The sequence below is a fragment of the Zea mays genome, chromosome 1, assembly GCF_902167145.1.
Source record: "Zea mays cultivar B73 chromosome 1, Zm-B73-REFERENCE-NAM-5.0, whole genome shotgun sequence".
Taxonomy (NCBI): Eukaryota; Viridiplantae; Streptophyta; class Magnoliopsida; order Poales; family Poaceae; genus Zea; species Zea mays.
This window is the reverse complement of record NC_050096.1, coordinates 167,290,038-167,362,126: the sequence shown is the minus strand read 5'-3', so window position 1 is coordinate 167,362,126 and position 72,089 is coordinate 167,290,038. Positions and strand designations below refer to the sequence as shown.

Genomic DNA, 72,089 nt, shown 5'->3' with positions numbered 1-72,089 from the left:
ACTCGGTGAAAGGACAGCTAATTGGATCCGTGCTAGAAAACCAAGGGAAACTGAGTCTGGTGTATCTTTTGATGATCCCAATGTCGAAGAAGCGGCAAAAAACATATATGCAATTGCAGCTAAGCAGAGCGAAGGAACATTTAAGCCGCAAAGGGAGAAAGACATTCTAACGGCTGGTCTCGGTAACCCTGAGCATCCTAGTCGTGTACGAGGAATATCATCTAAGGAAGGATAGAAGGAAGGATTCGGACCACAATGGGAAGGTCTGTACAAGAAACGTGATCGATACAAGGAAGAGATGGCAAATTATTTTAAGGAGGAGGCCAAGAAAGAGTTCAAAGACCTGATGTCTGAAATGCTATCGAATCCTCCTCCAGAATTGATGCAGCAATTGGCGATGGCGAGTGCGACGTCTGTTCAACAAATGACCACTCCACAGATGCAAATAATTCCAGCAGCTCAAACGCCGGCTGCCACCGAGGGTACGACCATCCCAAGCTCTGTCGCATCAACGGGAAATAAGGTCCGCTATCCAGTTGATGACATCACAAGGCCTGTGGCATGCACACTAGTTATAAGATATGGTATTAACAATCAGCGTACAAGGAAAGTAGCCACAGGCCTTGCGATCCCAGGACGCAAGTTCCATGGAAACGACATTCCAGAAGAATATTGTAGGGTAGAAGTGACGACAGTCGTCCAAGGATAAGAGGACGACATGCTAGACATCCCTGGGCCCGAAGGTATCGAGACACTTGGACAAGCTATCAAGAATTTTATCCTTTGGCCTCGAAGGGATGTCGAATTGCTTGATTGGTCGAATTCGTCGCAGGCCCAACCGTCTCCGCCTTCTCAAATTGCTGTTCCTATTGTACATCCATCATCACCTCCTCAAACTTCACATGCTGCTCCTCATCCTCTTTCTGACCCTCCTTCTCCTCATCCTCATGGTGGCCCATCGTCTCCGCCACATACATCGCCCTTCAGGGATCCACCTTCTCCACAGCCATCTCCACGACCATCTAAAGTTTCTATACCAAAAGTAGTGTCCCCGTATAAGAAAAAGAAGAGTAAATCCACTGCTGGCATTGTTCGTTTTTTGAAAGGGATTGGACGGAGCCTCACGTCAGACAATGTTGATTTGGCCGATCTCGAGGAGTCCGCAAAAAAGGCTGAGGCAATGGCCGCAAAGATAAAGAACCCAACTAAGGCAGATTATAAAAACGTGCCTAAAAAATATGTGCCGGGCAGACCACTACTCACTTTTGAGAAACTAAAGAAGGTCCCGGCTAATATTAAAAGGTTGCATGTTTGGTAAATGCGGGCATCTTCAGTTGGCATCGACACCATCAGTGTTAATATACCAGCCCATGCTTTTATTGGTTCAAATCAAAAAGCCGTTGTTACAATCGAGGACATGTGGTTAATGATGAACCTTCAGAGACTCGACGTGCAACTTGTAACCATATTTGCATTGTAAGTGTCACTCATACTCCATATATATGTGTTATTATTAGTGAGTTGTATAAATTTTCAATATCTGACATGCACGTGTGCGTTGCAGAATGCAACATGATCAGCAGGAGATCCTTTATGGTACCAATCCCAATGCTAGTGTCAGTAAAAGGGTTGGGTATCTCAACCCAATAAAGATATGCGAGGATAACCACACTTTTAGAATCGGAAAAGGCAACGAAGCATTACAGGGGCTAACATACAAAGAAATTGAGGTGCGTATCCAGGATCTGAAGAAGGATTTTGAAGCAAGATACGCCACCTACATAGGACACGCAATGCTTCAATTTCAAGACAGGGAATCCATAGTGGCCCCGTACAACTTTAAGTAAGTGTGATTTTGCATAAATAAAATTAATAATTTCAATACACATGTATCACAAGTTTGATTCGTACAGAGACCACTGGATATGCTTCTTCATTTATCCTAAGGTTGGAAAGGTGCTGGTGCTCGACTCCTTGCACACCGAGCCTTCGGCCTATTCAAAATTCCTCAGCATCTTAGAGCTGTAAGCCTTTTCTATGCATGCATACTTATATCGATGAGAATTGTAGAATAACATGGTGATTCTATTTGAGATCACAGGGCATTTAGGTTTTATAAGTTTCAAGGTGGAAAGTACGACACGTCCAAAAAAGGCGTGCCACTAGACATCCATTATAACTGGCCGGTAAGTATGTGAATTTATGAATACATATCATACATGTACGTACATAGGACAATGTTGCAAATAAATAACCAATCTCCCGTTATGTAGTGCCACAAGCAACCACCCGGATCGGTCCTATGTGGGTTCTACGTGTGCGAGTTCATGAGAATGAACGGACGATACATCACGAACCCTGGCAAGGTATTATTAGTAATAGTCACGTATGTATTTATGTCATTAAAGATGCAAATGTGTTATTATTGAGTATAAATAGATGATGTTTATAAACTTCCTTTACAACAATTTCAACAAGGAAGCCCGGAGAACTTGACTGAAGGTGCATTGTATGGCATAGTTGAGGACCTGTGCACATTCATATTGAAAGAGGTCATTCCCGCAGAAGGGAAATATCACGATGCTTCCGGAACATTAGCTTTGCCAAAGTTTAGAATACTAACAGAAATTAGTAGACTATCTCTTAGCCGAGATAGTTATTAGAGCTTAAGTGAAAACTTTGATGTATATAATGTGTGATGCATACATGGTTGTAAACAAGACTTTGATGTATATAAATGTATGATAGAATTTAATTCCATGTTGCTTTTAATATCAATATATATATATATATATATATATATATATGTTTTGTGTGTGTAAATATATATAAATTTCAGTACTGATTGAAAATTTAAAAAAGGCGGGAAAACTTTCCACTGGCGGCTAAATAAAACAAACCGCCAGTGGAAATGCTATTTTCACTGGCGGTTTTCTTTATAAAACCGCCAGTGAAAATAGCATTTCCACTGGCGGTTGCTAAAGAAAACCGCCAGTGAAAATAGCATTTCCACTGGCGGTTCTAGAATAACCGCCAGTGGAAATGACGATTTCCACTGGCCCCTAGCACTGGCGGCACTGAAAAGCGCCAGTGAAAACGTCTCTAGAACCGCCACTATAGAGGCTGTGTGTACTAGTGAAACACATCACTAGTAAAATCTGGTAATAACTCAGTGACTTTTTTATTTTACATGTCTCTAATATGATGTTTAGTGACATGTATATATAAACACGTCACTAGCTTCAGACGTCAAATATGTTCAGTGGCGTGTATCATTAATACATATACATTAGTGACGTGTATATATAAACACATCACTGGATTTAGACGTCAAATCTATTTAGTGATGTGTTTTTGAATACATACCAATAATTCATATATATTAGTGACGTGTATATATAAACCACTACCAGACTCGCCTTCTTTGCCGAGTGTCCAGGCACTCGGCAAAGGCCATTTTACACTCAGATGAAAAAACCCTCAAATAATCACTCGGATGAAAAGGCCATTTTGCACTTGGGATTCAACCTTCGCGATGCAGTTAAAATTCAATTTTTCAAATGATCTCAGATGAAAAAACCACAAAAATGAAAGTTGTAGGTCTTCAAAAGTTATGAACCTTTATAGCTGACAATGTTTTGATTTAAAATCATTTTTTCATAGAAAAATATGTTTGAAGTTTTCAAATTTGAAAATCAAATTTTGTAAACGACCTCGAATGATGAAGTACCAAAATAAAAGTTGTAGATCTCAAAAAGTTATACAACTTTATAGTTGACAAGTTTTTCATTTAAATAAATTTATTACCTCAAATAATCAATTTACATTTGGTTTGTTATAATAAGTAGGGAATGAAAATGTAATACAAACAACATAAAAGAGTTGGTGGTACAATGGTAGATGAGCTCGTGTCTTAGGTGGATGTTGTGAGTTTGAATCTCATGAGTCACATAGGGGTTGTTTAGTAGGGAATAAATTTATTTTGTCAGGTATTTCTGTTAGTGGCACACATTTAAAAACGCATCACTAAGGTGGTTCAGTAATTTATTTTGTCTGGTAGTTCTGTTAGTGTTGGTTACTTGTTCTCAAGTGCTGTGAATTAAGAACAAGGCAACATGATTGTTAAAGTTAAAAGACTTTCGTCCTCTGAAGCATTGTTTCCCTTTGGATTCAATGGTCATCGGATGAAGGACATGCCTTCATCATTTCATAAATAAATTAGAATACATGAATGCAAACACAAAGAGTACAGATTATCAATACATCCATATTATTACTCCTCAAGATTTATAGAAGTATTAACAGAATTTGTATTACATTTATACCTTCGGCTTGTTCGAAGGTGATGACGCGAGATAATGATTACAATTCAGCGTGAACAGTACGGTGCTACTGTTCATCTATTTATAGGCACGAGACGCAGCTCGGGTAAAATTACATTCATATCCTTCAACATTTGTTTATAAGCATAACTTAAAACACTAGGGTCTATCTGGTCTTTTCATCCTTTGCTTGATATGAAGCTAATGGTAGCTTCAGCACTTGCCACCGTTGCTTTTTAAGCGAGATCTTTGTCTTGAGGACCTTCGGCAAAAGGAGGGAAGTCTTCAGCATCGCTTTTCCGATGGTGTCTTTGTTTTGAGGACCTTCGGTGGAGAAGGAGACCCCCAACAGTAGCCCCTTCACGGTGCTAGATCGTTTTTTCGTAATGAGCTCGATCCGTGAAAAACACGAAGGCTTTGGAATGTCGAAGGTCCGAAAACACCTTCCATGAGCTTGTTTTCAAAAAACGATTAAAATATTCCAAGCGCTTGCCAGTCCACCGTTCAGCCAGTATACACGCTTTGGCGGTTCGCCTTCTTCTCCTGCGGGGCTATATAAACAGACAAGTTGGTGAGAAGTTACCTTAGCATTCATTGCTATTGCACAGTTGTGCTGTTGAAAATTTTAACTGAAGCCGAAGCTCTCTGCATTGTATTTTCGAACAAGCACTTCATCGCTTACGATCAACTTCGTCTAAAAGAAGTTGAACACCAAAATGGCCAGGGTAAGATCCACTACAAGGGTGTCCCATGAGGGAGATCAGAGTGAAATAACTGAGATAGCACCCATATCAGAAATGATGAGGCAATCAGGGCTGGTTATGCAAGAGGGAGCTATTGTCGAAGGTACCTTTAATGCCAAAGCTGAACAAGCTATGGCCGAAGTTGAGAGTGATAACGAAAGTGAAGAGGACGATAGTATTATGTGCCCAACTAAGCCTAGTCATGTTGAATTTGGAAAATTCACAGTAAAGGCAGAGGATCTGGTTGTGATGAAGAAACTAGGTTATTTTGGAGAGAATGATAATGAATTGATTCACTTTGCTAGAGAAGAAATAATTCCAGAGCCGAAGGAAGATGAAGTTGTGGTATTCAAGAGCTTCTTCAGGGCGAGGCTTCGGTTCCCCCTTTACGAGATGGTAGAGGAAGTTTTAAAGAAGTTTGAGATCTGTCTCCATCAACTGACCCCGAACGCTATCGTCAGGCTTAGCTTTTACATCTGGGCTCTCTAAATCCAAGGAAAGAGTGCTAACGCCGAAGGGTTCTGCCGGGTTCATGAACTTCATAATCAGACAAAGGCAAGGGCTGACGGTCTGCACAAAAAATTTGGATGCTACAACTTTGCATACCAAAAGGATACGAAGGCCCCCGTGATAGGCTACCGGACCAAGTGGCCCACTGGTTGGACTAGTGAATGGTTTTACGTTAAAGAAGACGAGAAGAAAAGGGAAAAGTTTATGAGCATGGTAATGATTCCACTGCGACTAAACTTCGGCATGACTCGGCCCCTGTGCAACATGCAGCTGGGGTCTCCTTGCAACCTAGCTGAAGTGGAATTTACGGTCGTGGCTGAGCATATCAGCACAAGCGATTTGGTACAAGAATATCTGGCAAACCGAACATTCCCAACTTCTAGCGGCTGGCGAATGCCGAAGAAGAAAGAAGAGCGGAAGAAATACGAGCTTGTTCGTCTGCCGTACCGTTTCAAATTTTAGAAAAGATTTTAAGAACCATGCACTGAATGGTTAGAATTGATAGAAACCATGTGCAATGAAATTCTTGGAAACTATACGAAGAAAGAAGATCAGCTAATGACTGCTGCCTTTGGCACCTGGCCAAAATGAAGGATGAACCATGTAATGGATGCTCTTAACTTTGAGTATCCTAACTACGAAAGGCTTGATGAAGGGGCCGGAGGAGTCAAGAGGAAGAGGATTGTCAGTATTCTAAGTAGGCAGGTTATCCGGTCGGTTAAAGAAGACCAAGAGGCTTTGAAGAAGAGAGAAACTGTACCGGAGGCGAAATTATCGGCTCCCAAAAAACGGAAGCTTGCCGAGATATCCTCTGAGAAGTCGAAGATGCAAGATGTACCAAAGCAGACTGCAAGCCCTTCTTCGTCTTCTACTGCTGAGGTCTCGGAGATATTGAAGGTAATGACTGAGTCTTTCCCATTTGCACTGCTAAGTCCTTTGAGGTTGGAACTGACTAGCCTCTTACATACAAGGGAAATCTCTTCGGCTGGCAAGGGGAAAATGGGGGCTAGAAGAAACGACGTATGATGAATATACTGGAAGCCATTGAACAGACCCCGCCCTCAGCTTCGGCAGACAAAGCTACTAAATCTAATGATGCCAAAGCTACCGTCGCAGCCGAAGACGAAAATCTCACAACCACGCTGTTAGAAATTGACAGACTTATATCAGACGTGGTTGCGGAGAAAGAGGTAGCCGCAGTAGTTTTTGATAAGGGGAAGAAAATTGAAGTAACATCTTCGCAAGGCATGAATTGACCTACGACACTTGGGCGGCCAACAGCTCTTCGAAGAGGACATATCAAAGCTAAAAGAATTTGCTATCTCCTGCGGCTACTAGCCGGGGTCAATGCTCTTCGGCGGTGTTGGGGGCCTTCCTCTCCCGAAGGTCCTAAAAAACGTGACTAACCATATATTTTTAGTGTAACATAGATGTTGGGAACTTGTTCTCAAATGCTATGAGTTAAGAACAAGGCAACACAGAAAAATGTTAATCGGTAAAGTCCTTCGTCTTACGAAGCATTATTTCCCTTGGGATATAATGATTTTCGAACGAAGGTTATGAAGGACGTACCTTCATAAACACAGTGTACGATGATGAAGAATGAATCATAAAGAATATGAAGGATAACATAGACAATTATACATTATTATCAACTTATTTTTTGCATTATTATTATTATAAAGAAACAGAAATGACATCGAATTACAAATGTACCTTCAGCTTGGAAGAAAATGAAAGTACAGGTGTGACGCAAAAGCCAATGCCAAATCAGCGTAAATAGTACGGGGGTACTGTTCACCTATTTATAGGCACGGGACACAGCTCATATAAAATTACATTCATGCCCTTTACATTTGGTAGTAATTCTATAGTAATCCACCGAGGCATGAATAGCCTTTTCATCTTTAAGTCGGTTTCTTTTTCTGCTATTACGCCGAAGCTTTCCTGCTCACAGCTTCGGTGCTGTGTCGACCTTCGTATTCTTTGAGCTTCTCCCACTGTGGTACCGATTCGAGTCCGAAGATACCTGTTCACACATTATACTCCAGAAATACTGTTAAATCTTGTTTTTGAGGACCTTCGGAAGCCGAAGGCCCCCAACAGTAGCCCCTCGCAATATTAATTTGTTAGAGTAATAAATTTAAATTGCGACATGGACGAAGGCCTTAAGCCGAAGGTCCGAAAAAACACCTTCCCTTTGCTAGAATAGCAACATTCACTGACAAGTGGGGTCTTTCAATTTTTAACGCACTGGGCGTATAAATAAGATCATACCGCAAGCTCATTTGGCACGCTCTCTTGCCATCTGCTCTCGCTCACTCAATTTTTAGCTCTTGCGCACCAAGATTTGCTTAGCTTTTAAGTTTTGAAGCTTCGGCATTGAAAACAGTTTTTTAGTGTTTCCGAATATGTCTGAAGATAAGAAGGCTGCCGCCGAGATGAAACTGAGTCTCTCTGAAGAGAAGAATCTGGGGTTTCTTATAGCAATGTCGAAGACCAATACAGAAAAAATCACCAAAGAGATTTTAGAAGGTTTGTCTGAAGATACTGATGACAGCGACAGTTATGATGTGGATAGTGGTGGTGAAGACTCCGAAGATCGCCCTTGGCGACCAAGCCATGCGGTTTTCGGCAAATCAAGTATCAAAGAAAATCATCTTGTCAATATGAGAGGAAGGTATTTCCGGGACTTGTCCGTTGTGAGGGCCGACGAAGGAGAAAAGACTTGTCCGAACCCTGAAGAAAATGAAGTCGTAGTGTACCGAAGCTTTTTGAAAGCTGGACTACGATTTCCCCTGAGCAACTTTGTCGTAGAGGTGCTGAAAATATTCGAAGTCTATCTTCACCAACTTACCCCCGAAGCAATCATAAGGCTGAATATCTTCGTGTGGGCCGTGAGAATCCAAGGTCTGGAACCTGATGTGAAAAGTTTCTGCAATATACACGAATTATCATATGAGACAAAACCTTGGGGTAAGGAACAGTATCACAATAATTTTGGCTGCTACAGTTTCGTTTCTCGGTCTGGGTCAAGCTGTCCCGTGCCAACCTTTCAGAAGAGATGGCCCGGCGACTGGATGACAGAATGGTTTTACGTGAAGAATGACCTGAAAGTACGGGAAGATATCAAAGGTATAATTATGCGCCCTATTTGGCAAAGTTTCGGCCTGCGGAGGCCGAAGGTTGAAATGAATGAAGCTGCCGAAGAATGCCAGAGAGCCTTCAGTGTTATTTGTTCTTTTATTGGAACGAGAGATTTGGTACAAGAGCATATTGCCTTTAGAGTATGGCCGCTCGCGGAAAAATGGGAAATGCCGCAAGAAACCATAAAGGAGGCTGACGAAGGTGGACTTATCAGGCTGAAGTATACTTTCAAGTTCGGAGATAAATTCGTTGAGCCAGATGATGACTGGCTAAAAAGCATTGAAAATTTAAGTGATGAACTGCTTGGGGCTTACTCGAAGGCCGAAGATACTACATTGTCAGCAGCCTTCGGAGGCCGAAAAAAGAAAAGACTGAACCGGGTGTTTGACGCAATCGGGTTCGTCTACCCTGACTATCGTTATCCCATTCGAGGGCAGAAAAGAAAAAACACAACCTCTGCGAAAGAAGAAGCTGCAACTGCTCCTAGTGAGCCAGCACCGAAAAGAAAAAGGATAAAGGTCCTCACACATCGGCCACGCTATATTGAACCAGCCTCGGTGCCTGAGTTCGCCGGAGAGACCTCTTCGGTCACCGAAGCTGAAAAGCCAATCAAGCCAACCTTGCTGCCAGAAGTCGCAGAAATGGCCGAAGCGCCAACAAAAACAGAATTGGAAGAACCAAAGATTTTGTTATCAGAAACCAAAGAGATGGCCGAAGCGCCATCGTCAGAAAAAATGGAAGAAGCAAAAGGATCAGCTGAAGGATCAAAAATATCAGAAGTTTTAAGTCCTTCAGCAAATGTTGAGACAACAAAAATCCAAAAGGGGCCAGCGGCGACTTCAAAAAGAAAGAGAATGGACAATGTGTTAGATGTTCTGGAAACAATTAAGTCTTCAAGCACAACTCCGAAGAAGACTGTTGCAACTTCCGAAGCGAAAACTAAAATTTCTGATACTAAGGCTCCAGAGCAAGAAACTGAAGCTGAAGCTGGGCCCTCAGAGCCCACGAAAGTAAAATCCTTGGAAACCGAGGAAGAAAGAATAACGGAGCCAATTCTTGTTGAAGAAATCAGTGCTATTGCCCCAGAAGCATCCCCCAAGGTCCTTGATTATATTGTTCGTCATGCTTCGGGGAAAAAATTATCAGAAAAAGAAAAGCAAGAGGCCCAGATTTATGCCCAAAAACTGAAGTATCCAAAGGGGGCATTAATATTCAATGGCAGTGGGGAAGAAGACTTTTTGTATTGTCTCCCTGACAGCAAGGAGATTTCTGTCTGTCGGGAGATGAGCAAGAGCTTCGGATTCCCAACACTAGAAGACGGGCTCTCGATGCTGTCGAAAAACGAACTGGCCGACAGCCTGGCATACAATAGCTTAAAGGTGCAAGAAATGAGATCTTTGTATTTTTTCTTGAGACCAAAATTTTTCGTTTGCTTAAATCTATTGATGCACACACATTTTTCTTTGCAGGGCCTTATACTTAGCAATGCCCTCAGGGCCCAAAAAGATGCCGAAGACGAAGGGTGCGCTATAGCCCTGAGCAACCTTCGTTCCGAAGTAATTGAACTGAGGAACGAAGGTCTCGAAAAAGATAAAATATTACATTCATTGATAAATAGAATAAAAGAAGACAAAGCTACTTTTAAAGGTCAAGCTGAGGCTTAGAAGCGTGAAATTGAAGATCTTCGAAAACAACTGGCCAGAGCCAAAGAGGAACGCATACTTGAAGAAACGAAGCGAGAACTTAGCGACCAATGGGCAAATCATTTAGAGGGAACTGTTGAAGAGCTTCGTTCGTTCAAGAAAAGATGCTATAACAAATCTATGGAGTGTGTCAAGAAGTTGAAAGCTAGCTTCGCCAGTGTCGGCGCGTTCTCGAGCGAAGAGAACTTTACAAGAGGCAACCCCGAAGGTCCCATCGAATGGATTACTCACGAAGCTGAGGCCTTCGAGGAAATTTTAAATAGCCGCGGAGACATATGTGCTTTCTCGGGTGCCAGGGGAATTGCCACCATTTTGGAGAAAAAGGGCTGCGAGCATGTAAAGATTTTAGCGCAATCCGAAGCTACCTTGTCCTTCGAAGATGCAAGAGATCCTTCAGCCGAAGCTAGCATGGTTGGTGGAAAATTTTTCACCGATGTCTGGGATAATGGTGGCCGAGAAATGGCCCGAGAAATTATCCAAAAAAGCGAAAAGGGTATTCACGATGCTAGAGAAGTAGCTGAGGATGCTGAAAAAAGCGCAGAGCCCGAAGGGCAAATAGGTATTAACTAATGGTTTTTATTGTGTTGTAATTTTTGGTTTTAAACTTCGTTCACAATTTGTAATAGCAATGTAGCCGTATCCTGTCCTCCTTCAGATCCTACTAAAGCGTCTCCGGGCCCTCACCCGAAAGGAGATGACGAAATTAAAAAGATGGCTGAAGCTATCATGGATGAAGTTGTTGATCGGCTTCTGAACGAAGCTGCGGAAGTTGTTCTGAGAGAAGATTAAGTACTATTGTAAAAACTTCTGAAATGTAACATGTGTAACATCTTGTAGCCCTAAATATAATATACCTGTTTTTATTGTTCAATTCTTTACGATGCATGAAATTTTACATACGTACCGTTTTTGAGTCTTTGACGAAAAAACACCTTCCCTTCTTTTCATGCTTCGTGAAGAAGAATTTTTATTTATCACAACAATATTCGTAGTGTTCTGATGAATAATATCCAAGCTTCGTGAAGATATTTTCCGAAGCTACACTTCCGAAGATCAATAGTGTATCTGCTTACAACTTAGCATGATTTTCTCCTTTTTAAAACATTCTTCTGAAGATCAATATTGTGTCCCCTTCTTGTGCCATATGCAGCATGATGTATGATGCTTATGCTATGCGAAATGATGTAATGATGTTATGCTATGTAAGATGGTATTTATTCCGAAGACACACGCACATCCCTGCGATAAAACACATAATCTTTTTGAATCAGCGTTGACTTTTTGCTATAAGCCTCCCTTAGGAGCTTCTTCGCCTTTTACTTCAGCGGAATTAGCGTTTATTTTTCGCTGTAAGCCTCCCTTAGGAGCTTCTTCGCCTTTTACTTTCAGCGGTATTCGCGTTGACTTTTCACGCTTCGCCTTTTACTTTAGGCGGTATCAGCGTTGACTTTGCGCTGTAAGCTCTGCATTCCATTTGGAACGACTTTGGAGCAGAAAACTTACACTGCGCTCCCTTTGGAACGGCTTTTTATGACTTCAGCAAACTTACTCTGCGTTCCTTAGAACGACTTTTTGTTGCTTCGAAGAATTTTTGATAATTCGAAGGTCCTCCTTGTTATCGCAAATCTTTAAGCTTTAACAACTTAAGCCTATGGAGAAAGTATATTTTCCTTGTGGCAAACAACGAAACTATTACATGAAATCTAAAAAATTGTCCTTTATTACACAGAAAATAAAACTGAATGAAAAAGACTGCTATCAAGGTAGGATATTTGTCAATAGATGTGCTTTGACTCTGGCACAGTGCTGTTGACTGTGCGAGCTTCGGACTGTTCTCTGAAGTCCCTTTGGTGTGGAGCATATTGGCTCCCTTCTGGCTGTTGGCCTTGTTGCAGCGGTGGTGGAGGCGGAGGCTGTTGCCAGGAAGCTTGAGGTTGACTTGCCGAAGCAACAGAAACTGCAGGGTGGTTGCCTACATATTCTGGGATGTAAGGCGAATGATACGAAGCAGTGTGCATGACCTGCTTCGGCTGAGCCTGTTGTGCTGCAGCTTCGGCTATTTCCTTTTGCTTCTGGATAGTAACATGGCACATCCTGGTGGTATGGCCTTTGTTCTCACCACAGAATAAGCAAAAAATTCTTCTTGGTTGGTCTCCAAATCTTCCGCCGAAGCCCCTGGCGCCTCTGCCTCTCGGAGCTAGTGGTCGGAAGGAGCCTTGCTGTTGCCCCGAAGCCTGTGAGGAGCACTGTGGCCTTTGCTGCTGGCTCCCCCTATCATCATTTTGAGTAGAGTTGTGAATTGACCTAACGTGCCTCAGATAGAACCTCCCTCCGAAGCCCCTGGTCATTTCAGAAAACCTGAAAGCCTCCTCCCTTCTTTGACGAAAATCATTATCGGCCTGAATATACTCGTCCATCTTCTTGAGCAGCTTCTCCAAAGTTTGAGGAGGCTTCCTAGCAAAGTACTGAGCTGAAGGTCCTGGCTGAAGCCCCTTGATCATGGCCTCAATGACAATTTCGTTGGGCACTGTTGGTGCTTGTGCCCTCAAACGCAAGAACCTCCGGACGTACGCCTGAAGGTATTCTTCGTGATCCTGGGTGCACTGGAATAGAGCTTGAGCAGTGACCGGCTTCGTCTGAAACCCTTGAAAGCTGGTTAACAACAAATCCTTCAGCTTTTGCCATGAAGTGATCGTTCCTGGTCGAAGGGAGGAATACCAGGTTTGAGCAACACTCCTGACAGCCATAACAAAAGATTTGGCCATGACTGCAGCATTGCCACCATACGAAGATACTGTTGCTTCGTAGCTCATCAAAAACTGCTTCGGGTCTGAGTGGCCATCGAATATGGGAAGCTGAGGCGGCTTGTATGATGGAGGCCAAGGTATAGCCTGCAGCTCAGCGGACAGAGGAGAAGCATCATCAAAAACAAAATTCCCATGATGGAAATTGTCATACCAGTCATCTTCGTTGAGGAAACCCTCCTGATGAAGGTCTTGGTGCTGAGGCCTTCGGTGTTGCTCATCCTGAGTAAGATGACGAACCTCTTCAGAGGCTTCGTCAATCTGCCTTTGCAGTTCAGCTAGCCTGGCCATCTTTTCCTTCTTCCTCTGCACCTGTTGATGAAGCATCTCCATGTCTCTGATTTCTTGGTCTATCTCATCCTCTGGCGGTGTCGGGCTAACAGCCTTCCTTTTCTGGCTTCGGGCCTCCCGAAGGGAGACAGTCTCCTGATTGTGGTCCAGCGGTTGCAGAGCTGCAGCCCCAGTTGCTGAAGCTTTCTTCGGCGCCATAGCAAAGGTTTATGATCGCCGAAGGTGTTCAAAAACTCAAAGAGTGGAAGTGAGTTCACCGGAGGTGGGCGCCAATGTTGGGGACTTGTTCTCAAATGCTATGAGTTAAGAACAAGGCAACACAGAAAAATGTTAATCGGTAAAGTCCTTCGTCTTACGAAGCATTATTTCCCTTGGGATATAATGATTTTCAGACGAAGGTTATGAAGGACGTACCTTCATAAACACAGTGTACGATGATGAAGAATGAATCATAAAGAATATGAAGGATAACATAGACAATTATAAATTATTATCAACTTATTTTTTGCATTATTATTATTATAAAGAAATAGAAATGACATCGAATTACAAATGTACCTTCAGCTTGGAAGAAAATGAAAGTACAGGTGTGACGCAAAAGCCAATGCCAAATCAGCGTAAACAGTACAGGGGTACTGTTCACCTATTTATAGGCACGGGACACAGCTCATATAAAATTACATTCATGCCCTTTACATTTGGTAGTAATTCTATAGTAATCCACCGAGGCCTGAATAGCCTTTTCATCTTTAAGTCGGTTTCTTTTTCTGCTATTACGCCGAAGCTTTCCTGCTCACAGCTTCGGTGCTGTGTCGACCTTCGTATTCTTTGAGCTTCTCCCACTGTGGTACCGATTCGAGTCCGAAGATACCTATTCACACATTATACTCCAGAAATACTGTTAAATCTTGTTTTTGAGGACCTTCGGAAGCCGAAGGCCCCCAACAATAGACTGTTACAGGTGGCTTCAGCTTTGGGATGAAGGTTCTCTTTCTGGTGAAAGTATATGTGATACGAAGATACAACCCGAAGGCAGAACGGGCAGACGCTGAAGCTGTGGTTAAAGGAGCTTTGGCTTAATATGATGACGAAGGTGGAAGAAGGAACCGACCTAAAGGGGAAAATACTACTTAGCCCTTGATAGTTTGCTTTATGATTAAAAGAAAATGTCAGGGGCATGGATGTAATTTTGTCCGGGCTACGTCCCGTGCCTATAAATAGATGAACAGTAACACCGTACTGTTCACGCTGCATTATAACCGCACTCGCTTCACTCTCACGTTCTCACCTTCTGACAAGCCGATGGTATCAATGCAATATTAATGTTATGAATATTCACTTGTGATTATGAAATGAGAATGTGAATAATTTGAATACGTGTCATCATTATTTACATTCTTCCATATTTCATTTACCTTCATTTATATCCTTTTACTGAGATGATGAAGGTATGCCCTTCATGCCCTTCGTCTGAGAATCATTATACCCAAAAGGAGATAATGTTTCAAAGGACGAAGGTCTTTTATCATTAACAATTGTGTTGCTTTGTTCTTGATGTATAGCATCTGAGAGCAAGGACCAACATTGGCGCCCACCTCCGGTGAACTCATTTGACCACCTTCGGCAAGCATCGACCTTCATCATGCCGCCGAAGAAGACAATGGTGCCAGGGGCTGCTCTGCAGCCACTGGACACTAACCAGGAGACGCTACGCGAAGCTAGGAGCCAGAAGAGAAAGGCTATCAACCCAACACCTCAGGAGGAGAAACTGGATCAAGAGATCAGGGATCTAGAAGCTATCCATCAACAGGTGCAGAAGAAGAAAGAGAAGATGCTTCGGCTCACTGACCTCCAGAGGAAGATCGATGAAGCTGCCGAAGAAATGTGTCACCTCACTCAGGATGACCAAGACCGAAGGCCCCAACACAGGGAGCTTCACCAAGAAAATCCATTCAATGATGATGAATGGTATGATGACTTCCATCATGGCAATTTTGCTTTTGATGATGCTTCTCCCTTGGCAGCAGAATTGCAGGCTACCCTATGGCCACCGACATACAAGCCACCTCATCTTCCTATGTATGATGGGCAATCAGACCTGAAGCAATTCCTGATGAGCTACGAAGCAACCATATCTTCATATGGAGGCAATACTGCAGTCATGGCGAAATCCTTCGTCATGGCAGTCAGAAGCGTAGCTCAGACTTGGTACTCTTCTCTTCGTCCAGGGACAATTACGTCAAGGCAGAAGCTAAAGGATATGTTAGTGACCAGCTTTTAGGGTTTCCAAACGATGTCGGTCACTGCCCAGGCTCTTTTTCAGTGTACGCAGGACCAGGAGGAGTATTTACATGCCTATGTTCAAAGGTTCTTGCGGCTGAGAGCTCAGGCACCTACAGTGCCCAATGAGATCATCATTGAGGCCATGATCAAAGGGCTACGACCAGAACCTACGACGCAATAATTTGCGCGGAAGCCACTTCAAACTTTGGAGAAGCTTCCTCAGAAAATGGATGAATACATCAGAGCCGACAATGATTTTCGACAAAGAAGGGAAGAAGCTTAGAGATACTCTGAAATGGCCAGGGGCTTCGGAGGAAGATTCCACCCCAGGCATGTCAGGTCAATCGATAATGCCAGCCCAAGTGACGATAGAGGAAACCAAACCCAAAGGTAGCAGCATAGCTCCCAATCATCAGGGGCGCAACAAAGTTCCTTCAGGCCACCAGCTCCAAGAGGCAGAGGGGCCAGAAGCTTTGGAGGAAGATATATGGAGATCAGCCTATGAGACTGTTTTGTTTGTTCTACGGCGAAGACAAATGCCACACCACAAGAACGTGCCAAGTCACGATTCAAAAGCAGAAAGAGATTGCCGAAGCCAAAGCACGGCAGAATCAGCGAAAGCAGGTTCTACATACCGCTTCATGCTATTCTCCCTACATCCTAGAGTACGTAGGCAATCAACAGCCTACGGCCTCTGTCGCTTCGACAAGCCATTCTCAAGCTTCCTGGGCCCAGCTGCCACCACCACCACCGCTAGCACCTACTCTAGTTCTGAGCCAGCAGCCAGAAGAGCATCAACACGCTCAGCAGCAGCGAGATTTTTGGGAGGAGTCCGAAGCTCGCACAGTCAATAGCACTGTGCCCGAATCCAAGCACATTTACTAAAGAATATCCTAGCCTGGCGCATTTTTTATTTTTTTGTCATTTTATTTTCTTGTATGAAAAACAATTCACGAAGGATTAAATTCCAATTTGATGTAATAATATTGTGGTCACATCATCGAATGGGGTGCATCCCCTTAACAAGATTCCGAAGCTACAAAAGTCGTTCCTAAGGGAGCGCAGAGTAAGTTCCGAAGCTACAAAAGTCGTTCCTAAGGGAGCGCAGAGTAAGTCCCGAAGCTCAAAAGTCATTCCTAAGGGAATGCAGAGCTAAAATACCACCGAAATAGAAGGTGAAGAAGCTCCAAAGTCGTTCCTAAGGGGATGCAGAGCTTAAATGCCACCGAAATAGAAGGTGAAAAAGCTCCAAAGTCATTCCTAAGGGGATGCAGAGCTTAAATGCCACCGAAATATAAGGTGAAGAGACTCAAAAGACGTTCCTAAGGGGATGCAGAGTCTGGGAGTGTTCTCGTGTGGGTATGTGACTTCGGCATAGACATCATGTTGCATCATATCATCGCATCATTTTGCATAGCATTACATCGTACATCATGTCACATCAGCGGCAAGATTGTGCAGAAAGAAAGTTGCTCCTTTAAAAAACATGCGACGAATGAGACAATGTGCTGGAGCACAAAGTGCACCTTCGGCAATTATAATCTTACATGCCCCAAGAAAGTTTTTGACGACAACAATATTATGCAACAACTATGCTAAAGAAGGGTTCTTTCTTTACGACACATGAAAAGAAGGGAAGGTGTTTTTGCCGAAGGCTCAAAAATGGTATGTACGCAAATTTCATGCATCGCAAAGAAATATATTACATTAATATACACATAGATATACAATGTTTAACTCATGTACAAATATTAAATTTCCCAAATGTTACATTTCTTAACTACACAAAAATCTAGTCTTCCTTTAAGATTTTCTCGGCAGCTTCGTTCAGAAGTTTGTTGACAGCTTCGTCAACATCTTCTTCGGCAATTCTTATTGTTTCTAGTGCCGCTTTCATGGTTGGATCGGCTTTGGGATCATATGGCTCGGGTGGCGGTGAAAGTTCATCTACAGTAAAATAACAAGTTGTTAATCCGAAGCCAGAAAAAATACTGAAGCTAAGAAACAATTAAAAATACATATGCGCCTTGCACGCTCAGCAGCCTCTTCGGCTCGCTTGGCTTCTTCTCGGGCTTCATGGGTTTCATTTTGTTCTTCTTTATAGCTTCGTCGACTATCTCTCGGCCACCTTTCATCCAATCGTTGGAATAAAATTTCCCGCCCATTAGAGTAGCCTCAGTCGAAGGATCCCTCGTGTTGTCTACAGTGAAGACGGTCTCCGTCTAGGTTGCGGCTTTAACATGTTCACAGCCAGATTTTTCTAAAATTGCTGCAACCCCCTGGCACCGGCGAAGGCGCAGAAATCACCACGATCGCTAAGTATCTCATCAAAGGCTTCAGCTTCTTCGCCGATCCATTCGATGATTCCTTCGGGAAGCCTCTAATAAAATTTTGCTCAGATGAGTATGCACCCACCTTTGCAAAACTATCTTTTAACTTTTTAGCACAATCCAAGGATTTTTTGTAATATCTCTCTTTCGATTCCCGAAGCTCATCTACATTCTTTTGCAGTCTTGCGCTAGTCCATTCACTTATTTCTTGTTTTGCTTTAGCCACTTCAAAATCCTCATTCTTTTTCGCAAGCTTTTTCTTTAAGCTTTCAATTTTGGTTCTATGAGCTTCGGACTGCGCAGCAAGGTTGGCTTCACTAGCCTTAACTTTGTCTACAAAGGAAAGCAGAATTTTATTCTTCTCTGTGACTTCATTTCTCAGTTTGATAACCTCTGACCGAAGGTTACCAAGGGCTATTTGGCAGCTTTCGTCCTCAGTATTCTTCTGTGCCCTTAAAGAGTTAATCAGGATTAGGCCCTACAAAAAAGGAGAGGAAGAGGATCAGCACAATAGTAAAAGATACAAAAATAATCTGCTCATAAGTCAACAACATATTTACCTTCAGACTATTGTAAGCGAGGATGTCTGCGAAGTCATTCTTCGACATAGTAGAGAGGCCAACTTCGAGCTTCGGAAATCCTGTATTTCTTGCCATCTCCCGGCAAACAGATATTTCCTTGTTATCCGGAAGGCAGTATAGAAAGTCATCTTCATCAGTGCCATTGTACACCAAAGATCCTTGCGGGTACTTTAATTCCTTGGCATAGTGTTTAGCTTTAGCAATTTCCTCTTCCGACAATTTTTTACCCGAAGCGTGTCGAATGATAAAGTCTAACTCTTCGGGACTAGGAAATTCAACCTTCTTGGGTGCGTCTTCTTTTTCCAAGACTAGAGCTGCATCTAAAGGTCCTTGCTCAATATTCTGCCTAGTTCCAACAGACCCTGTTTCGATGGGCACTGAGGGCCCAGCTTCGGCTTCGGCCTCCTTTGCAGAGCAGGAGTGGCTGCCCTTGTTGACTCCAAGACAGCGTCCAGCACGCTAGCCATCCTCCTTCTCTTGGGAGTTATTGCAGGAGCTTTGGACACCTTTGGCAGCTCCAGCTCTGGTGGCGGGCTTAGGATTTTTGGCAATCCTGCCGACTCCTCTGGCTCTGGCTCTTTGGCCGCTTTTTCTTTGGCTTCGGCAGGACGCTTCAGCGCTCCGGCCAACTCGGCTTTCTCCTATCCCATTACTCTTGGCACTTCACCTAATTCTCCCTTGGAACTGACAGGAGTGAGGTATCCTGGCTCAGCGGTAGAAGACGTCCCCTTAGCAAGCTTCGGCACCATGGCCGTTTCAATGTATCTAGGCCGGTGCGTCAAAACCTTAATCTTTTTACCCTTCGGCGCAGTAGAGATGGCCGAAGTAGCAGCTTTTCTCTTCTTTCCGTGCTTTTGTGAGGGATAGCAATAATCTGGGTATACAAAACCAATAACATCGAAAACTCTGTTTAACCTTTTCTTGCCTCGTCCTCCGAAGGCTAAGGTCATGGCATCATCTTTGGCTCTTGTGTAGGCCCCAAGAAACTCATCACTAGTTGCCTCAACACAGTTCAGCCAGTCATCATTCGGCTCATCAATCTGATCTCTGTATCTGAAGGTATATTTCAGATAAACCAAGCCGCCTTGACTAGACCCGGCAACAGCTTCCTTCAGCATCTCCCAGTCACTAACAAGAGGCCATACTCTATAGGCAATGTGCTCTAGGACTAAGTCTCTTGTGCCAATAAAGGTGCACACAGTATTAAAGGTACTCTGGCATGTTTCAATTTTGTTCCCAAGAGCAGTGGCTGGCCTTCTAATGCCGAAGCGAGACCAAATAGGGCGTTGGATAATCCCCTTTATATCTCCCCTCTCAACTAAGTTGTTCTTTACATAAAATCATTCTTCCATCCAGGCTCCTGGCCATCTCTTCCAAAACGTTGGAACTGGATAGCTTACATCAGAGCTTGGCACGAAGCCAGTAGCCTTCGTCTCATAGGACAACTCGTGCATGTTGCAGAAGCATTTTGCACTCGGCTCTAGTCCCTGGCTCCTCACAGCCCAAATAAAAATCCCCAACCTGATGATATCTTCGGGGGTAATCTGATGAAGAAAAATCTCAAAGGTCTTTAGCACTTCAACTAGAAATTTACTTAACGGAAACCGAAGCCCTGCCTTCATGAAGCTCATGTAAACAACTTCGTCTACTTCGGGCGCAGGGGCGGCGCTGTCCCCTCCAGCTCTCACAATAGAAATATCACGGAAATATCTCCCTTTCATAGCATCAATCTGACTCTGCTTGATGGATGACTTTCCGAAGATGGTATGACTCGGCCGCCAGGGTTGATCATCGGCATCTTCGTTTCCACTTTCCAAATCAAAGCTTTCGCTATCGCCAGAGTCTTCAGATAACCCAGCTAGCATTTCATTGGTAATCTTCTCTGTGTTCGTCTTCTCTATAGCCTCGTAAAACCCAGCTAGTGCAGGTCAACAACCTTGTTCTCCTCAGTCATCTAGTAAGCACTTGTGCAAATGCCGAAGCTCACAAATCAATCAAAATCTGGCAGAGCAAGAAAATCCAAGCTTGAAAAAATAGCGCAAGAGGTTGAGATGGCACATCAAATGCTATCAATGTGGGTTCCTATTTATATGCCCAGTGCATCACAACTTGGTGGGCCCTACATGTCATTGACTTTCGCTATTCTAGCGAAGGGAAGGTGTTTTTTCGGACCTTCGGCTAAAGGCCTTCGTTCACGTCGCAGTCTGAATTTGTTAATACAAAAACAAATTAATACTGCAAGGGGCTACTGTTGGGGGCCTTCCTCTTCCGAAGGTCCTCAAAAACGTGACTAACCATATGTTTTCAGTGTAACATAGACTGTTACAGGTGGCTTCAACTTTGGGATGAAGGTTCTCTTTCTAGTGAAAGTATAGGTGATACGAAGATACAACCCGAAGGCAGAACGGGCGGACGCTGAAGCTGTGGTTAAAGGAGCTTCGACTTAATATGATGGCGAAGGTGGAAGAAGGAACCGACCTAAAGGGGAAAAGACTACTTTGCCCTTGATAGTTTGCTTTATGATTAAAAGAAAATGTCAGGGACATGGATGTAATTTTGTTCGGGCTGCGTCCCCTGCCTATAAATAGATGAACAGTAACACCGTACTGTTCACGCTGCATTATAACCGCACTCGCATCACTCTCACGTTCTCACCTTTTGACAAGCCGAAGGTATCAATGTAATATTAATGTTATGAATATTAACTTGCGATTATGAAATGAGAATGTGAATAATTTGAATATGTGTCATCATTATTTACATTCTTTCATATTCCATTTACCTTCATTTATATCTATTTACTGAGATGATGAAGGTATGCCCTTCATGCCCTTCGTCTGAGAATCATTATACCCGAAAGGAGATAATGTTTAAAAGGACGAAGGTCTTTTATCATTAACAATTGTGTTGCTTTGTTCTTGATGTATAGCATCTGAGAGCAAGGACCAACAGGCGGGGTCGATGAAGAAATTGTGGGATGCATCCGCGACCGCGCTGGTGCTAAAATTATAAGCACCCTGTCCAAGAATATTGGATTCCCGAAGCATGAAAAATACATCAGCTGCTACAAATGCCAGCACATCATCGATAGCTTATTTTACTCGAACTTCAAAGTAAGGCCCCTTTGCGAGTTACCGTTGATATCTTCAAGTTGATTTAGGTATTCTAACTTAAATTCATTTTATAGAGTTTATTATTAAGCAAAGCTTTGAAAATGCAACAAGATGATAAAGACAGAAAGAACGAAATTGTTGTCAAGGGTTTCAAAGATAAAATTAAGAAACTTGAAGATCCTTTAAAAGAAAAAGATGATATGCTGCATTCAGCCGAAGGATCGCTTGCCGAAGCGCAGGCTTAGAATAAGAAATTAAGGAAGTAGTTGAAAGAGGCTCAGATGCTTTTGGAAGAGACTCCAGTCGATTCAACCGTGAAACCGAAGCTTTGAACATGATAGTCAAGGTTGAGGCTGAGAAAGCACTCAGAACTCTTAAGGATAAATGTTTTAATTTTGCAAGCCAATGCACTTCTCGATTAAAGAGTATATTCAATTCAGTTCGAGCTGCATCCGAGGAAGCTAGCCTCTCAGCCGAAGATAGGGCTGGGCATTCGGTTTTTTAGGTCTATTCGGTTTTCAAAAATTTCGGGTTTTAGATATCAAGAACCGAAATCTTAATTTTTTACAGGAATCGAACCCGAATAGACCAAAAAATCGGTTCAGTCTATTCGGTTCTTCACCAACCCGAACAGTGCACAGACATGATAATTGATAAATAGGTTTAGTGGTTCACAGTTCACACAAATTGCATAGAAGTGCATACAAATACATGACAAATTGACTTAAAAAATGCCAACTACATGAGAGTTCATACACCACAGGAAATAACTTAACAGGTTCATCATCAATCCATCACAATTCACAAACAAATTCAAAAATCTGGTCGTCTCGGACTCCATGATGCCTCCAACTGTTACCACACGGCCACACCATGACACCAACACTCCAGCAGCTGTCCAGCAAGGCATCAACCTAAACAAATAAACAATTGTAAAATTAAAGACTTCACTAATTTGCATTACAATAGCAATTAGATTTGTAGCTCAGTTTTTCTCACCTTAGTTTTATACCAGTCAACCACAATTGACAATCTCCTTGTCCCTAGAAGCTTTAGCAGTATTCAGACTATTCATTTCTGCAAGAAGTGCTGAAATAAAAAAACTTGAATTAAAGCTATAAGAACATGAAATTAAAGCTATAAGAACAGGAAATAACCAAATGCAGAGTACCTTCTTCTAGTTTGGCTAACTCCTCAGTATCCTCTTCATTAGTGATAGGACTTGCATGCCTCATCCAATCCTGAGTGCAAACAAGAGCTTGAACCATGAATGGAGTGAGAGAGCAAATCATCTAAAATGCGTCCATCGGTACTAAAGGCACTCTCAGATGCGATCGTAGAGATGGGAATGGCTAGAACATCACGAGCCAAACGCCCTAAAATTGGAAATCTTGTAGAATTCACCTTCCACCACTCCATAATATTAAACTTGGTAGTATGTTCTTCATTCTCTTCAGCAAGGTACTTCTCCAACTCTAATTTTGAAGCACTAACACTATAGTTGTTTGACTTCAACCTTTTGGCAACCAATGTTCTCATCAAGCTACTACCTTCTTCTTCTTGGTCATTATTTGCTTCTTTGGTCTAGCCATCCTTGTCACTTGGAGCATATATCCTCCCATACTCTTCAAACAACTTTGTGAGTGTTTCGTTCATTTTAATCCAAACCACTTCTCCATGGACATCACCAAACATTTCTAAGGTAGCGATCTTGGTGTAATTTGAAAGTTTGTACCATGGATCAAGTGCAACAGCCACAAAGATGAGAATATTGAAACTTGTATGATCACCCCAATACTTGTTGTACTTTGCTAACATTCTTTTTGCCATTTTGTTGCGCAAAGGATCACTGCTTTCACACCAAGACCGCAATAATATGTTAAGTTCAGCAACCTCATGAAAGAATATGTGAGCTGTAGGGTGAAGAGTGGCAGAAACACGAATGCTCAACTTGTGGAAGTGCTCAAGAAACTCGGCCATCTTCGCTGCACTAGCCCAATCATCAGAATCTGGCACTCCAGGCTGTTTTTCACCATTTAAATCAATTGCATAGTATGGATCATCTTCTGCATACCTCTCAAACACCTTCTCATATGCTACTGCTACCTTGAGCATATTATATGTTGAGTTCCAGCGTGTGACAACATCAAGTGACAAGAAAGCCTTGGTGTTGACCTTCTCTAGCTCCGCACACTTCTTAAATTTGGCAATCCTAGAAGGGGAGCTCTTAACGAATTTAACAGCAGCACAAACACGCTTGATAGATATGTCAAGCTCTTTCAACCCCTCTTGGACTATCAAGTACACAATATGGGTTGCACACCTCATGTGAAGTAACTTGGATTCCAAGATGCTAGTCTTTGATTTGTTAGTGACCTTTGCCATGTAGGAAACAGCACCATTATTAGCTGAAGCATTGTCAACGGTGATGGTAATCACCTTATCTAATCCCCACTCAGCCAGACACTTCTCCATGTCTTTTCCTATGTCATCTACTCTGTGACCTTTCACCATAAAAAACCTATAATCCTCTTCTGTAGTAGCCATGATTCATCAACAAAATGAGCTGTCACACACATGTAGCTTTGCTGATGGTTGGATGTCCATGTATTTGTGGTCAAGCATACTCTTTGACAATTTTTCTTGAAGAATTCTTTTAGCTTCTCTTTCTCATTATTGTAGGCACTAACTACATCTCTAGTTGCAGTCCTTCTAGATGGAACCCCAAAATGTGAGCAATTCTTAGACATGAACTTCCGAAAACCTAGTCTCTCAGCAAAAGCAAATGGAAGCTCATCTGTAATTAACATTTCAGTAAAAGCCACCCTAAGCATTTTTGGATCAAACCTCCAAGCAGTGATGCTAGACCCACTACCATCTTCACTACATGCTTGCAAAACAGGCTGTTTGTCATCATTGATCTTATTAGGATTCTTTTTGCATACGTTCAAGTGTTTTCCTAATGTAGATGTACCATTGATTTTTGCCTCACACTTGATAACAATCTTGCAATAGTTGCACCTAGCTTCCTTCATAACACTAGAATTATTGTCTATGATCTTGGTGAAGCTCTGCCATACCTCTGATCTAGGTGCCATAGCATTTCTTTTCTTCACCTCTTTCTCTGCAGCTACTTCAACAATCACTTTCTCAGGCTCTTCAGCTGGGTTCTCTGGCACTCGAACATTCTCAGTCAACGCTAGTTGAGGCATTGCCTTTTCTGCTTGTGACATCTTCAAATAAGCAAAGCAACACTGGAAATTCGACTTTGCAAGTTTGTAACTACATACATATTTGGAAATTTGATTATTCAAACAACAAGCTTGCAGCGACATTCATATTTGCATGCAAATTGGAACGACAAGTTTGCAACAACTTTCATATTTGCATGCAAATGAGAAGTCGGCTTACATTGCAAGATTCCTCGCTAGTTGCCGTCGTGCCTTCGGTTAGCGTACCTTACGTGCTGGGTCGGTCTGCAGTGGGTCGTGGGCACCGAGGAGCAGGATGCCAAAGTCAGAGTTGGAGCAGAAGTGCAGAACGCCGATTCGCTAGAGTGGTGGACCGGTGCCGCGGTGCGATGGCAGTATGGAGTCGTTGGTGGATCGACGCCAGTGGACCGGTATGGAGTGGAGGGCTAGCGCCTGGCGCGGCAGACGCACAGAGGCGGCAGAGCGGTGGATCGATGGCGCGGCGGCGGACCAGCGTGTGCCGTGCGGCGAGGGTTGCGGGTGCGTGCGGTGCGGACTGCGCCACTGCGAAGTGCATGTGCCTGAGTTGGGTCGTTACTAGCTTGGTTTCATGGTTTGGGCTGAGGGACAGAGGGAGTACCACTATAGTTCGGTTCTTTGAGTCTAATCGGGTTTGGCTGGCTGGAAACCGATACCCTAACATAAGAGATCTATGAACTGAAACCCGAACCTGAAAACCGAAAACTGACCTATTCGGTCTATTCGGGTTCGGTTTCGGTTTCTGGGTTAAAATGCCCAGTCCTAGCCGAAGATGTCCCCGGAGCACTTGAATGTGTCGAGAAAGAGGTTGACGTCCTCGACGAAGTCATTACTGGCCACGGTGACTTCTGTGCGCTAGTGGCTTCTCGTGGTACGGTCGCTGCTTTCATAAAAGCCGGGTGCAACCACGCAAGGACCGTTAACAGGCCAAATTTCAACCTTTCACCATCGGACCTAGTTGATATTCCAGCCGAGGCTCGAAGCATAGGCAACAGGTTTATCACTCAAATCAGGGCAAAGGGCGGCCGAGAGTTGGCTAGAAACGAAGCTCAAAATCTGCTCAACAAAGTATAGCTCTTTACCTCTATTCTTTTATTTTACATTTTTTCTTACCATATTCCTCATTATCCTTTCCTACGGCATTCTTCAGGGTGATGGTGTCGAAGGTTAGTGAACCAAAGATAGGTCTGAACCCTTGAAGAAGACTTTAGAGGCTCCCTTTGTTGATATCTGTAGAAACAGTTTTTGGAAATTCTTTGTGCAAGAAAAGTGTATTATTTGACAAAGGTTCGTAATTGAACATGATCAGATAGTTGTAAATATTTGTAAATGCTTTGAAATGCTATTTTACCTTTCATTCGTGTGTCGTCTGCTTTGCTTTGAACGAAACCAATGCTCGTAGCTTTTTGAGCCGAAGGCGAAAAACACCTTCCCTTCTTTTCGTTCACATCAAAGCACCTCTGATATACAACGAAATTTCATTTGAGACGAAGCATCTTCATATATATGAAGCTTTTTCTCATTGAAGGCAGGAACCCTCGCTTTTCCTGTTAATGCTTTATGCTTTATGTCATGATGATGAATCTATAGATGCCTAATGTATGTTTGTATGAATGCAAAAGATGATGTGATGAAGTATGCAAATGTATGCCGAAGGTAAAAAACTCACGCCAATACACACCCAGACTCTGCATCCCCTTAGTAACAACTTTAGAGTCTCTTCACCTTTTACTTAGGTGGTTGTTCAGCTCTGCATTCCCTTGGGAACGACTTTGGAGCTAATCTCTGCATCCCCTTAAGAACGACTTTGGAGCTTCTTCACCTTTTACTTAGGTGGCATTTAAGCTCTGCATCCCCTTAGGGACGACTTTGGAGCTTCTTCACCTTTTACTTAGGTGGCATTCTAGCTCTGCATCCCCTTAAGGATGACTTTGGAGCTTCTTCATACTTTTTTTCACTCGATGGTGTAATCCCAGATCCTTACATTTTACATGTGGGAGAATTTGGCCCTTGTATTGCACAGGGCTGCACAAAAAATAAAAATTACAACCTATGGCCCCATTAAAATCCTTTCTCCCCTCTTTGAAAGAAAAAGGGTGACATAAGGAAAAAATAAGAAAATTACAAAATTTATACATAATATCTTCGAAGCTCATCTGCATTCCAATATCTTGCAATGTCGTTTCCATCCATGTCTTTCAACCTGTATGACCCAGGTCTTGACGAAGATACCACCAAGAAAGGACCTTCCCATTTGAGCTGAAGTTTTCCCATTGTATCCGGGTTGGCCACTCTCCGAAGTACCAAGTGTCCTGGCTTGACGTTTTCTAGTCTTACCTTCCGATCACATCGATTGACTGTTTCAGCTTGACATTTGTTGATGTGATCTATTGCCTGAAGTCGGATCCCTTCTATGGTGTCTTTTGTTATTTTACAATCGTCCTCATTTTCTGCCGAAGCTAGGGTCCTTATTGAACCTATTCTTGCTTCTTCTGGTGTTATTGCTTCATCACCGAATAAAAGCTTAAATGGGGGAAATCCTGTTGACCTTGAGACAATAGTGTTATGGTTCCATACCACTTTTATTAACTCGTCTGGCCACTTTCCTTTTGGCTGATTGAAGATTGACTTCATTATTCTTGTTATTACAATTCCATTAGCTCGTTCTACCAGTCCATTTGATTCTTGATGTCTCACTGATGCAAAATGTATTTTTGTGCCGATTTGGTCACAAAAAGCTTTGAATGTTTCGACATCAAATTGAGTTCCGTTATCAACCGTGATAGCCTTCGACACACCGCACCGACAAACAATATTCTGCTAGAAGAATTTTTGGATCGTGGCCGAAGTGATTGTAGCTAGGGGTTTAGCTTCGATCCACTTTGAAAAGTACTCCACTACTACCACAACATATTTCAAGTTTCCTTGCGATGGTGGAAGTGGGCATAGTAAATCTAGGCCCCACCTTTGCAGTGGCCAAGTGGGCTGGATTAGCTGAGTTAGAGACGAAGGTTATTTTTGATCTCTGGCACACTTCTGGCAGCTTTCACATTTTTGAACTAAATCCGCTGCATCTGAAGCTACCTTCGGCCAATAAAATCCCTGTCTGAAAACTTTTCCAAGTAAAGGCCTAGACCCAATATGAGCTCCGCACAATCCTGTATGTATTTCCTTCATTAGCTCCTGACCTTTGGTTCTAGACAAACATTTCAACAATGGAGAGCAAACTCCTTGTTTATACAATTCTCCTTCTATGATTACGTAGGGTCTTGTCCTGCCTTCCATTCTTTTGATATAGATAGGCTTCGTCGTTCGAAAGATATATGCCTTGCAGGAAGGATACAATCTCAGTCCTCCAATCTTCACTATGCACGGGTGAGATTGTAAGCACTGCTCACTCCATGAGCTTGAATGAAGGTGCTTTTATTGTTTCAAAAAATACTTCTGAAGGTAACGGGAGCCCCTGTGCCGCTGACTTGGCTAATTGGTCTGCATGTTTATTTTTTCCTCTTGGGATATTCTTTACAGAGAAGCCTTCGAAAGAGGCTTCCATCCTTCGGACTGTATCGAGATACTTCTCAAACTTTGGATCTCTTGCTTTGCTGCTTTTGTCGATGTGGCCTGTAATAACTTGTGAATCAAATTTGAGGATTGCCCATCTTATTCCAATTGCCTTAAGTTTTTGAAGCCCCAAGAGAAGGGCTTCGTACTTTGAAATGTTATTTGTGCAGTTGAACTCCAGCCTTGCTGCGTAGCAGGTTCTGATCTTAGATGGTGAAATTAGAATGGCAGCTGCTCCTGCGTTGAAGGTTCCCCATGACCCCTCACAAAACACTGTCCAAGCTTCATCATCTTTTGTTCTTTCTTCGTCCTGAGCCCCTGACGTTCAATCAGCAATGAAGTCTGCTAATGCCTGAGATTGGATTGAAGACCAATGAACATAATCTATGGTGAATTCATTCAGCTCTGCGGCCCATTTCCCAACTCTTCATGTGTCTTCTCTGTTCCTTATTATATCCTTGAGAGGCTGAGAAGAAGGTACTATGATATGGTACGATTGGAAAAAATGTTGAAGCTTTCTAGAGGCCATCAGTATGACATATAGTACCTTCTCCAACTCTGTGTAATTTTTCTTTGATGGACTAAGTACTTCAGAGACGAAGTACACTGGCACTTGCTTCTTCACTTGGCCATCTTGCTTCTCTTGCACCAACGCTGCACTAACTGCAGCGTGGGAAGCAGCTACATACAACAGCAATGGGGCTCCTGATGAAGGTGGGGTTAAAGTTGTCAGATCTATCAAGTATTGCTTTAGCTCTTCGAAAGCCTTTTGCTGAGTTGGTCCCCAGTGGAAGACTTCGGCTGACTTCAATACTTCAAAGAATGGCAAGTTTCTTTCTGCTGATCTTGAAATTAATTTGTTCTATGAGGCCAACCTTCCTGTTAGCCTTTGGGCACCTTTTCTTGACTACATTGGCTCCATCCAAAGTATAGCTTCTATCTTGTTTGGGATAGCCTCAATTCCTTTTGTTGACATAAGACAACCAAGAAATTTCCCCTTCTTCACTCCGAAAACACATTTTTCTGGGTTGAGCTTGAGGCCTGCCTTTCAAAAATTGGCAAATGTTTCTTGTAGATCAGCAATGTGATTTTCTTGCTTGGTACTTTTGACTATGATGTCATCAACATATGTTAGAATATTCCTATCGATCTGTGAGCAAAGAACTTTAGCAGTCATCCTGCTGAAGCTTCCTCCAGCATTCTTGAGCCCCTCGAGCATCCGAATGTAGCAGTAGGTCCCACTGGGGGTTATGAAGCTTGTTTTGGGCTCGTCTTCTTTCTTCATCCAAATTTGATGTTAGCCTGAATAGCAATCCAATAGGCTCATGAGCTCTGAGATAGCTGCTGCATCCACAAGGGAGTCTATTCTTGGCAATGGGAACTCATCGTTCGGACACGCCTTATTGAGATCTGTAAAATCAATGCACATTCTCTACTTTCCATTAGCCTTCTTCACCATTACAGTATTGGCCAGCCACTTTGGATATGTTACCTCCTTGATTACTCTAGCACTCAAAAGCCTTTTGACTTTGTTTCGTGCACCTTCGGCTTTGTCATCAGACATCTTCTGAAGCTTCTGCTTTCTTGGCCTGATAGCCGGATCTACATTAAGTGAATGCTCGATGACATCTCTGTTAACACCACAAATATCATTGGCTGACCAAGCAAATCCATCCTTATTGTTGAACAAAAACCTTAATAGAGTTTTTTCTTGTTCATCGGACAATTGAGATCCCAGCAACACCTTATGCTCAGCTATGTCATCACATAGAAGCATGGGCCTCGGTTGGTCTACTGAGGCAACCTTATCTCTTTTGTGCTTGTACTGTTAATGAGCTTCGGCCTCATCTATGTTATGGATAGCCTTTGAATCTGTCTAGTTCCCTTCGGCCCTTCTAGCGGCCTCTTGGCTTCCATGCACAGCTATAGGTCCCTGGTCTGATGGTATATTCATGCATAGATATGCTGGATGAAGTATTGCTTCGAAGGCGTTTAATGTTCCTCGACCAATGATTGCATTGTAAGGATATTCCATATCAACAATGTCAAAGACAACTTGCTTTGTCCATGTATTGTGAACATAGCCGAAGGTAATCGGCACTGTTATCTTACCAAGTGCCACTATCTGCCTTCCTCTGAAGCCATAGAGGGGATGTGTTGCATCATGTATCTTATCATCCTGCTCTTACATATGCCTCAAAGCTTTTGCAAAGATAATATTTGCTGCACTACCTGTGTCTACAAGGACGTTGTGTACCAGAAACCCCTTGATGACACAAGATATGACCATTGCATCATTATGAGGGTAGTCCTTGAGCTGAAGGTCCTCCTGGGAGAAGGTGATTGGTATGTGTGACCACTTTGACTTGATGAAGGGTCCTTGTACTCCAACATGTTGTACCCTTCTTTATGCCTCCTTCTTCTACTTCTTGTTAGCTGGCTCAGAACTTGAACCACATGTAATTGGGAGCACTAGCTTCATAGCCGAAGGTGCCATGGTTTGAGTTCCTTGCGAAGCCATTGCCACTGTCGTGGAAGTGAGTTCATCGGAGGTGGGCGCCAATATTGGTTACTTGTTCTCAAGTGTTGTGAATTAATAACAAGGCAACATGATTGTTAAAGTTAAAAGACCTTCTACCTCCGAAGCATTGTTTCCCTTTGGATTCAATGGTCATCGGACGAAGGTCATGAAGGAGATGCCTTCATCATTTCATAAATAAACTAGGTGAGTGCCCGTGCGTTGCAACGGGGACATATAATACCACGGTAACTTCTATACAAAATATGTGTTATACTGTTATGAAAAAATATTTCATAATCCATTTGTGATCATGGTCATACATAAATTTTGTTATTTTAATTTAGTTGTTTCACCACTACATTGCAATCATCAGTGTCATGTTGACTTCGATTTATGCCACGATTTCCATGGTCTCATCATTGGAGAGCACGCCCCACGCCTGCCGGAAGAAGTTCCCTCGTACACCGTCAGTCATTAGGCACGCACCTCCATACGCGCTTACTCAAAAAAAAACAATTGTGTGTTGGGTGCCCGTGCGTTGTAACGGCATACAAAATATTCATTAAAATTTTAGTGCACAACGATTATTGTTTAGATCATCTAAATAGTGTTTAGACATAATAAGATGGTTTAGACAACATGACAATGCCATAATCTATACTTGAGTTCTCAATAAAGCAATAAGAGCAAAACAATTTTGGTGGTTATAAAAAGAAAATGCAAAGCTTTAGAAACATTACTATTAGTTCACAGGTAACAAATTAAGATGGCATACAACAATGCGCATATGACACGTAAATCAATAGTACAATCACATCTGAGAAAGAAAAGTACTATTGATTTTCTAGACAGATAACAATGTCAAATCATATTCTAGAAATATTATTTATTACAAAAAGTAAAAATTATGTATGCTATAGTGCTGGCGCATCTGAACTGGACGAGAACAAGCTTTATAGATATCTCGTGAGTTCTACATGCACTTGTTCCTGATCAAAGCAAATTCATTGTATGTCGCTGACCACTTTTCTTGAATCGACTGAAGCTACAAATCTTGGATCCAATCAACAAATAAATAAGTGCTACAAGCAAGTTCATCTACTCCATGTGCGCTGGAAGAATTTGGTGTGAAGATCTACACCGTTGGGTACATGGACTGGTAGAGATGCAATTAAGTTCACCTACTTGCTTGTTGCATGTGGTATTCATTGTATCGTACTCGTACATACCAGCTAGGCTACTTGGAGAGCTATGGTTTGATTATAAACAGCTTATATCATCTAAATGAGCAACAATATAGGGGATGACCAAATCAGCAAAAGAATGTAGCTACTTTCCATTTTGCTGAGGGTGCAAGTCTTATTGCAGAAAGATCAAACCTGTATCACTCTAACAACAATTCTAATACTCAAATGGAAAAGACAATTGCAAAATCAGGAACCCACGACAAAACAAGAAAAAGAATAGTCCGCTTTCAGTGAAATGGATGCCACTTGCACCTAACAATAGCAAATGGATGTCACTTTCTATTTCACAGACTGCTCACTTCTAATACACAAACAATGTTAGCGGGGAATGCTTTTGTACTTGCTAATATAACAGTACTCCCTTCGTCCCAGTTTATAAGGCGTAACCACTTTTACCATTATTTTTACACTACTTTGCTATCAAGTCAGCAGTGAAAAGCACTTACTAATTATTCTTCACTCATGCCCATTGAACATAGATTATTTGTGAATTGCTAAACCTTTTATGCTCACTCCTCGGCTGGATTCAGAATGATGCCAGATGTTCTTTTTAAGGCAGAGTGGTGGCATATGCATAACTCGAGAGCATCACTCGAGAAGAAGAGATGACCCACCTTAGGCAATTCACGACCTATCTTAGCAAGTAGATCTGAAGTAGAGTCACTATTCCTGAGGTATATTTGCAATATCTTCTGTATAAGATCACCCTGACAGACAACAGAACAGGGAACATATTAGTAGCTACAAGCTTATCACCTATCAGCTAGCACATTAAAAAGGTAGATGGAGGAACTTAAGCTTACTTTACTCTGCCATCCTTTCCAACATCTTCGCTAGGGAAATCAGCACTGAGCAGCTTATGAGCTGAGTATCCAAGACGCTTTCACAGAAAGGAAATGATTGCTTTGGAGCATCCCATGTGTATATTTTTCCCATTTGGTTCCCCGGATTTGTCCAACAACACAACAACAGAATTTACAATTGATTGTATAGTAATTAACACATTAGAAGGCAAAAGGTATGAAAATGAGGACACTGCAAAAAAAATAGTGCACTAAAATTAGGTGAAAAAAGGTTACATAATGTCCAAGCACTGTGTGCACAAATAGCTAGTTACCTGAATCCATAATATCCTCCAACATTTTACATGCTCCACAATATAGGTAATCAACATTGCAAGGACCAAGAGATGATTGGAACTTAGAAAGAACATCATCAAAATTTTCAGTTGGTTGTAAAGTCTGCAAAAGTTGCTTCAGAATTGACATGTTTGGTTGATTCAACAGATCAGGAATGCCAAGTAACTGCAAAAGGCACCAGACTTGTTAGCATTAGCAGCTTCAGTTTCTAGATCTTGTCTATTTTCAGATAAAAGAAAATACAACAATAGAACAACCATCCTGTAGCAGCCAAGAATCTCCTTGCATACATCAGTCACAATTGATGACTTGGAGAAAACACATATGGTATGTCTGGGTTGCCAGCAGAAGATGAATGTGAACTCCAGTCATCTAAACAGCTCTCTGATTCTGAAGAGTAGTAGCTTATCATGTTACCAATCGAAAGCAAGGACAGTCAATGAAGGATTATACGAAATGCGGACATTGTTTTTCTCAAGCAATGCACGAAAGTTGTGTCATTTCACTAAGAAGAAAAGATCCACAAAGGAGGGGGTGTAATCCCTCCCAGCACATACAACCCCGACCATTAAGAAACCGACTCATCCCACTAATTATTAATTCAAACACTGTAAAAGTAACACGAAGCAGAAATTATGGAATAGAAGGTTACCATCTTTGATCATTGAAACTGCTCCATCCAGATGCTTCCTTAAAACTAAGAATAGTGGCTGGATTTTGTCAAGAAAATCTTGTGTGCCCTTATGGCAATGAGTAGGAGTATATTTTGATTTAGAAGTACTAAGAAAAGGCTTGATTGAAGGATTCAGATTATCTAATTTGTTGTGCAGATCACGGAGAAGATATAGATATGTTGGTAGTTGCGTGACGAAACAGCCAGACGTTAATAATGTAACCCTATTTTAGCAGCAATAATCAAGTAGGAATGAAGTACCTCAGTTTCAAGGTAAGAAGATGAACCTTGACACTGCAAAAAAACTGATTGTTGGCAATTAAGATAGGAAGAAAAGGTTTTCTAATCCACTGGTCAATTTAAACTGAAGAAATCCATAATTTGGACAGAGCTCACATTTTTATTCAGATAATCTACAGTCCATATTTGCATTGTGCGCAATTTACTGTTTTGACGACTAAATTAACTGAACTGGCCAGGCTTGCTACATGCAAACAAGAGAAAAGGAAAATGGCCGGTCTGCTCCTCCTAGGCTAAATGTTCGGCATGAGCCAAGGCAAAGAAACCAAGTCATCTCCAGTCCACGCCACCTGCTGCGTACTCGAAAACCAAGCTCCGGGCAGTATAAAAAAACATTTGTGCAATAGAAGAATATCCTATCATCATCATCCTACAACTCTAGTTTGTCAACAAAAGGATGCATGCATGCTGATTCGCGTGTTCCAGTATCGGATTCTGAAATGAAAATGCACCAAACCCTACAAATGGTAATCAACAGCAGCACACAATGCAATTCGGCAACGAGATCCAAAGCGAGAACCCAATCTTAATGGTGACAATGAGGATACGCACGCTAGCAGCAGCCGAACCGAGACGCAAATCAGATCTACTGCCAGCTGCCACGGCAACGACGGAGAGAGATGAAAGGCGAGACGAGCTGGAGCAAGCTGAAACGAAACATACCGTTCCTGGCCGGCGGTGTCCCAAATCTGGGCATTGACGACCTTGCCGTCGACCTAGAGAGATCGGTTGGCGAACTCGTCGCCGATGGTGGACTTGGACTCGAGGCTAAACTCGTTGCGCGTGAAGCGTGAGAGCAAGTTGGACTTGCCGACGCCGGAGTCACCGATCAGGACCCTCCTGCCCGAAGTACCAAATGAATCGCGGTAATGGGGAGAGGGGATCTACGGGCGGATCGGCCAACATTACTTCTCCATTTACTAAACTGAAAAAATGAAATCAACTTTCAGATTCACATTTCATATTTTCATCTGATTGGCCATAATGGAAATATATTTCGGCTCGAAAGGTAATTATATTTTTTTATGGAGCAGGTTCTGCTAGTGCAATCCCAAGTCCTAGACAACAAAATAGCAAGCAAATCCTTATAAATAAATTATAAGGAGACATCTATAGGTTTCATAAATGCATACAAGAGAAACCAGTACATCCAATAGACAAAGCATACCATGTTTTACAGAGGTATGGCTTAGACTTTATGGCAACATCCAATTGGTTCAAAAATAGGTGAGAACATGATTAGTACCTTCCGATCGGGATCAGCATAGAGGTATTCCAACGGAAAGGGCAACTGCATCAAATGAATTCTAGAGTAAATTATTAAGGTTTGTGAGTTCTTTGCAGAATGCCCAAAAACAAACTAAAACAGATAGGCATGTCTATCTCTCCTTCCGTTAGAAATTTGTCGTCTAGCAAACCAGTAAACAAGAACAATGGGTTACTTGGTCAAAACTCAGAGCCTAAAAGCAGGTTCAGTCTGTCTATGTGTCTCCAAAGATTTAAAGCTAGGTTACCAAATGGAACATATACATACACGCTCCTCGGCAAGAATACTGGCTTTAGCTGGAGTGCCAACACCAACAGCAATCAGTTTTACTCCAGCAGAATCAAATCTCTCCTTTGTGTCCTTCAGAACAGAGGCCAACTCCCAGCTACACGGAGGCATAATCAGAGCCGACAGTTAGCTCAAAGGAAGAAGTTGATTGTAAAATATGCTCATTGCCGATCCGCAGTTCCGCACTCACATCGAAAGCAGAAACGCGGCCAGCGCCCAGCCGCCCACGGCACGGCTAGACCGCTACCAGTCTACCACTGCTTCCGTTGTCGCTGCCTCTGAATCCCATAGCGCGGGCCGCCCACTTGCTCGACCGCCAAGACGCCACCCCCGACAGCGACGATGTAGATTTTCCATTTCCCCTACGCCGCGGTTGTGCTCAGAAACAGCGAGCTGGAGGATCGGACGGCAGGGCATGATGTGGACGGCAGGGCCCGGCCGGGACGCAGAGCAAAGAGATGATAGGACTGCGGTGGTCAAATAACAACCATGTTATACCAGCTACAAAGAAGCTTCCTCACTCACCAGCATGGGCACCCGAAATGCCTTAGCAGTGCAACAACAGACACTCCCTGCATAGACAATCAAACGCTGGGCTAGTCATGTACACGCAATAGGGAGGCTGGTTTGTTGAATCGACGGTTGCAAAGACTTTAAGAGTAATTTTTGCCCAAATACAACGACATAAATCTCCCTAGTTGGAGCAAAACAGACGAGGCTCGGATACGGCGTGTCTACCTCGTCCTAGTCCCACAGGTCTCTGAACAGGACGGGCTCGCCGGTGGCCGCGGAGTAGATTTCGATGTCGCCGAGGGCATCGCCGATACCTGGCCCAGCCTTCATTGCTCGCTTGATCGGTGAATAGATCCCATGCCTCCTCGCTCTGCACCTTCTCCACCTTGGAGTTGCCTAGCCCCGGTGGTGCTGGATCTCCATAGGGCCCCGACGATATAGGTAGGCAAGCCTCTGCGCCCCCGTTGCTCTTCTCCCCGATGAGCTTGGGTTTGTCAGCAGGGACCACGGTCGGGGAGCGGTCATTGTGGTCGGGGAGGACGTGTTGGGGTCTGGGGAGGCGGCGAGGGGGGAGAGGGGGTGTGGTTGTGCTGGTGGGGAGAAGGATGGAAGGGAGCATGGATGACGGGCTCAGGGCGACGGCTGTGTCGGAGCTCGGGGGAAGGGGCGACATTCACGACGCGATTGGTTGACGGGAGATGGAGGCAGAACATGGTGCACGGTGTGGACGCCTACACACCGTTCTTATAGAGTAGTAGGGATTAGAATACATGAATACAAACACAAAGAGTATAGATTATCAATACATCCATATTATTACTCCTCAAGATTTATAAAAGTATTAACATAATTTGTATTACATTTATACCTTCGGCTTGTTCAAAGGTGATGACGCGAGAGAGTGATTACAATTCAGCGTGAACAGTACGGTGCTACTGTTCATCTATTTATAGGCACGGGACACAGCCCGGGTAAAATTGCATTCATATCCTTCAACATTTGTTTATAACGTTGCTTTTTAAGCGAGGTCTTCGTCTTGAGGACTTTCGGCAAAAGGAGGGAAGTCTTCAGTATCGCTTTTTCAATGGTGTCTTTGTTTTGAGGACCTTCGGCGGAGAAGACCCCCAACAGTTAGTGACACACATTTATAAAAACGCGCCACTGAAGTGGTTCAGTTAGTGACATGTATTTATAAAAACACATCACTGATGTGGTTCTATTAGTGACATGTTTTTACGCGTCACTGATCAAATTCAATTAGAGACATAAAATTTGAGACGCGTTTACACGAGCACTAATTAACCTAAAAACACATGTTGTTTGTGAAAAACTTGCGAGCTTTGTGCTCTTTGTGAGATATGTGGTGCTGGTGATATATGTGATTTTAATGATATATATCTTGTGTTTTGTTTGGATGGGATAAAAAAAAACAAATAAAATGGTGGATCTCTAGTCATTTTGCCGAGAATAGTGACCATAGCACTCAGGAAAGAAGACACACCTGGGAACCGGTAAAGCTTCTTTGTCGAGTGTTATGGTCGTGGCACTCAGCAAAGAAGAAACCTTTGTTGAGTGCCAGATTGTACACTTGGCCTAGAGACTGCGCTTTGGGCCCACGGGAGCTCCCTTTGTCGAGTTCCTGTGGGACAGGCACTCGGCAAAGGCTATTTCTTTGCTGATTGTCGTCTTGTACACTCGGCATATAAAATGGCGTGGTAGCCCACGGGAGGTCCCTTTGCCGAGTGCCTGTGGGCCGAGCACTCGGCAAAGGCTCCATCATAGTGACTTTTCTTTGCCTAGTGCCTAACAAAAAGTACTGGGCAAAGAGTCCATTGCCGATAATCAGTTCACCGAGTCCCTTTTGTTGAGTGGTACAAGCGGCAATGACTTTGCTGAGTGTTATCGAGGCTTTGCCGTGTGCCTACGACACTCAGCAAAGAACTCTGTTCCGGTAGTGATTTTCACTAGAGTAGTACAAGCTAATGTTTTTACCTTTTCATTAAAACCTTTCTTTCACGAGAAGCGTAATTGTCTGTTTGGGACATACATAATTAACTCCACCAAACTGTGCAAGCATACACTATTTAACTTGATTGGTGGTACACAATTATCTAGATACTACCAGACAAAGCTACTTTGTCGAGTGCTTCGGCACAGAAAATACTTGGCAAACTCTTTGCCGAGTGTGACTCTCGGCAAAAAGGTCTCAATGAACTGTACATCGGCAATGACTTCTTTGCTGAGTAATTTTTGTTAGACACTCAGCAAAAGACTTTGTGGAGTGCCACCTGGTACTCGACAAAGAAAAAATCGTCGTCACGGTGCAAAGTGACTATGACGGAGATTTTACCGAGTGTCCTCCTAGACACTCGGCAAAGGCTCCCTCTTTGCCGAGTGCCTGATGGACTAGTGGTCGGCAAAGAAGGCTGTAGTGGGCCCCTTTGTCAGTCCCTTTGTCGAGTGCTCCTGGAGGCACTCGACAAAGGATCCCTCTTTGCCGAGTGTCTGCTGGACTAGCGCTCGGCAAAGAGGGCTCTAGTGGGCCCCTTTGCTAGTCCATTTACCGAGTGCTGCTGGAGGCACTCGACAAAGGGAGCTTCTGTAACACTCCAAAATTGTATCTTGGTGAATTAACAAAATTCCCTAAAAAAATTAAAATTTCAAGTGTATTATAACAAAGTTATAAATTGAGACTATCTTCTCCAAAATTTAATAAACAGTAAATATAAAACGTTGGCTATATACTTAAACTATAATAAATAGGATACTGAGTTATTCTATATAAATTACTCCTATTGGGTTATATAACTATTTGAATTCCATGCATATTAAATTTCATGCATACAAATACTTATTTGAGCAAAGTAAATAAGGAGTAAATAAATGTAAAATATTTTCATTCATGTTGGTGTTTTGGTTGTGGATATAAATATGATTTCAAAATTTAAAAACGGATTTGAATTGGGATAATTAAATATGGAAATAAAAAAATAGGAAAAAATAATAGCAAATAAAAGGCTTACCTATTCGACCACTTAATGAACACAGCCCACGTGTGTTTTTTCCTCCTATTTTTTATTTCACTTATCGGATCTTGTATCACTGTTACATCATCCATGACATCAGCCATCAGTTGTTGTTCATAACAAACTAACCACCATAATTATTGTAACGGCCCAACCAAACTTCTCACCTACACAACGGATTTGGTTTTGAGTTTAGAGTTCCTAATAGATAGGATAGGATTGCAACAGATAAGTACCAAATTAGATCTATCATGTAACGTATTTGGTTTCGAGTTTGTTAGAGTTCCTAATAGATAGGATAGGATTGTAACAGATAAGTACCATATTAGATCTATCATGTTGCCACCCACCTCCCAGCCTATATAAATACATGCAACCATAAAACCTCAAGTCATCAATCATAGACTCATCTCCTCTATAGCCTCGCAGCAGCACCGCCGCCATCCAAGCCACAACAGCCCACCGCTAGCTAAACTCGCAGCCAAAAGCCGCTATGACTAGCTCGTCGAAGTTCGAGTTCCTCCCCAACTCTTGTGACAACTTCGTTGAGTAATTTCTCACCGTCCGTTCATCTTCTAGGGCAGCCCAAAACATCGCCATGACCAGCTCGCGAGACCTTCATCACCACGCTTCCGGTTCGTCGATCGGATCTTCATTTCATAATCAAAAAAATTGAGATGACCACGAACATACAAGGGAGTGAAGAGTTTTATTGGAAGGTAAGTTAGTGCTAGGTTAGGGGTCTATCCCGTATGATAGACTTGACGCTTCCCACCTAATAAATAACCACCACATACCCTTTTTACATGCAAGACTGCTATACAACACAAAGTTAACAGTAGGTATAATCATGAGAGGTTGGCAACAGCTAGGTCATGCATTTGTAAACAAACCTTTCCCACCGTCATGTCACATATTTCTGTGCAACCCTACTAATTTATTAAAAATGTGATATCTTCTAGGTCAAATAATTTGTTTTAATCTGTTCAAGTTGTGTTAGGTTCATATTAATTTTTTCGAACGTAGTAATAACATTGTTTTAATTATGCTACATGTTTAACTAATTAATTAATTATTTAATTAAGGTTAATTAGCTATATAATTTAGTTAATCTAATTTATAGTTCTAACCTACGTATTTTATAAATAATTGTTAATGATTAATACCAACTCAAATATTTTAATTCAATACCTACTTAGTTTAGATGCAATATCTGTTAGATCCCATCTATTAGATTTATTGCGTCTAAAATAATGTTTATCCATAAATTCTTTGATTTAGCTCCGATTCTAATGGTTCTCGAACCTACGATCTCGTAGCGACACGTAGGATATTCCTACGTTGTTTGTTCATATGCTTTGGTGTAATCTTACTACACCCATTATTTGCTTGATTGTATGTATTGCTACGCATAGAAGCGAGGTGGCGAGAAATCTGAAGATCAACTTGGTGAAGTATCTGGAATCTAAGTATAAGGCAAGTTGTGCCCTTGATCACTTTTCTTTACCTAATAATGTTCCTGTTAATCACCGTAACATGCTCAGGTTAATTTGATGGGACCTAATAGGTTACCCTAGTTTTGTTTACCCCATACCTTACAAACAAATTAACTTTTCGGTAGACTTGCTATTGCTCTACTTGGTTTTGGGATTAATGTTACATCTGAATTATGATCATATTCCAATTTTTCTGTTGATTTAATTATTGTTCATGAAAAGACTATTGTGTTAATTGGAACATGTAGCTTAACTTGAGATAACAGTGCTACCACAAGGGTGGAATGGGATGCCCTTGGCCAAGTAATTAGAAAATCTAGGGAGAGATTACCTTACCCAAAAGGGGCAAGCGGAGATGAGTCATTGCAGAGTATAGGGAGGTCCTCAGGTCGAACTGCTGCGATGGATTTTCGGATGAGGGATTCATATGCTTCCTTCTTCCTGAATCCGTGTGGGTTTTCTCGAACTAGTGGAACTTTGGAAAGGCCTCGTAGTTCTACCCTGTCTCACCTCCTCGGTAGAGGTGTATAGGATTCACAACCCCGTGCTAGATGGGTAACACGACTTGTGGGTAAAGATGCGCAACCTTTGTAGAGTGTAAAACTGGTATATCAGTCGTGGGTCATTTGCGACTCAGGACACTCGCATGATTAAATTATGGAACTAAACTTAATCTATCATATGCTTTGCATTGTGGGTGTTATTATTAATTGTGATATCTTATTTAATTGGGTTGGTATATACTTACACTTAATAACTGCTAATACAACTTTGACCAACTTTAAAAGCAATGCTTAGGTTTAACCATCTCCTTTGGTAAGCCTTACACTTCACATGAGCCCCCACCGTATGTGAGCTCTTGCACATTATTCCCCACAACTTGTTGAGCGATGAACGTATGTGAGCTCACTCTTGCTGTACTCACATTCCCTAGGTCAAGGATAGGTAGCACAAGAGAAGGAGCATGAAGGATGTCACGATGAGTTCGTGAGAGGTCTAGGTCATCATCTCCCAGTCAACTACGGTTGCAGGATCATTGTCTTCGTATGATGTAATTATTTAGTTATTTTGTACAGAACTCTTATTATGTAGTAAAGATTTAACATTCGTTTCTATACCATGAGTCATCATATGTGTGAGACTTGATCCTAGCACACATTTGATTCACGCCTAGATTTACCCCTTAAACCCGGGTGTGAAAGAAGTGGTATCAGAGGAATGTTGACTATAGGACGTAACCTAGATAGAACTAGACAACCCTTACCTACTTAACTTTACTCTAACTATTTCTAAACTTTACTTAATCTTTTCTCATCTATTGTTGCTTTATTCTGATTACTCTTACCTTTTCTCTTCTAAATACAAAAGTGGATTTCACACTTTGAAATCCTATACCTAAAGTGACCCTAAGTAATAGGAGTCTCAATTCTGGAAAAATATTATTTTATGTATACGTTTGACTGCTTGTTCTTATAATATATGTCTGATTTGGTTCTTTGATTGAGTGTGATGAGTTGTGGAGTAATGTCCCCAATTGCATCTGCATATACTTAGGTATAAAAATATGGGTATAAGATAACTAGAAAAATTTAAATTATCCGCCAATAAAACATATCTACCTTAATAGATTCATCGTATCTTAAAAGATTCTATCCTAATAGATTCTTCTTGTCCTGGTGAGCATACTTATCTCCCAAGTGTAACAACTATGATTTAACCCAAATCAATTAGATCTTATATAATTCTAATCTAGTCATACCAAGTTAATCTAGAACCCATATAATCTAATCAGATTTAGTCTAAGGTGAGTTACTTAAACATGTTAGTTGATACTAGTAAAATAGATTAAACCCTACTCCTATAAACATGTCTTAACCTAAAGTGGTACCTTAGGCCAACTCGACCAATACACAAACAACCTAACCAACATATTCTTGTTAGGTTGCCTAAACTATCTATTTCACAACAAAAGATTCTAACCTACCAGAGATCGAAGGTGTTCGACCTCATCAAGACAAGGAGGGACAAAAGCCAGAAAAGATCTTCAAAAGTTGGGATCCACCATCCGGGATGGAATCTCTCCTTACCATAACCTTTCTCGCCCCCATCTATTTCAAAACAAGATTCTAACCTATCTAGTCCAACCTAACAAAAATCTTGTTTGATCTATATCACGTTTCACAACCATCTACATACCTAAACCCCTAAACCCTAGAAGGAAGCACCAAAACTGAATGTCCTTAACTTGGATGATAACACCAAGACCCGAGAAGAGAAGATCAACCTCGTTAAGGAAGGATAAATTCAAACCAAATCTTCAGATGCATTGTAATACCCAACCTTGGAATATAAAAGAGAAGAATAAATCTTTGTGTGTATTGTTCTCTTATTCATGAGAATTATTAGGGAACATAATTAAGGTTAACTAATTCTCTAATAAAACATGCATCATGTTGGGTTTAAATTGTTTATGAATTTAATAATAATAACAATAATACTAATAAAAATATAATAATAAGTTGAGTATTTGAATTAAAACCTAAATTGAAATTTGGATTTGAAAATGAAAAAGGAGAGAGAGAGAAATACTATAAAATAAAAAAATATAAATAAATAAATTCATGCCAAATTGGTATGTTCAAATTATACATTCAGTCTGAGTACAAAATTTTCTACAAAATGTGAATTCAAATTTGAGATTTAAAAATAAAGGAAAAGAAAACCAAAAAAGAAAAGAAAAAGAAAAGAAAAGGGATCTAACCTAGCTGGGCAGGCTCAAACTCGTTTCGGCCCACCAGTGAACCACGCGCGCGAGGCCCAACCGGGAGAACGGCGCCGACTTGTGGGACCTTGGCGTCAGTCGTAGTGCGTGTGTGAGTGACTGCAACGTGGGTCCCACTTATCAGCCAAACCCGCACACAAACGAAGCCGCTCCTGTGAATGACAGACGGGCCCCACCAGTGCCGGCTCCTCCACCACGGACGCACCCATGGCGCAGACCTGCAACAACCAGCGCGAAATTCTGGGTAGCCGCGCCGATTCTTGAGGACCAACTCCGCCATCGTGGCAATATATGGAGCCACCTCGCTCAGTCCCTCCTGTCCCGACATAGAGTTCAACGCCACCGCCATTGTGAGGGAGTGTTGGAGAGCGAGAATCACCGCCGCTGCTTGGCCTCTCGCCGCCGGTGTAGACTTGGTGACAGACCTGGACGCTTGGCGGCGCTCTCTAGGAACCTCTCGTGCCCGCGGCTGGTGGGATTGCGGACACGAGCGTCGGAATTGGCTGCGCCCGAACCTCGCCATCGGCTTGCCGCCGCGCGTCGCTGGGAGTGCGTTCCCCAGCGAGATTTGAGGTATGACCTATGTCTTCGCGTTCGTCATGTTCCCCTCTCTGTTCCAATCACTGTGGTAATGCGTCTAGGTCAGTTAGGACCCGGGGAGTCTTCTCGCCGGAGCCCTCCGCCGGGATTCCCTTGGTCGCCACCGCCGGTATCTGACGGGAGGTGGACGACGACCGGGAACCGTCGATTTCCACATCAACGGCCTGGATCGCTGCCGTCTGGCCAACCTCTGATAGAAACCGACTGTTGGATTGAAGGTTGATGGACACGATTGGGCCATAGATACCGTTTCGACGCGTTAGATCTGAACCGCAGATCTATAATCTAATGGGTGAGAATGGATTTCGGATATTTGGAATTCGAACCGTAGATCTCTGATCCGATGGTCTGCGCGACATACCCGCTTTGTCCCTTTAGGCATCTAATCCGACGAGTTTTGAATAAATCAGAAGGCGCGGATCTCATGTGAACGCCTCGCTAGAGTAAACTTATAAAAGAACCCCTCTATTCTCAATGAATCAACTTGCAATCGATATTGGGTTTAAACTGAGTCTAGCAGATTTCGCGAGATAGCCCCCTGAACTCCTTTATAATACTGTGCGCAGTCCAGGGTGCTGATAAAGGGAATAAACATTAAAGAAAATGAGTTTTTTATATTAAAATAATAGAAAATTCATTTTAACTCCAAATTGACCCATTCCAGTTGCAATAACTTTGTATTAATATTGTTAATCACCTCGTAACTCTGTTTAGCCATGAAACATAGATTAAAATTATTCACTTGATTTATTTTATAATAAGCACTTAAAAACTTCAGAAATTCATAACTCGATAACCGTAACTACGAATTTAGTGATTCTTGTTCCTACGATCTCGTTACGACGCATAGAATATTATCATGCATTCTGTTCTGCTATTTGGTATGATGTTAATTTCTGCTATATTATGTCTGTTTGTATTGTTGCGAGTAGACGAGCAAGCCACTGAGGACCCAGGTGTTCAACAGGTGGAGACTGCTGAGCAGGAGCTCGTTGAAGGCAAGTTATACTCTTGATCACTTCTATTTACCCAATAATGTTCCTTTTAATCATTATGATCTGCATAGGTTAATTTGCTAGGACCCACTAGCTTACCCTAGTTTGACTATCTTTATACCTTGTTTACCACTGAACTTTTGGGTAGTACCTGCCATTGCTTTATGTGGTTTTGGGTATGGAGATACACACTATTCATGATCATGCTTTTATTATCAATTTGTTATTTACTGTTCATGATAAGATCATATTGTTAATTGGAACATAGAGAACCACCCGGAAAAACAGTGCTACCACAATGGTGGTATGAGACGTCCTTTACTGACTAATTAGGAAAGCTAGTGGATGACTACCTTACCCGAAAAGGGCAAGGGCGGTAGGGGAGTGGTCAGTGTAGGGAGGTCCTTGGGTTGATTTTGCTGCGATGGCAGTCAGGTGAGGGATCCCTGCATTGGAGCTTCCTAGAAACTGTAGCGTGTTTTCTGAAGCTAGTGGAACTTTGTAAAGGCCTCGTAGTGTTACCCTCCCTCGCTTTCTTGGTAGAGGTGTATGAGAAGTCGTGATCCCTTGGCAGATGGGTAACATGACTTGTGGGTAAAGATGTGCAACCTCTATAGAGTGTAAAACTGGTATATCAGTCGTGCTCACGGTCATGAACGGCTCGGACACTCACATGATTAATTTATGGAATTAAATTCAATTTGTCATTTGCATCGCATTGTGGTTTATTATTAATTTGATCTATTTATTACTCTGGTTTGGTATTTACTTACATTTTGTAACTGCTAATAAAATTTGACCAACTTATTTGTTGATCAGCCTTACACTTCACATGAACTCCCACCTTTGGTGAGTTCATGCACATTATTCCCCACAACTTGTTGAGCTATGATCTTTTGTGAGCTCACTCTTTCGATATATAAACCCCCCAAAGGTGAAGAGCATGTGGTCTAAGAGGAGCCACCCTATAACGAGGAGTACGAGTTGATCTAGGTGGCGTTTATCGTTATCATTTAGTTCAGTTTATTGTTATCATTTATTTCTGTAAGACTTCCGCTATGTAATAATGATACTTGTGACATTTATCTCTATACACTTTGTCATTATATGTGATGTTCTTTTTTAGCGCACATATGAGACGCACCCAGCTTTATCCCTTAAATTCGGGTGTGACAGAATGGTATCAGAGCAAATGTTGACTGTAGGACGAAACCTATATAGACCTGGACAAAACCCTTACCTACTTACCTTCCTCTGATTCTTTCTATACTTTTCTTGATCCTGTCTCACCTTCTACTGTTCAACTCTGATTACTCTTACCTTTTCTATTCTAAGACAATGAGGATTTCACACTTTGGAATTCAACATTTATGACCCTCTAAAGAGATAGGAGACATAAGACAAAATTAAAATTATTTTCTCTACTTGAAGTAACTGTATGTTTGTTCTGATGGTAAATGCTTGATTTGCATCTTTGATTGATTGAAAAAGTATAGCAGTGCATTCTAGCATGTACCACCATAAGGTAATTAGTATGAGTAGGTGACACACTAATCTACTTAACTAATAAAACCCCCAAAATATTTTGCCTCGCAATTACTCGTCTTATCTACAACAACAAGCAGAGATGAATCCTCCACTGGCTAGGACTGATCCAGTGGTTGCAGCCCAGATGCAGATGCTACAACAAATGGCAAATACTGTGACAGATATGCAAGCTCAGATGCGGCAGGAACGTCAAGAGATGCGTCAGGAGAGGCAAGAGATGCAGGAGGAAATGAGACAAGAGCAAATGGTGCGACAACAACAAGCACCAATGCCTCCACCACCACCACCAGTTCCACCTCGAGACAAGCACTGGGAGTTCATGACCCACAAGCCACCTACCTTCGCTAGCTCTCCAGACCCGTTACATGCTGATGATTGGTTAAAATTAGTGGAGAAGATGTTAAATATCGCCCAATGCTCGGACCGAGAGAAGGTGCTCTATGCTTCTGGTCGTCTTACAGGACCCGCTGCTGATTGGTGGGATTCTTACACTACTGACATGATGCTGCTAATACTATCACCTAGGCAGAATTCACTACGCAGTTCAGAAATTATCACATTCCTGCTGGACTTATGAAGATAAAGAAGAAATAGTTTCTGTCTATGAAGCAAGGCAATATGTCATTCAGCGAATACCGTACAAATTTATTCAGCTATCACGGTATGCTTCAAATGAAGTTGCCGATGATGAAAAAAGCAAGAACACTTCATGGAGGGGCTCAATGTACCGCTTCAATATTCACTGGTTGCTCACACTTTCCCATCATTTCAGAGGCTCTTAGACAAGGCTCTAGCTATTGAACACAAGCGTGTTCAACTGGGAGAAATGAAGAGGAAGGCCATTACCCAGGGGCATGGGAGCAGCAGTATTCGTCCTTGCTATGTTCCGCCCTAGGGTGCACTAGCTCGTCCTAGAGGAGGACCGTGCCCAGCTCAGTATGCACCTCAGGGGACTCCACACACTTGTCAGGCTGCCCCCATTGGCGCCCCGGCGAGGCCCGCAGGACAGAGGATAGGCCCCACATGCTTCAAGTGTAGTCAGGTTGGGCACTATACAAATGCTTGTCCGATGGGGAATCCCAACACACCCGCTCAGAACAAGCAACAGACTCCAACCTCTGGCAAGGGATTCAACATTGCCAGGGTCAACCAAGTTAGTGTTGAAGCTACTACTGATGGAGCTGACATCGCCATCGGTATGTTTTACATTAATTCAATTCCTTCAGCCATATTATTTGATTCTTGAGCTACGCATTAGTTTATTTCTGCTCGCTATGCCACCACAAATGAATTACCACTTCAAAATATGCAAAAGCCACTGGTAGTAATTACCCCTAAAGGGCCTGTTGAATCAAATTATATGACACACAGATTAACACTGACAATTATGGGAAGGGAATTTCGGTCTACACCCATAGTATTAGAAGAAAGCAGCATAGACCTAATACTCAGGATGTCCTAGATAAGGAAAGCAAAGGCAGTTATACACTGTGCCGTAGAACTCACCAACTCAAAAGGAGAAAGGTTTAAGGTCGAGATTACCATAACCGCCTCTACCAGACCCGCCATATATCTAGTGGATGGAAAATTTGTGGGTAGAAACATCTGTGTGGTTAGAGACTTTCCAGATGTCTTTCCTGAACATTGCATAGCAACGTTGTATCACTCCTCCTTCGCCAGGCGAAGCTCTTTAACATTCTTCTAAACCCTCAACCGTTCGGTATCGGATATCTCACGTTTTGTTTGTTCAACGTTGAAGTTTTCAGTAATTTCATCAAGCTTCTTCTCTAGTCCTTCTACTTTGGATCTGTGTAATCCCACTTGACTGGATAAAGCATATTCTAAATCAGCAATACGCTTTGCATCTGCTTCTTTTTCCTTCTCGAAATTCAGAATTTTTTGTTCCACTTCAGAGAATCTAGCCAATTTATCTTTGCTAGTCTTTAGCCTCTCGACTAAAGAAAGCAGAATCTTCTCTTTCTCAAGGCCCTCATTCTGAAGTGATATAACTTCTGAACGGAGATTTCCGAAGGCTATCTGGGTGCCTTCGTCTTCAGCATCTTTTTGAGCCTTGAAAGCCTTGCTAAGAATAAGAACCTGATAAACCAAAAACATACAAATATAAAATAATAAGCATCACCACAAATCGATTACCACAAACCTTCCTAACATAAATTAACAAATACAAAAAATAAAAAAAAGCAAACCTTCAAGCTATTGTAAGTAAGGCTATCTGCAAGTTGATCATTAGGCATTGCAGATAAACCATGTTCAAGCTTTAGATAACCCATATTATCCATTATTTCCTGGCAAACATCTATCTCTTTGTTGTCCGACAGACAGTAAAGGTAATCATCTTCGTTATTTCCTCCATATACTAAGGATCCTCGGGGATATTTTAGGTCCTTTGCATAGTATTGCACTTCGGCAATTTGCTGTTTTGATAATTGTTTCCCTGAAGCATGGTGAACAATGTATCCAAAGTCGCCATGAGAAGACGCTTCGGGTATCGGCAATGTTAGCTTCTCTGTAAGATTTTCCTTTACTTGCTCCACTGGCTTAGTCTTTGAAGGTCCGGCTTCAGCGCAGGCAGGAGAAATGCTTGCAGCAGCAACTTCTCCCAATTCTTCAATCTTGTCCTCGGAAACCTTAGTGGAAGCAGGAGTAGACACCTTCAAAGATTTCAGGACATCATCTAGAATGCTGGCCATTCTTCTCCCTTTCCTAGGAGTTGCCACTGGAGGGGCTGCTATCTTTGACAACCCCGTCATTGTTGTAGGACTCTACAGCTTTGGTTGCCCCTAGAACTTTCTGGCTCTGATTTCTCTAGCTGAGCGGTGGAAGCTTCGACAGCCTTCACGGGAATTATCTCCAAAGCTGAGGTGGTAGCTTCGACATATTCAACAACTTCCATCTTTTCTATAGCAGGCAGTGCAACAGCCCTCTCTAAAGAATGCAACTTTGGCCGATGAGTCAAAACCTTATTCCTTTTCGGCTTCGACGCGGTGGAAGAGGTCGTAGTTGCGTTTTTCCTCTTCGTTTCTTGTTTCCGTGCGGGAAAGCAGTAGTAAGGATAAACCAAAGGCAGTGTTCATGGCTTCGTCCTCTGCCTTCGTATAAGCCCCCAACAATTCATCACTAGCCGCTTCAACGGCTTCAAGCCATTCATCATTTGGCTCTCCAAACTGACTTCTATAGCGATAGGAGTATTTCAGATAAACCAGGCCACCTTCACAGGAACCAGCAGCGGTTTCCTTCGGCATCTCCCAATCATTAACAAGGGGCCATACCTTGAAAGCAATGTGCTCCTGGACCAAATATATGGTGTCAATGTAGTTGCACACAGTGTTGAAGGCCATCAGACATGCTTGAGCTTTGTTACCATCCGCAATCGAAGGTCTTCTAATGCCAAAGCGCGGTCGTATGGGGCGTTGTATCATGCCCTTCACATCCTCCCTCTCACTCAAATCATTTTAACATAAAACCATTGCTTCATCCATGAGACCGACCATTTTTTCCGAAAAATTGGCATAGGACACCTCACATCAGACCGGTACATGAAGCTATAACATTCGAAGTTGTTATGATATTGTTCCTTCCCAACCGCTATCGTCTGGTAGGATAATTCGTGTAAATTGCAGAAGCAGTCGGTGTCTGGCTCTAGCCCTTGGCTCCTCATCGCCCAAATGAAAACTCCAACTTTAATCAAAGCTTCAGGAGTAAGCTGATGAAGGTATATTTCGAATCTTTTTGGCACTTCAACTAGCATCTTATGCAAAGGAAAGCAAAGCCCAGACTTCATAAAACTTTTGAATACCACCACTTCGTCTGCCTCAGGAAGAGGAACAATGTTCTCTCCTCATCCCTCACTACGGATATATCATGGAAATTTGCCCTTCATTGCTTCAATCAACAACATGACTTGGCCTCCATGGCTCATCTTTGGCATCATCGTTGTCACTCTCAACATCAAAACTCTCGCTGTCACTTGAGTCTCCAGACAGTCCAGCTAGCATCTCATTAGGAATTTTCTCAACGGTGGTTCTTTCCATGGCTTCATAGAAACCAGCCAAAGCAGGATCCACACTTTTCTTTTCTTTGACCATCTTGGTGTTGATTGCAGCAAAAAGTCGAAGCTCCAAAAAGCAACCGCAATTACAAAACTAGAAAGCTAAAACGACAAACTCAACACAAAGCTTGATAACACGAAAAATGTTTTCAACACAAACCCTCATATATATACACATAGCACCACTGAACGATGGGCCCCACAATACAGAGCAGCTCGCTATTCTAGCGAAGGGAAGGTGTTTTTCGGACCTTCGGCTAAAGGCCTCCGTTCTTTTCACAGTCTGAATTTGTTACAAAGAAACAAACTAATACCGCAAGGGGCTACTGTTGGGGGCCTTCCTCTTCTGAAGGTCCTCAAAAAAATGACTAACCATTTGCTTCTAGCATACTACTGAGTATTATAGGAGCATCGTCACCAGAAAAGCTTCGACAAAACACAAGAGGAGCACGACAAAGCAAGCTTCGTCATGGTGAAACGGGAAGTCGACGTAAGGAGAAGGTGTTGTTCAAGTTAATAAGTACAAATGGCGATATTGTCCTTGTGACATTTTGTAAACTCTGTATTTAATTGTTGAGGGCATGAATGTAATAACACATAAAGCCTTACGATCGCCTATAAATAGATGAACAGTACCCGCGTACTGTTCACGCTGGATTGTAATTGCCTTGCTCGTCATTACCTTCAAATAAGCCAAAGGTATCATTGTAATTCAATCTTTGAAGATATACATATATTCATTATGAAATGAATACATGGCATGAAATTATATCTTGCGAGTATATTTTTATATTTGTGAGTAATGTAAACTTGTTACTTACGACCTTCGTCTTAGATTCATTGTACCCAAGTGGGGATAATGCTTCGGAGGACAAAGGTCTTTAATATATGACAAATGTGTTGCCTTGCTCTTGATTCACAACAATTGAGAACAAGTGAACAACACACATATCTCACAAAAACCACAAATCTCACAAGTTTTTCACAAACATAAGTACTACCCAAAGCATAAGTATCACGACCACAAATTTCACAAGTTTAGACCAAGTTTCAGAAACATAAGTATTGTCAGACCCACACAAACATAAGTATCACAGGTTTGACAAACATAAGTCTCATAATCACCACTAAGAGGTCATCAGAGAGGTGGGCGGTTGGACTGGTTCAACGAAGGGTTGTGCGATCCGTGAGGGTTGCTCGATGTCACTGATTGTCTCTGCACACAGAAGAGATTGAATGTGTGAGACCAAATGAATATATATCATGTAGGACTAAAAGTTTGACACTCACAAGAGTATGGAACTGAGCAGGGTCAGCTGGAGGGAACAACGAAGGTGGTGGAGCAAGACAATGTGCGGCGGCCAAGGCTCTACATGTATTGGAACATCTCTACCATCCTCTGCTGATCCGCCAAGTGAGTTGCCCACTCTGCCTCCCGTTCCACCCTCATCTCCATCTCCATACGTTCCCTTCTCTATTATTCTAACTAGGCCTGTAATATTTCATCTCGATGTTATAATAATGCAAAGAAAAGGTATATAACTCAATGAATGATAAGGCATAGAAGCACTAACTTGGAGTTCCTGGATGCGATGTTGTGAGCTATCCTACCGAGATTATCGTATGGCTGGGCTCACGCTCGTGCTCCTTGCTCGCACCTAAGACAGAGTGGGAGTGGAGGACGAATGCAAAGAAAAGGTATATAACTCAATGAATGAATGCATCATAATTTGTGGTTACAATTGTTTATTAGGAGGCACATTGGCCGTTGCTTCCTTCCAAAATTTATATGATGATATCTACTTGAGAAACTAACTGAAGCATTATGAGTAGCTATAGCAAATCGACAAATCCATCTGCTATTGCTGAAAATCATGCTAGTTTAGCAATGACATAAGTTATATATTGTAGACTACAATAATCAATGTCTATGAAGTCGTTGATATAACAATATGGTGCCAATGGTTGGGCTATATTTTTGCTAACCATTCTTCTATTTTATTTTTTGTGTAAAGTATCAATTACGTTATCTCATTTTATTACGCAACCATGATGAACAGTGCCGCGAGGCTTGGCGCAGGAAGAAGAGGTGATAGCTGAAATGCGCCCTCTTTTGCTGGCTTCTTCCACTACCAAATTCTTTCTCCTTGGTCATATTTTTAATTACTTTACATGTCAACGCCATGCAATGTAGCTCAATTATTTATTCAGTATTCGGGGACAAACAAATGTCATGCAATAGTGAACTGACCATTCCAAATATTTTTGTATACAATTTCTTTTTTTTTGAAAAAGAAGATATCACATTGCCTTGTGGATTTGTGGTTTCTCTGACTCATCTTATAAGCTAACTCCACATGCTCACTGCACTTGCCAAAATGCTAACTACTCCTTGCGACTATGGGTGGTAAGATTATCTCCAACAGACTCCCTATCTCACTCCTTATCTCACTTTCTATTTCAAACTTCTATCTGCAAATAGTGCATATACAGTGCAAAATAGTGTTATAAACGCCAAGTATAATACACTACACACTTTAGACGGATTTTGCTAATGGAAAGCTAAACACCTTTCTTTCATGGCACCATCGACTTTAGACCAAAAAGATCAACGATGTGTTTGAGCATGTCTCGGATACCACATGCATACTACAGGAGATCAAGCTCATTCAGTTGCTTTGTTACGCAAACATAGTTGAGATTAAGCACATCATGCTCCCTCCTTGGAGGGAGTTCCAAGACATCTATGTTGTTTTTATCTCATGGAGTCAGATCTCCATCAAGTGATCAAGGAAAATGATATGACTTCACCCTGAACATCATTGTCAAGTACATACATGCTCTCTTAACCTGCATTTCTTTATAGTCAATCAGCGATCCAAGCCATTGCAAAGCATGGGCCATGCGTGGCGGCAACGACAGTTCCCCGATCCGGAGGCAAGTCGGCGATGACTCCCTGATTTGGAAGCGCAACAGCAGTTCCCCAATTCGGAGTCAGGGCATCGACTGCTCCCTGATTTAGAAGCGCGGAGGCAGCGAGTCCCCAATCCGGAAGCACGATGATTAAGGTTCCCCGATCTTGAGACGCGGCGGCGGACCCGTGACATTGTCCAATCCAGCATGCTCCAGCGATGGTCTCCTATGGGCCGACGGCTTTGGGGCATCCTCCGGTGATGACCTCACCAGATCCGTGTTTATGCCTCCATGATTACTTTTTATGCCGACGACTGCACTACTTTATGCATTCTATTCGATGGTTTTATGATGATAAATGTGACGTCTCTCACTTGGTTTGGTATTTTTTACAGTAATAAAGTTTACACTATATCTGCCATTATTTTATGATCAAACTTGATGATTTTTATGATCATAAATTCAACACATCTGAGTTATCGACAACATTCACATTGGCTCGATATTTACGATCAAACATGAGGATTTTTATGTTAAAAGTTAAAGGATTTTACGCAAATTTGGAGGTGCGCCACTAATGTCACTGCATGCATATTTTTTGCATGCATAGTGAAAAAGAGAACCCCTTAATTTATGGTGTATGTAACTGCCTTTAAAAAATCAAATCCCATAATCAACTCACCTAATCAAATCCCTTGATTTATGGTGGTTGCATGGATGTGATGGCTGTTGGTTGGGATTGAATCAACATTTGCGATGTATCTAACACTATTTTATGCTTAAACCTTAGGATTTTTATGATCATGAATACAATGCATCAAAGTTGTCAACGTTTCTCATGTTGGCTTGGCATTTACGGTCAAAACTAAGGAGTTTTACGTTAAACACTAAAGCATTTTATGCTCGAACAGGAGTGCGTCCACCAGTGTACCACATGCATATTTTTCGTGAACACAGTGAAAAAGGAAGTGTCATGATTTATGGTGTCCGTGACTACCATAAAAATCAAATTCCCTGATCAACTCAACTAATTAAATCTCCTAATCAACTCCCTTAATCAAATCCCTTGATTTATGGTGGCGGCATGGGACGAAGGGGCTGTTGTTGGGAGTGAATCAACATTTACGCTATATCTAACATTATTTACGCTAAAACGTGAGATTTTTACGCTTAAATCTGGGTTGCGCCCACACAGTTTCTCGCATGGAACCTATGCACAACAATTTTCGAATCTGCCATAGTTTATGGACATGCCATAAAAACCGAAAACTGCATGCACACATGCTGGGTGATAAATGTACCTTCCATTAAAAAGAGGACCCCCACATGCGTGGTGACGTAAACAGGATTTTATGCCATGTCTGCCACTATTTTACGCTCAAACGTGATGATTTTACGCTCAAAACCTGGCATCACATCTACAAGTGCCATAAAAACAGATCCCTAAAATAGCACGCCACATGATCTAGACGTGAAATGTGGGATGGTGGGGCCGTGGGGGAAGGAGCCGACCAAAGTTTCTGTAACTATATATATACACACACAAGTGAGCATTAGGCAGATCGGCCTTCTAAAGCCGAGTATATAAATGGGGTCGACGCCAATGCTCATGACGCTGATCCTCTGCCACGTGAGCGCCAACTCAGCATGGGGAATGAGATTTCGGCGCCAATAGTGATGGAGCCGAGATAAAAGTCGATTTCTTAAATTCAAACTATAAATGGTGTAGTTGTGAAAATCTTTCGAAAAAGGATCAAAAAGCAAAAAAGACGGTCTCCAAAAATCATCGATTGTAACGGAGGTGATCATTTTAGGACATTAGTCTTTACGGATCGAAAAATCTTGAATTAATAGAGGCAATCCTCTTAGAACGTCTGTCTCTGTAAATCAGTTTTAGAGGCGGACATCATGTTCGTCTCTAAAAATATCTGCAAATAATTTTAGAGGTGGACATCATTTTAGGGTGTTTAGTTTAAGGAATGAGCTAGTCCATCATCTTCTCAGTCCTCACATTTTTATTTGGTTTGTGGAATGTAATGAGTTGATCCATCACCACCTTATTCCTAATAGTTAGTTAGTACTAATATGAGGAATGAGATCATCCCACCAAATTTATAGGGTGTTTGGTTTAAGCAATGAGCTAGTTCATCATCTTCTGACTCCTCACTTTTTTGTTTGGTTTGTTGAATGGAATGAGTTGATCCATCACCACCTCATTACTCATAATTAGTTAGTTAGTACTAATATGAGGAATAGAGCCATCCCACCAAATTTGACGAATAGAATCATGATGCACCACCTTATTTTGGATGGAGTGATTTTTCAAACTAAACGCCCCATTAAGGAATAAACACATGACGCACCACCTCATTTTGGATGGAGTGATTTCTCAAACCAAACACCCCTGAGTATCTTGTCTTTAAAAATCATTTTTATAGGCACGTCGTAACTTTTAAGGTGTGCGTCTCCATAAAAAATTAAATTAAATACTTTTATATATGATCTTAGATGAAGACAAATTTTATATCAAAAATATAACACACCTTTGATTGAAAACAATTTTAACTTTTCTGTATGACTTTTGATGAAGACAACTTTTCAATGTGACTTTTCTATATGATAAATTAGATGGAGACAATCCGTCCCTCTCTAGCTTTCCGCCGAGCCGACCAGCATAAACTAAGGCAACACCATGTCGTCTCCCCAAGTTGTTACCAAGTGCTCCTGTTACTACCGGAATTTGGCTCTTTGTCGAATGCCAAATATTTTGCCGAGTGTTTTTTCGACACTCGGCAAAGAAGCTCTTTGTCGAGTGACACTCGGCAAAGAGCTTATTTGCCGAGTGCTTTTTTTCAACACTAGGCAAAGGCAATTTAAAAATCACATTTTAAAGTAGTAAATTAATTCAAATGAAAAAGTTTTCAACTACAAATTTGTATAACTCATTATGATGTACAATTTATATTTTGAACATTTCTTCATATGACAAAATAAAAGTAAAATTTGTTTATAAAACTTATATATTTTTCGTAGTTTATGAAACTACGATAGAGATGTATTAGATTTGTGCATATTGTTAGAATCATCATGTGAGATAAACAAATGACCGAACAATCAAAATAAACTTTGTAGATCTTGAGAAGTTATAGAATTTTGTAGTTGGAAACTTTTTTATTTGAAGTCATCTTATCAACTAAAACTACGTCTGAATTTTAAAAATTAAAATTTGAATTTTGAAAACGACCTTGAAAGAAAAAACCACCAACATGAAAGTTGTAGGTATTGAAGAGTTATGAAACTTTGTAGTTGAAAATGTTTTGATTTGAAATCATCTTGTCATGCAAAACTATGTTTGAATTTTAAAATTTCAATTTTTGAAACTAACTCGGATGGAAAAACCACCAAAATAAAAGTTGTAGATCTTGAAATGTTACGAAACTTTGTAATTGACATTTTTTGATTTGAAATCATCTTATTATTGAAAAGTTCGTGTGAAGTTTTCAAATTTGAAATCCAAATTTTGTAAACGACCTCGGATGTAGAAATTATCAAAATAGAACATGTAAATCTTGAAAAGTTATGCAACTTTATAATTGGTCACATTTTCAAATAAATTCATTTAGTGTCTCAAATAATCAAATTACTCTCGATTTGTTATAGTACATGAGGAATGAAAATGTGATATAAACATAATTGATATAGTAGTATAGTGGTAGAGAAGGGTATACGCGCGAGAGAGGTTGTGAGTAAATGTAACGCCCTGAATTTGGGGGTAGATTTTTTTTTCTTCTTCTTTTCTCTCACCAAATTCAGGCGTTACCCTTTCCTTTTCCCTTTTCTTCTCGCTAAGCCTTGATCTTTTCCAAAAGTTATAGCAAGAATTAGCTCGACATCTTGTGTAAGCAAAACCTAGAACTATTTTTGGTTGTTGCATCATGCCGGATTATGCACTCTTCTGCTTGTGGTCAGGTGAATTGGAGAATTAGGCATATAAGAAAATATGGAAATTAGAAAAAGAAAAGCTTTTTCTTTTTCTCTCCCCCCTTCTCCCTTTTGGCCCAGTCGCCCCCCCCCCTTCCCCCCTTCCTGCGTGGGCCCCGCGGCAGCCCAGCCGCCCCCTCCCCCGCCGTGGGCCGTCCTGGCAGCCCAGACGCGCCCCCCCTTCCCCCTTTGGGCCCAAGCGGCTCAGCCGACCCTCCCCCCCAAATTCCCTCTCTCTCCTCTCCCGCGGGTCCCGCCCGTCATCCCCTCCCCCAACTCCCTCTCCCTAACCCTAGCCGCCGCCGCCTCGCCCTCCCCCGCCCACGGTGAGGCTTCCCCCCTCCTCCCCCTTCTCCCTCCCCTCCCTCCTCCTTCCCCCTCTCGTCGGCGCCCTCCCCCGCGCCATGGGCGCGCTCGCCCGGCCCCGGCGAGCTCGGCCGCCCGGCTCGGCCGCTCCGGCGAGCCCGTCCCACGCCGGCCCCGCCCTGCCGCGCCCCAACCCCGCCCCGCCGTGCCCGGCCGCGCCCGCTCGGCTCCGCCCCGCCGCGTCGGCCCCGGCGCCCCGCCCCTCCCCACGCCCGGCTCGACCGCCCCCCGGCGAGCCCGCCTTGGCCCCGCCTCGCCGCGCCCGGCCACGCCCGCGCCGGCCCTGCCTCGCCCCGCGCCGCCGCGGCTTCGTCCCGCGCTCGCCCGCGCCCGGCCTCGCCCCGGCTGCCCCCGGCCGCGCCCGGCCTCGCCCCGGCCGCCCCCGGCCGCGCCCGGCGAGCCCGCCCCCGCCTCGCCGCGCCCGCGCCCGCCACCCTCCGGCGAGCCTGCCCCCACGTCGCCTCGCCCCGGCGAGCCACGCCCCGCCCTCGCCCGGCCTTGCTCCGGCGAGCTGCCCCACCCCGTCCCGTGCCCGGCTCGGCCGCCCCCCGCCGCGCCCGTCCCCGGCGAGCCCTGCCCCGGCTCGGCCGCCCGCCCCCGTGCCCAGCTCGGCCACGCCGTCCCCGCCCCGGCGTGGTGGTCGGTCGTGTCCTCGCTCGCCCGTGCTCGCTTGCCCCGACGTGCTTGCCCGCTCGCCCCGCCGTGCCTTGCTCGCGTCGTGACGGTCCCGGCGTGGCCTCGAGCTCGGCCCAGCGTGCCCATGGCGCGCGGCCTTGAGCTCGGCTAGCGCACGGCCCCGACGTGCGCACGGCTAGTTCGTGGCGTGTGTGCGGCCTCGCGCGCGTGCTCGCGTAGTGCGCGTGCCTTGGCACGACCCGTCGTGCCCCCATCTACCCCCAGACGCCCCGTCTACCCCCCCGTGTCCTATGCGCGCTAATCACATGTTTATATTAATAAGATAGGAGTGCCAATTTGGAAATTGGTTACGTTAGTTAATTTGTATAGCTAATCATCTATCTCATTCAATGTTAATCTAATAAAAGTGGTCACGTTTACATTAGTGCATGTAGCTAATCCTTTTGTTAGAACCAACTGGAACTAGAGCGCGTAACGTCTAGTTATTCGCCTACCCGTAATGCGCCTCGAGCATAAGCTTTAACCCTCGCGAGACCTTTCCCCGCCTCTTTCTAACCATGGTAAATTCATTATCGTATGTGATATTCTATGCATATTTACTTTATTTGTTCTCTTGTATGGTGTACTGTTTGTTTCCTAATTTGAATGGATGGATGTATGTATGCTTGCAATCACATAGAGAACGATCCAGTTGAAGAGCCCGAGGAACTCGCAGGAGAAGCCCCTGAGCAGCAGTCGGTTGGTGGAGGCAAGTGTCCCTTGACCTATCTCTGTCCTATTCATTCTTTAATTCACCTCCCGCTTTACACATTTATGCCTAAGGATTGACTAGTTTTGTTGTCCATGTCCTTGTTTACCTATTTGGGTTGGATTATTATTGTTTAGCTTTATGCTATTGCTCAAACTCTAATCAATGAACATGATGAGATTATCTATGATACGCTGTTTTCCCTTCTCTTATTATGATGTTGTACTTGTGGCCTTTAAGGGGGCTCGAGCGGTTTCTCGAGTGCCTCTCCGTAAGGACCTGTTCTATGGATGACTGCCCGGGAAAACAGTGCAACCATGAGGGTGGAATGGGATGCCCTTAGCTGAATAATTAGAGGATCCGGGGTGTAGTTCGCTTAGCCGTTGTGGCGTCAATGGGGCTCGGTGTATGCGGCTCGCTCTGCCAAGCTTTGGTTCGCCCCTTGGGGAGGAGTGCGGTGCATTTAGGAAACCTAACGGGTGGCTACAGCCCCGGGGAGTCTTTGTAAAGGCTACGTAGTGATGCCCTGCTGGACCACCTAGGTAGTGGTCAATGAGGAGTAGCTCTCTCCGGGCAGAAAGGGAATCACGGCTTGTGGGTAAAGTGCACAACCTCTGCAGATTGTTTGAAAACTGATATATCAGCCGTGCTCGCGGTTATGAGCGGCCAAGGGAGCTCCAGTGATTAGTGGTACTTGATCAGAGACATTTTGGTTTACAGGTGGCAATGAGATTGATGGTTCTGGTTATGACTATGGTACTGGTAAGTGGTATTCTTTCCGTTTGGAAAGAGTACATCGGGCTAATAACTTGGGTTAATGCTAAAACCTGGCTTTCTATTAGTAAAATAATAATCTGACCAACTAAAAGCAACTGCTTAACTTATCCCCACATAAAGCTAGTCCACTACAGCCAAACAGGATACTTGCTGAGTATGTTGATGTGTACTCACCCTTGCTCTACACACCAAACCCCCCCCCCCCATCTCCAGGTTGTCAGCATTGCAACCACTGCTCTGGAGAAGATGAAGCCATGGAAGGAGACTTCTAGGAGTTCCAAGACTATGACGAGTTCTAGGCATGGGTTAGCGGCAACCCCCAGTCGGCTGCCTGTGAAGGCCGCGGTTATCTACGTTTCGTTTTCGCACTTTGATTTATTGTAAGGACTATATGGACGTCTCAGACGTATGATGTAATCGACTATTATTTCCCTTTTTAATACTATTTTGAGCACTGTGTGATGATGTCCATGTTATGTAACTGCTGTGTACGTGAATTACTGATCCTGGCACGTACATGGTTCGCATTCGGTTTGCCTTCTAAAACCAGGTGTGACATAAGTGGTATCAAAGTCGTGCTGACTGTAGGACCGCTAACCTAGAGTAGAGTGGTCGTTCTAAGTTCTATAGACCTTTGTCCCTGCCTTGACTTTGATATCCCTTCAAAAGTTGGTTATACCGACCAAACCTATGTTCTACTATATAATATACCTTGCTGAAAATTATGTTTTATTCTAATCCTTCATTTATTTATGATTCATTATTTGCTGGTCATATTAATTCTGTTCTCACTCTTTTGCTTGCGGTGTCTTTTGTAGATGGCTCGTCTTAGACACACTGCACGAAAGTCCATCATCCCCTTCTTACCCTCCCGCCTTGCTGAGCGTCCGCTTCGTCGTCCCGTGGCCGGATAGTCCAGCCATTTGGAGAGGCTACACCACCACCTGCATGAGGAGCAGGAACGTCGACGACAGGAGCAGGAGCAGCAGGGCTCTTCTTTCTCGCTCCAACAGGAGGTAGAGTCCGCGAGGAGCTGCTCCCCTGTGCTTCCCCTGGAGGCGCCCCCTGCACCACCACTGGGCGCCCCAGCCTCTGGAGTAGCTGCTGGAGGAGACCCAGACGACGGAGGTGGCGACGACAGCTCGAGCCACGACACCGACTTTTCTGATGACCAGGAGCCGGAAGGATGGGTTGCTCGACCCATCACTCGTGACGCTGCTCGCAGGTGTCACTTCCATGATGCGCTCGACACCCTGCTACGTCGGGCACTTAACCGGCGTACTTGGTCCATCGAGTATCGTTGTGTGGTCTACCAGCATAGTCGCGGGGTCTACCCGGACCGCTGGGAGGCGACCTGCTTGGTGCGCCGTCCGGAGAACAGTCTCCAGGGTGCTGAGGTCTGCTCAGAGCACTATTCTATCTCTGAGCGGGACTCAGCTGAGGCGGCCATGCAAGATGTTGCACGGCGTGCGCTTTTGCACTACTGCTCAGTTCTCGGTGGGGTAGCTGACGGTCTCGACCTAAAGTATTACCCCCGCCGTCCATCTGGCAGCACAGGAGGCGTGATTGTCTCACCTGTTGGTGAGGACAATCCTAGGTTGAGCAGCACAGTCAACCTAGCCACCGTGCTAAACACGGAGCTGGACCATGCGCTAGACGAGCTGAGTAGGGCTCGTGCTGAGATCGCCCTACTGCGGGCTGAGCGCGCGGAGCGTCGTCACCTGGATGATGGTTCCCCCACTCCCGTCGGGACTCAGCACCCGTACCGCTCACCTCGGCGTGGACGCTGAAGCGTCCCAATCCTCTGGGACTCAAATGTGATACAATTACTAGTCCCAGGAGGCTAGTAAACACATTTATACATCAGATGATTCCAGATCTGCTTAAACGAGACAAACCTATAAAGGTGGCGATCAACTTTAAGAGTTGGTCCACAACACGGGACATATCATCAGAGTGGGGCTGAAGCAGCCCGATATACGCAGTGAAGCAATTCAGCGGTCCAACAGCCACAGGCAAGGTTGGGAACAGTCGTAACTCCTCAGATGTTGATGACTTCTTCTGGCAAGGCTGGCTCACAGCTTCAATCTGAGACATCTCCTGGATGGGTCAACAGGGAGCTGATGTTGATGACTTCTTCTGGCAGCGACTGAGATGGCATGACAGGGTTGAACTCTTCTTCAAGCTGGACTGGCTCTTGTAGCTCCTCAGAGGGCGGCGGTGCTGGCGGGGTGCTTGCAGCTTCTTCTTTGATCTCATGAGACGGTGCTGAAATATTCTTCATGGTGAGGGGCTCACACAACTCCGGCAGGGGATCTTGGGAGGACTCGGGGTGCTCTTGCTTATCCATAGCCTGAGGGAAGACTGGAATTCCTTCCAAGACTATGGCTCCTTCCGGGAGTTCCCAAGCCTTCTTCTCTCCTCTGATAGAGACCGGGTGACCTTCAAGAATCTGGAGGTCTTCAGCTTTGATGGGTTGAATAGGGTTGGATGGAGCAGGCTCTTGGATCCGCAGGGCTCTACGTTGGTTATGGGTTACCAAGTAGGCCTCCATCAACTTCTGGACGTGCTCATCCTTGGCTTGCTTCAGGGCTTCAACAGCAATGGCTTCACGACTTTCCAATGCAGTTGCACGGGCTTGAGCTATGGTGAGATCCACATGGAGCTTACGGTTGAGCTTCTCTGCATCTTCTGCTCGGGCAATCATCTGATGGTGGTGCCGAGCCAAGAAATCATACTGTGCATCCAGGGTGAGCAGGTATGCAGTGAGGTACACGACTGTGGGGTCATCCTCAAGCAGCTGCTTCCCTTCCAATGCACGCATCCTGGCCATCCAAACTGGACGGTCTCTCTGAAAGGGCGGAAAGAATCTGAGCGGTGTGTCGGCCACTTCTTCTTCATAGATCTGACACAGGGCCCTCAATGCCTTGCGGGCGACGACTTGACAGGTGTCTTTGAATCTGTGCCCAGCAGCAGTGACACTCCATTCCACATGGTGTGGACTGGATCCAATGTATACAGTCACGACACACTTCTCTATGCCATGCTCGACGAATTCACGACCATCATACTCTGGCTGGCTCCTGATTCTGAGGCGAACTATGCATGCTCTCAGCAACTTGGGGAAACCATCTTCATTCTGGCAAAAGCTGGTTTGGCAGCGAACCTCCATCTGACTTCTGAGAGAAGGAAAGGGGGAAAGCATTTTTGAAATGAAGGGATGAGAGCAAGATTTTTTTAAGAAAATAGTTTGGACTCAAAAACTTTTGATCAGGCTAATGGTTACGTCTTGTGGCCAACCTAACAGTTCTGATACCACCTGAAGCGTCCCAATCCTCTGGGACTCAAATGTGATACAATTACTAGTCCCAGGAGGCTAGTAAACACATTTATACATCAGATGATTCCAGATCTGCTTAAACGAGACAAACCTATAAAGGTGGCGATCAACTTTAAGAGTTGGTCCACAACACGGGACATATCATCAGAGTGGGGCTGAAGCAGCCCGATATACGCAGTGAAGCAATTCAGCGGTCCAACAGCCACAAGCAAGGTTGGGAACAGTCGTAACTCTTACCCGATCTCCTTTTTTTCTGAAAAACAACAAATAAGCAAGGGTGAGTACAAACGTACTCAGCAGCCCACCTTCACCCGCGGAATGGGGAAATCAGATATAATGCATGGAATATGTGGAGCTCAGGATATTTTGCAGAAACAGCAATATTTTATGCAGAGTTGTTTTGAAAAACATTTTGTATTTTTGCAAAGCGCATCCTCTCCAAAAGGAGCAGGAAGTTTTTCAGTATTATAACAAAATCCCCTGGACTAAACCATCCAGGTATCTCAGCAGTTCCCACTGGTTTTCATTTTCAAAAAACAGCTACTGGACTTCCCGTCCACCATAGCTCACGGCTCAACCGCCGAACCTTTTAAAAACCACTTTTCTCAAAACCATCTCTTTTTTTTTGGAAAACAAAACATTAATTGCCATACCATACCAGACTCGTCCATTCCTGTGGACACAGACTATTCGAATAGGTTTAACTCTGCGCAGAGGGGTACACTTTACCCACTAGTTCGGCTCTGCGATCCCATGGCCAATGAGACCCGAATCCGACTCTCTTTCTTTCCCCGCACGTCCTAACCTTAACGGTTATCCGGAAGGAGTCTGGCCACCACCATGTCCAAACCGGACAAAACTTTCCCCCTCCTTATCCTCCCGGTGCTCCCCAGCCTTCATAACCCTGGGGTTGGACCGTACGAGTTCAGATTGAGTGACTGCCCACACAGTCTCGAGTGGTTGTACTATTAAAGAGTACAGGTAGTGAAGATGACAAACCAGTCCTTATATGAGGGGACAATCCTTCTGCTCACGCCTAAACTAGCTGAGCCAACACCTTAGGCCCTCCCCTAAACCAGGGAGTCCCTGATTATCCCACTCACAAGGTGATAAGGGTGAAAACCCTTCATCACACACATTTTGAAAAGCATTTTCTTTTGAAAACTCACACCTGTTCTCAAATCATTTGGAACATATATATCAGGGATTGATTGCGGCAAGCGGCTGGGTGGCCATAATAACTTGTCTCAAAATCATATCATGCATAAAATAACAGGCTGAGGGTTGTGGTTGAAAAATCATAGGTAATTTATGCATCAAAGGGATCCAGTGAGCTTGCCGTGCTTATTCGGCGAAGGGGGAAGGGGAGCTCGTGGAACTGGCTTCTAGCTCCACTGCCTGGCGTAGACTTGCAGATCTGGCCTCCACGAGATGGCACGAACGCTCCGATAACTATGCAACATGAACAAGCAAACATACAAACCGGCAAGTATACCAACAAATATTTAGTATAGTGGTCAGAAAAGCGATATATGGATGGGTAGAGTCTTGAGTAGAATCTGTGTCATGTGGTGTTGTGATATTACTGGTGGTGGAGCGGAGGTGCTTACCAGGAGGGTGGACTGGAGGCGAAGTGACACTATGCGTGTAGCCGGCAGAGCGGAGTAACTGAGTGGGTGGGGTGTTTGCCTTGGTTGAGGGTGTTGAGTGTGTGTGGAGAGGGAGAGGGTAGTTGGGTGTATTTATAGCTGGGTGTATGTGGTGTAGCACAGTGAAGTTCACTGTTGGTGAGAATAGTGACGAATGAATCGTCTGACTTAGTATGAACAAGAGAGTTATAGGCAGAATATGGGACAAGAGTATTTTGGGAGTCTTCTGGAATATGAACCATGCTTAAGAGATGACATGGTTGGATAGAGAATAGTTTGATAAGAATTTAGAAACAAGAATTATTGGAATCTGAGTTTGGAAGCCTGGTTCGAAGGAATCTCAAAGTCAAGCGTGCTCAACTTGGGGAAACTTGGGATGGGTGACCAGATGGGAAGTTCCCACTGGAAGGAAAACCACAGTCACCGGAGTTCGTATGATTGGAACATGGGTCTGGCTGGTCTTAGGTGGACTGGACATCATGGTGGATGAGTAGTTGAAATTTGGGATGACTAGATGACCGATGAATAGTAACGATGATTAGTAACGATAAATAGTGGCGATGGAAAAGAAATTACAGATATCATCGATGAATAGTAACGATGATGAATAGTAATGGTAAACAGTAAGAATGATGAATAGTGTATGTGAATAGTAACGATGAATAGTAATGGTGAATAGTAATGGTGAATAGTGATAGTGAATAGTCGTATGAATGAACGATGAATAGGAACCATGAACGAACGGACGAACGATCAAATGATCGGACGAACGAACGATCGGAATTTCGGCAGCATAACGGTAGGAAAAGATTATTTGGACGAACGAACGGACAAACGATCGAATGATCGTACGAACGAACGATCGGAATTTCGGCAGCATAACGGCAGGACAAAGATCATCTGGAAGAACGATGAATAGGGACTATGAACGAACGATGAACGATGAATAGGGACTATGAACGAACGATGAACGATCGAATGATCGAACGAACGAACGATCGGAATTTCGGCAGCATAACGACAGGACAAAGATTATCTGGAAGAACGATGAATAAGGACTATGAACGAACGATGAACAATGAATAGGAACTATGAACGAACGATGAACGATCGAATGATCGAATGACCGAACGATCGGAATTTCGGCAGCATAACGGTAGGAAAAAGATTATTTGGACGAACGAACGGACGAACGATCGAACGATCGGACGAACGGACGAACGAACCATGAACGATCGGACGAACGATCGGACGAACGAACGAACAAACTAAGAACAGGGGGACGAACGATCGAAGAACGATCGAACGATCCTTGTGCTAGTGTGTGCTTGTGTGGAACATGGAGTGGGTGTGTGTGGGGGGGGAGAGTTGCCATGAGATGGCTTGGGGTGGGATGAGAGGAGGCCCTTGCCCCTCTATTTATAGCCATGGTGGGGGGATTAGGGGGAGGGATGAGAGGATTAGTGGGAGGATGAGAGGATTAGTGGGATATTAGCATGTATTTGTCTTGTATAAGTGAGATTAGCTTGTAGAGCTCGCCGTATGACACTAGAGGCATACGTATACGTATGAGCATGAGAAAAGTTATGAAGAAAATATTTGTAGGGACTTGAAAATGATTATGAAGGTATTTCTTAGGAAGAAAATACTTGGAGATATATTGGTGGAATATTTGGGCAATATTTCTGGAAAGAACTTGAAGGGAATTACTCGGGAAATGTCTGGGCAGTATTTGTGGAAACAATTTGAGGGGGATCATTGGGGAAATATTTGTAGGATATTTTGAGGAATATTTGGAGAGAATATAGACCACTATATTATATTTGTTGATATCAACTCACAAACAAACATTTTGAAATGAAATTTGAAATTCATTTTGAATTTAGAGCGAGTTTGAGAAAATTTCAGGATTTGAATTTTTGGGATGCTACAGGCGCCAGCCTTACGGCAATCCCGACTGCAAGACCAAGATAAATCTAGAACCATAGATCGTTAGAGTTGGATCTTGTAATTAATACAAAATATATACGTAGAAGCTACAGTCTTAGCGTTAGTCTCGCTCTTAGTTAGTCTTAGTTAGACAGGGTAGTTTGCTATATCCTGTGCATTTATGTTTGTCATGATGAACTATGTTTGGTTTGGATCTTTGTAATGACTGTCACCAGAGTGTGGGTATCCCCTGCATTATGGTTTACCTGTTATATGTTAATGGAGTTAGCTATATAGTTGGGAAACCTTTTATTCCACTTCCCTCTTTATCTGAGAAGCTGTGTGGTCTGTGTTGGAGATCAGTGAAGATACTCATCTGTTCAGTGCTGTTGAAGAATTCTATACTCTTTTCTTATGCTGCAAGATTTGCCAGATCAGTTCTAATGTGTGGTTGCATTCTGCAGATGTCAGAGAACAGGCGTAGAGGAGGAAGGCGTGCTCAGCAGGAGCAAGCCGCTCAGCAGGATGAGGTGCCCCAACAACAGCACCTGCCGCCCCCGCCCCCGATGTCGATCGAGCAGATGTTTCTGATGCAGACTCAGGCAGTTCAAGCCATCGGTCAGACTCTGGCCGCCATTCAGCAGCAGCAGCAGCAGGCCCCACCTCAGCCTCAGATGCCTCAGATGCCCAGAGACAAGTGTGCTGAGTTCATGAGAGGTCATCCACCAACGTTTGCTCACTCTTCTGACCCCATGGATGCTGAAGACTGGCTGCGCACTGTGGAGCGGGAGTTGCATACCGCTCAGTGCGATGATAGGGAGAAAGTTCTGTATGGTCCCCGTCTGTTGAGAGGAGCAGCTCAGTCATGGTGGGAGTCTTACCTCGCCACCCATGCCCACCCCGACACCATCACCTGGGAAGAGTTCAGAGGAAGCTTTCGTCAGTACCATGTTCCTGTAGGTCTGATGACAGTGAAGAAGGAGGAGTTCCTGGCCCTCAAGCAAGGGCCATTGTCTGTCAGTGAGTACCGGGACAGGTTTCTGCAGTTGTCTCGCTATGCTCCTGAAGATGTCAACACCGACGCCAAGCGGCAGTACCGTTTCCTGAGAGGCTTGGTTGACCCTCTGCAGTACCAACTGATGAATCACACCTTCCCGACATTTCAGCACCTGATTGACAGAGCAATCATGACAGAGAGGAAGCGTAAGGAGATGGAGGATCGTAAGCGTAAGATCAGTGGACCCCAGCCTGGAAGCAGCAATCGTCCTCGTTTCTCAGGCAATCAACCTCAGCAGTTCAGGCAGAACCAACGTCCACCTCAGCAGCATCAGCAGTTCCAAAGGCAGTATCCTCAGCACCAGTATCAGAACCGTCGGAGCAATCAGTCAGGAGGTCAGTTTCAGAGGCAGAATCAGCAGGCACCTCGTCTTCCTGCCCCAGCAAACCAGCAGAACAGTTAGGCAGCACCATCTCAGGTTGGAAACAGAGCATGTTTCCACTATGGAGAGCAAGGCCACTGGGTGATGCAATGTCCGAAGAAGGCAGCCCAGCAGCAGTCAGGCCCCAATGCCCCAGCAAAGCAGAATGTGTCTCAGCCTGGCGCGGGCAACCGCTCTCAGCCACGCTACAATCATGGAAGACTGAACCACTTGGAGGCTGAAGCAGTTCAGGAGACCCCCGACATGATAGTAGGTATGTTCCCAGTTGACTCCCATATTGCAGAAGTGTTATTTGATATTGGAGCAATACATTCTTTCATTACTGCATCATGGGTAGAAGCACATAATCTTCCAATTACTACCACGTCAACCCCCATTCAAATTGACTCAGCCGGTGGTAGAATTCGAGCCGATAGCATTTGTTTGAATGTATGTGTGGAAATAAGGGGGATAGCGTTTCCCGCCAACCTCATAGTAATGGGTACTCAGGGAATAGATGTCATCCTAGGGATGAATTGGCTAGATAAGTATCAGGCAGTTATCAGTTGTGATAAGAGGACAATCAAGTTGGTGTCCCCACTAGGAGAGGAGGTGGTGACCGAGTTAGTCCCGCCTGAGCCAAAGAAAGGAAGTTGTTATCAGATAGCTGTCGATAGCAGTGAAGCAGACCCAATTGAGAGTATCAAGGTTGTGTCCGAGTTCCCAGATGTGTTTCCAAAGGATTTACCGGGTATGCCACCAGAGCGGAAAGTTGAGTTTGCTATAGAGCTTCTTCCTGGAACCGCCCCTATCTTTAAGAGAGCTTACAGAATATCCGGACCAGAGTTGGTTGAACTTAAGAAGCAGATTGATGAGCTGTCAGAGAAAGGTTACATCCGGCCAAGCACCTCGCCTTGGGCCGCTCCTGTCTTGTTTGTGGAGAAGAAAGATGGCACCAAAAGGATGTGTATCGATTATCGAGCTTTGAATGAAGTCACGATCAAGAACAAGTACCCTTTGCCCAGGATAGAAGATCTGTTCGACCAGTTGAGGGGAGCCAGTGTGTTCTCCAAGATTGATTTGAGGTCAGGTTATCATCAGCTCAGGATCCGACCTTCGGACATTCCGAAGACGGCATTCATTACCAAGTATGGGTTGTATGGGTTCACAGTGATGTCTTTTGGTTTGACCAATGCACCAGCGTTCTTCATGAACTTGATGAACAGTGTATTCATGGATTACCTTGATAAGTTTGTGGTGGTATTCATCGATGACATTCTGATTTATTCTCAAAGCGAAGAAGAGCATGCAAGTCATTTGAAGATGGTATTGCAGAGATTGCGAGAGCACCAGTTGTATGCAAAGTTGAGCAAGTGTGAATTCTGGATCAATGAAGTCCTATTCTTGGGTCACATAATCAACAAAGAAGGATTGGCTATGGATCCGAAGAAAGTGGCAGACATTCTGAACTGGAAAGCGCCAACAGATGCCTGAGGAATCAAGAGTTTCATTGGAATGGCCGGATATTATCGGCGATTCATTGAAGGGTTTTCAAAGATTGCGAAACCAATGACAGCGTTGCTAGGCAACAAAGTTGAGTTCAAGTGGACCCAGAAATGCCAAGAGGCCTTTGAAGCGCTGAAAGAGAAGTTGACAACAACGCCTGTCCTAGTCTTGCCTGATGTGCACAATCCCTTCTCGGTGTACTATGATGCTTGTTACACAGGTTTGGGATGTGTGTTGATGCAAGAGGGAAGAGTGGTGGCTTACTCGTCCCGATAGTTGAAGGTTCATGAGAAGAATTACCCAATCCATGACCTAGAGTTGGCAGCAGTGGTTCACACACTGAAGACATGGAGGCACTATCTGTATGGACAGAAATGCGATGTTTACACAGACCACAAGAGTCTGAAGTACATATTCACTCAGTCAGAGTTGAATATGAGGCAGCGAAGATGGTTAGAGTTGATCAAAGACTATGAGTTGGACATTCACTACCATCCAGGTAAAGCAAACGTAGTGGCAGATGCTTTGAGCAGGAAGAGTCAAGTCAACCTGATGATCGCTCGTCCGATGCCTTATGAGTTGGCCAAGGAGTTTGACAGGTTGAGTCTCGGATTTCTGAACAATTCGCGAGGAATCACAGTTGAGTTGGAACCTACCTTGGAGCGGGAAATCAAAGAAGCGCAGAAGAATGATGAGAAGATCAGTGAGATCCGGCGACTGATTCTGGAAGGCAAAGGCAAAGATTTTCGGAAAGATGCAGAAGGTGTGATATGGTTCAAAGACAGCTTGTGTGTCCCCAATGTCCAATCCATTCGGGAGTTGATTCTCAAGGAAGCTCATGAGACAGCCTATTCGATTCACCCTGGTAGTGAGAAGATGTATCAGGATCTGAAGAAGAAATTCTGGTGGTACGGAATGAAGAGGGAAATCGTAGAGCATGTGGCTATGTGCGATAGTTGTCGAAGAATTAAGGCAGAGCACCAGAGACCAGCTGGATTGTTGCAACCGTTGCAAATCCCTCAGTGGAAATGGGATGAAATCGGTATGGATTTCATAGTCGGATTGCCTCGCACTCGAGCCGGCTACGATTCCATTTGGGTAGTAGTGGACCGCTTGACCAAGTCAGCCCACTTCATACCAGTCAAGACCAACTACAGCAGTGCAGTATTGGCAGAATTGTACATGTCTCAGATCGTTTGTCTTCATGGTGTGCCAAAGAAGATAGTGTCAGACAGAGGAACGCAGTTCACCTCTCATTTCTGGCAGCAGTTGCATGAAGCCTTGGGCACACATCTGAATTTCAGTTCAGCTTATCATCCGCAGACAGATGGTCAGACCGAAAGGACCAATCAAATTCTTGAAGACATGTTGAGAGCCTGTGCGTTGCAAGATCAGTCCGGATGGGACAAGAGATTGCCTTATGCAGAGTTTTCCTATAACAACAATTACCAGGCCAGTTTGAAGATGTCACCATTTCAGGCGCTCTATGGGAGGAGTTGTAGAACTCCGTTGCAATGGGATCAGCCTGGAGAAAAGAAGGTGTTTGGGCCAGACATTCTACTTGAAGCTGAAGAGAACATCAAGATGGTCCGAGAGAATCTGAAGATAGCGCAATCAAGGCAGCGAAGCTATGCAGACACAAGAAGAAGAGAGCTGAGTTTTGAAGTCGGAGACTTTGTCTATCTGAAAGTGTCACCGATCAGAGGAGTCAAAAGGTTCGGAGTCAAAGGCAAGCTAGCACCCC

At 43.5% G+C, this 72,089-nt stretch overlaps 1 pseudogene; it reads right to left on the bottom strand.

The window, feature by feature from the left end:
* Nucleotides 1-31,637: 31,637 nt before the first annotated feature.
* LOC103640504 (uncharacterized) lies at nt 31,638-37,232 on the bottom strand (annotated as a pseudogene).
* Between the last annotated feature and the right edge of the window lie 34,857 nt (nt 37,233-72,089).